Raw genomic sequence first — 62,607 nt, 5'->3', positions numbered from 1 at the left:
GGAGAGTATTCTTGTTCTCTAAAATGATGGACCATCAGAAATTTCACTGTTTGAAATTTTATCAGTAAAAATGAAACCCCCTTCTGTTGCCAGGAGGATCTAAGTCACTTTGAGCAGTGTTCTCGGTTTGCACCTCAGGTTCAGAGCTTCTGATAAGTCATCCTCCTGACAAAATATATAATCACATAGTGATTTGGCCCCAGTATAATCACGTGGGTCCTTAAAAGCAGAGAACCTTCCCTGGCTGCAGTCAGAAAGAAATGTGACCACGGAAGGAGGGTCAGAGACTTTGCTGGTCTTGAAGGCAGGAGAAGGGGCCACAAGTCAGGGAATGTGGGCAGCCTCGAGAAGACAGAAAAGGCAAGGAAACAGATTCTCCTCCAGAACCTCCAGAAAGGAATGCAGGCCTGCTGATAATCTGATTCGAGCTCAGTGGGACTCATGTCAGAGTTCTGACTGTAGAACTGGAAGTTAAATGTGCTACTTTAAGCCACATTGTGGCAACTTGATATGGCAGCACAAAAAAAGAAAAAAAATAACATGAAATCACTCAGAACAGTGGGTAAAGATAGAAATGAACCAAGGGACACACCAAATAATTGAACAGCTAAAAGAGACCAACAGAGGAGAAAGTGATCCAGATGTAAGCTGGCCACTCCCTAAAGTGAAGGCTGAAGGTTGAGCAGTCTTTCAGTTTAAAGTGCCTGTTCTTCCCTTGCTTCAGAGTCCCTGGGGTTCTAGTGTTTGCATTTAACAAGCAGCCTTTTTCACCTGAAACTATCACCTTCTCCCTTCATGTTGAAAGCCTAAGAGTTTGAGAACTTTCGCAATCTTGGTTCACATTATAAACCCATCAAGGTAATGTTCTGGTTCCAGAAGAACAGGTTTTACCACATCATAAACGAGAATGAAATCTAGTTACTTTTATGTGTTAATTCAAGTTCTGTGACATTGGAGGACACCCTAAATGAGGATTGGGATGGCCACCAGACCGGCTAGACTGTGCAGAACTGGTCTTGGTGTTTAAACACCCCTCCCAGAGCACCCCTCCTCAGATGCTTAAGGTCCAGAGCTACAGCTCCTCGCTAAACCACTTTCTCAGCAACCAGTTGGGAAAAGGGCACATTAATTCATCCAGGTGAGGTGACACTATCCTACAGAACATTCTCTTTCTAAAGGACTAAGGGTACACAGGGAAAGAAATGCTGGATTTCCAGGTTTTCAGGCTGAGTGGAAAATGTGAAGGATAGCAGTGTGTTGCTAAATTATAAACCCCCTAGCCTCACTCAGTTTTGACAAGCTGGGCCTAATGCCTCATTCTCATACAGAGGCCTTGGCCTACGACTTTTTTCCGTGCCTGAATGACCTGCCCCATTCATTCTTCAGAACTCAGAACAGCTGTCACTTTCTTGGGGGGGCTGTCCTAGCTTATGTTGGCTCCTTCTGCTGTAGGCCCCCACACTACCTGCACTTCTCCTTTCAGAATGGCCACCATACATGCAATTACTCACTCAGGGTCTTTTACATTCACCATTAGATTAATTCTGCAGAGTAAGGACAAGGTCTGCCTTCTATTGTGCTCACTGTTTTCTCCTCGGTCTCTAGCAGAGAGCAGGTACAAGTGTTTGATGAGGCCTGGTTAACTGAGTGAAGGAGTGGGCCTCATGCTCTTACTCTGGGTCTATAGATTTCTGTGTTAGTGGTTCCTGGAAATGGAAATTAAACATTTGGGCCCCTCAAAGCTAAAGAACACAAACCATTGAGTTCCTAAAACATACCTCACATCTTCTGTTCATCTGTTGTCTTGTCCAAAGCCTGAAGCAGTCAACAGATGCAAGAACAAGTGGGTCCGATTTTCCACAAGAGTAACAAGACAATTCAGTGGGAGAAGAGAATAATCTTTCCAACTAATGGTGGGACAACTGGATATGCACATGCCAAAGAATGATACTGAATCCTTCCTTACACCACACACCAAAATTAACTCAAAATCAATCACAGGCCTAATGTAAGAGCCCAAACTATGGAACTCTTAGAAGAAAATGTAGGCACAAACTTTTGTCACCTTGCGTTGTTCAAAATTTTCTTAGACATGCCACCAAAAGCACAAGTGACTAAACTAGACCTTGTCAAAATTACAAACTTTTGTGCGTCAAAGCACACTATCAAAATACACCCCACAGAATGGAAGAAAATATTTATAAATCATGTCTCTGATAAAAGCTTGTATCCAGAATATCTAAAGTCTCATACAACTCAACAATAAAAAGCCAAAGAACCTAACTGAAAAATGGACAAAGGAGTTTGTCTGTTGAATTGAAGAGGTATTTTTCCAAAGAAGGAATACAAATGACCAGTAAGAACATGAAAGGATGCTCAACATCATTACAGCCATCAGGGAATGTAAATCAAAATCATGATGGGATACTAAGATGGCCATAATCAGAATGACAGCAAGTGTTGGCAAGGACCTGGGGAGACTGGAGCTCTCATATATTGCTCCAGAGAATGTAAAATGGTGCAGCCATTTCAGAAAAGTTTAGCAGTTCCTCCAAAAATTAAACATGGAGTTACCATTGGACCCAGTGATTCCATTCCTTGGTATATACCCAAGAAAAATTAAAATCTAAAAACTCATATGTGAATTTTCATAGCATTATTCACAATAGCCAGAAAGTAGAATCCAAGTCTATCAGTAGATGAATGAGTGAACAAAATGTGGTATGGCCATACAATGAAACATTTAGTTATAAAAAAGAAATGATGTACTGATGTATGGTACAACATGGCTGAACCCTGAAACCCTTATAAGTGAAAGAAACCATTCCCAAGAGGCCACATCTTACGTGATTCCATTTATATGAAATGTCCAGAAAGGCAAATCTAGATTGAGACAAAAGTAGCCTGGTGGCTGCCCATGGGGAGTGACCGCTAGTTGGCTGGGGATTTTTCTTGGGGTGCTGAAGACATTCTGGAATTGACTGTGGTCATGGTTGCACAACCCTATGGACTATACTAAAAACCATTGAACTGTACACTTTAATTAGGGGAAGTGTATGGTACATGAATTATATCTCAATAAAGCTGTTGAAAATTTAAGGCAAAGAAACGCTGTGTTTCTATTTCGCAATGGCACGCATTTGTCAGAAGCCAAGCTCATACTCGCGTTCCCAAGCATAAAGGAAAACGCAGGTTTCTGTCTTCCAGGACACTGCTGCCTGAGCCTATTCATTTTCCTGTGTGCTTGCACAACTGTCGAGGGCTCAGTGCAGGAAATCCACTTCCGGGGAATCAGGGACCTGCAGGCTTCTTGCAATGGAGCACTTCAAGTCTATAGAGCCGTGTGTTTTTCTCCCTTAATAATGAGTGTCCTTGGAGCTTCAAGTGCAGCACGAAAGGATTCTCCTTCCAGCAGTCACTCCGTTGAGAGCCTATGTCACCCAGTGGGTACAATACTTTGGAAAGGCCAGCATGCCGGGATGACCGAGCCCTAAATGTGAGATGCTGGACTATGGGGCTCCAGATTTGTTTTCTCCCTTTCTTTCTCCCCTTTGGTCCAGGATCTTCAGCTCTAGCACAAAGGTCTGAGTGCCCCGTGGCCCCCTAATAAGTGTGCTGGATGGGAAGAGAGAAAAGAACATCCTAGAGTTTGGATTCCATCCCTAGTTCTGGGGCTCACACAGAGTGTCCACCCTCTCCTGAGCTACCGTACTTCCCTTTCATGCCCAGGGTAGGGCTTGGTTGGGAATCCTGGGAACAATCCCTGCCCCAGGCATGTCAGGGAATAAGCAGACATAAATTAGTCTGGGTGGCAAAGGATTCAAGAGGAAAAGCTCTGACTGTCCTCAGGTGAAAATGGCTCATCTAGAGGGGAATTCAGAGTAGGGACCAAAAGAAAAACCAACAACCGGATTAGCAAAAGAAGCAAAACTTCCATTTTATTTTAGAAGTCCTTGAGATATAAAAGACGGGAATTGCAAAGTCAAAGGCTAACACTAACCAGGGACCCGAGGGTCAGAGGACTCTAGGGGTAAAAGGAGATGGCAAGGTACAGGACTTAGGATTTTTCCAGCTTTAGAAAATCAGAAAGCCCAGGTCATGGCCAGAACATCCCAGTACTGGTTACAGATTCTTTACAAAGGTGTTTACCTGTGGGAAAGAGAAAAACCAAAAGTTAAATTTCACATTTTCAGCAGACTCTACATTAGTCCACCCACACTGGTACGAGGTGTTGTAAATTAGGAAAAATTGGAAAGGGGAGGAAATGGAACTTGCACAGGGTCATGTAGTGGAAGTGGCTGAGCTGGAAAGAGAATCCAGAAATTGCATTTCCCCAGTCCAAAAATACGTTTGAGGAGGAAGTTAGGGAGCAAGTCTATTATTTAACAATTATTAGCCCCAAATGCTTTAGAGAATAGGGACTGTATTTGTAACTTGTACAAGGCCTTGTAGGCTTTAGAGTGTGAAATGCAATTTGAAGCACAAGGCCCATTACACTGAAGTATGAAGCGAAGATTAAAGTGCAATAAAGGAAAATCACTAGAAGCAGGAGTTAAGGTCCTCCTCCACCTTTTTCATGAGTTCCTCTTGTTTGGTTACTTCTTCAGAAAAATCTTCATTGACATCCAACACCAGCACTGGAATGTTCAGCAGAGCCTCAAAGTGGAGCCTGTAAGAAGCATGAACAGAAAAAAGAAAGCTGGGGCGCCTGGGTGGCTCAGTGGGTTAAAGCCTCTGCCTTCGGCTCAGGTCATGGTCTCAGGGTCCTGGGATTGAGCCCCGTATTGGGCTTTCTGCTCAGCAGGGAGCCTGCTTCCTCTTCTCTCTCCGCCTGCCTCTCTGCCTACTTGTGATCTCTGTCTGTGAAATAAATAAATAAAATCTATAAAAAAAAAAAAAGATAAAACAAAGCTGACCCTTCACATACTCACCATGTCTTAATAATCCACAGAACAGACCTAAAGTCACAAGGCTTCACAATGGAACCGCATGTAAATTACAATTAAAAAAAAAAAGAATTTAATAAAGTTGGCTACAAAGAGGAAGGCTGAAATTTCTCAATTTAGTCTTGAGATGGATACTGAAGGTCAGAGCCCCAAACATTTCAAGTGGACTACATACCAAGCCTGGAGGGAGGAAAGTCCAAAACTAGGACTGTCAGCTTATTAAAATGGAAAATTTCTCTGAAGTTTTTCAGCCCTTAACCCTGTGTCAACTCTATCACCATCATTACAATGTTCAATCTAGGGAAATGTTAAAAAACAAAAAATCTGGAGAAACAGAATCTAATAAAATGCCTCTTAAAATATACAGATTATAGCTAATCCTGAGCTTCTCAGATTTCTAACCACTTGGTCCATCCTGAACCTTCTCAGGGGGCTGCTTGTTGAACTTGTGTTTGAGCACCTGGCTGTAGGAAGGCAGGTGTCTGTGTGGTGCTGTCTTCTCCACTTACTCAGTTGTCTTGTGAACAAGCCAGGCTTCGTGCTGACCATGAAGCTGCTCCAGATACGCCAGCTCAACTCCCTTCTCCTCTTTCCTGGCCCTCTGGTGGAGTCTCTTCAAACAAACCTACAAGACAACCCCCAGGCCATGCTGAGCTCACGCGTTATCGTGGCTGTGAGGATGTGGTCTTCGGGGGTTCTAGGACCCACTCCTGATAACATCCAACCTGGGAATGATAAGCCCCGACCTTGCTTCTACTTTCTTGTTTCCTTATGATCACAGGTTAGTGGCAAACTTCATCCACCCCGGGGAGCTGTAATTACCCTGCTTTTTCCTCCTCCCAAGCCCATCCAGGAAGTCACTAAATCCCCTTTCATCTCTCTCACCTCTGCCTTCGTCAGGTCCTCATCACCTCTCACCTAGACCATGGCAGGAGTCCTCTGGCTCTCTGCTTTCTGGAGGAGGCGAAGTGCATGGGATTAGCACAGGCCTTAAGGTCAAAAAATCCACGATTCACTTCCTGTCTTCACCATGTACGAGTGGTGCAATCTTTATGGGCTTTTCTTTCCTGCCCTCCACTCACCCTGGGGGATGCCGTGAGGACTCATCAAGGTTAAGGTGTGTCAAGATCCTGGCCATTGCTGCTCTCTCCTCCCAGTGAGCTGCCTCCACCTGCCCTTCCATAGTTACACAAGAGAAGGCAGAACCCTCCTTGCTGCAAACACCTCCCAGGCTCCCTACTGCCTAGAGCCATAAAGCCCCAGGTTCAAGGAAGTATGAGGAGCATCACAGTTACAAAATGGTAAGTTATCTGAAAGATGTCTTAACCTGTCACTCACTGACTCTGGAGCAGAAGGCAAACTTTGTATAGGTCAAAGATAAAGAAGTAAAAAAAAAAAAAAAAAAAAAAAAGTGAGGCTTAAGACTAACTCTCCTTCCTTCCTGCTTTCCAGAGTGGGCATCATTCCATTCTGCCTTCAGCTGGCAGAAAAGTCTAAAGCACACTGGCTCAGAGAATGTCATCTTCTCCTTTACCTGTCACACAAAGCCATCCGGGATTCTGGCCACTGCTCTGACCCCTCCACCTTCAACTTCCTTAGTACCTCTCTGGACTAAGCCAGATGGGACCCAAGGGACAGACCAAGCTCTTTCCCACCTTGAGACTTCTGCTCCCAATGTTCATTTTGCTTGATTGCTTCCCTTCCTCTCCCTGCCTGGCAAACATTTCATCATTCAATGTCATCTGTCCTAGGAAGAAGAGCTGGATTGACTCACTGAGCTAGGACCACCCTCATTCGAATGCTTGAAAAACTTCATTCCCAATGTAAACTTCAGCCCCAAATGAAGTGCACGGTATTCCCGAAGATGCAGAGTCCGTGCTGTGCATCCCACCTTTCCTCTAAGGAGACAAAAATCATGTAAACAAATTTCATTTATGAGCTTATGTCCAGCTTCTCAGATTGATTAATGGGGACAGATCTAACAGGTTAATACTTTTAGCACTTATTCCTTTTCACCAGCCTTTCCCCCTAATCAATTATCATCCCCAACTTAGATGAAGTCCTTGTCCTTGGGATTTTATAATTTAGTTAGATAGGGCGCCTGGGTGGGTCAGTGGGTTAAGCCTCCTCTGCCTTCAGCTCCAGTCATGATCTCGGGGTCCTGGGACCGAGCCCCGCATTGGGCTCTCTGCTCAGCACGGAGCCTGCTTCCCCCCTCTCTGCCTACCTCTCTGCCTCCATGTGATCCCTCTCAGTCAAATAAACAAATAAAATCTTAAAAAAAAATTTAGTTAGATAATAAATAAAACAATATGTAAAACAGCGAATCAAGCGCTAAACTGTGAGGTCTGGACCTTCAGGGGAGCAGTGCAGATAAGGAAGGGAGCCACCGGGCTCCAACAGTCAGAAAGGCACTCCCGGAGGGGAGGAGCTCCCCCTTTATCTCTGGTACCGGCTCCCCAGCACCTTAGTGGCACGTCCAGGGCCGCAGGAGACAGAGGGAGGCGTGCACAGGGGCACAGAGGCGAGGGCCACAACCTGTGTTGTTCAGGCCCGAGCGCTAGCCAGGCTGGCAGAGCCCGAGCTCAGGACATACCTGCTGCCTTCATTCGTGGTTTGCTCTGATCCTGACCCCCCAGCTCCATCCACCTTTGTCTCCTGCCTTCATCTTTTCCTTTTCTACTTTCCTTCACCATCAACCTGCTTTTTCTTCCCTCTCTGTCCCCACACCCCACTCTTACGGCTGATGGCTTCAAAACATTTCCCGTTGTTTGCCTCCCTTCCCCACCACACAGCCCTCCAGCCCAACTTCTAGCGGTCCAGCTGTCAAGCCCTGCAACCGACAGTGACTTTCTGTATGCCTGCAGAAACAGTCCACGCGTATATACCTTACCCCAACCTTTTAAAAAAACATAATATTTGTAAAAGGTGTCCCACCATACTCTCTGTGCCAGCTTTTCTTCACCTAACAATGTCTTAGAGACTGTTATGTTAGTATGGTGTTTTCCCATTTTCACAGCTTCGGAGCTTTCCAGCGTAGGGCCAGAGCATAATACAATCAGCCCCTCCGGATGACCACCTGGGCTACGTCCAATGACCCGCTATTACAGACAGTGCTGGTTGGCACAGGAGCCACTTTGCCTGTGTGGGAGCGTATTTACGGAGTAAATTCCAAGGAGCATGATTAATAGGTAAGCTCCTATTTTGAGCATTTGGCATAATGCTTGTTTTACTGGTACAGCTACAACAAATTCTTTTTTACCAAGTCCTGTGCAAGTAGTGCTCTGGTCCTGTGTCTGCTATCGGTCGTCATGGGGAGGGTACACCTGAACATGACTAAGAAAGGCAGTGGGCTATGAACGGCAAGGGGGGGGCCCCTCCTGCTGACCTGCCCCCTTCACCAACCACCCAGGAGAAAGGACTGCGGGGACGGCAACTGTGACTCTGCTGGTGGGTCTCGCCACTGTGTTTCCCAGGCCCAAACCCAGATGCCACTTGGGCCAGACATCCCCACAGGCCATCTCCACGCCGCCAACAGTCCCCAGCAAGGCCCGGCTGGCTGCATTCTCTTCGCGACTCCACAGGGCTGGGTGGGGACACTGAGGCCAACATCTCTCTTTTGACTGATTTTTTTTATGTTGGTCTGCTTGCCTTTTAGAGCTTAGGGAAGAGCAGGTAGAAAAGAGCAAAATGCCCTCTCACAAGCTCTAAACTCAGTATTTCCCAGGGCTCTGTACTAGAGTACAGGGCAATTTTCACACAGAGATGTGGTTCACTTCTGTTCTGCTCTTCCCTTGGATACCGTCACCTCTGAATCTCACAGAAGGGGTCGGGTTGGCTCTGGGGAAGCATTCCTGGGTCTTGGCTCTACAACCATTGGAAGAGCATCAAAATCCCCATCCAGTCAAAGCTTTTTTGCTTTTTCTACCTTTAAGCTGCAAAAACCCCTCAAACCCCCTTAGTCTCCCCCAGCTAAAAGACCTCGGTTAGTCTCTGCGTGAAGATGTATCAGTCACACCCTCATCATCACTGTCCCCTTCTCAGAGTCATTCCAAGTGCACAAAGAAGTAAGGAAGACTTTCTTGCTGGCCTTCTCCTCTCCCACTCCTGCAAGTCCACGTGTTGGGCTCCCCACTATCTTTTGACCCTGCTCAGTCTGCTCTCTGGCCTGCTCCGTCTACAAGGCTCAGTCTTGTCTCTAGAAAGCATAGCCTCTGGTCAGAAGGAGCTTTCCTCCTGAGATTATGCTGTACACCTGACCTGACATGTGACCACCCATTACATATGTCTCAAAAGCTGAGATCAACACACCTCTCGAAAAATACCTCCAGCCTTGATTCAGAATCCCACTCCAGAAGAACCCTTAGAGACCACTAGTCTGAGCCACTAAATCTGACAGACAAGGACACTTCCAGGCAAAAGGTTTCTAGGGGCTGTCCATGGTCACTGCCAGTCAGAGACTTTGGTGCTCCTCCTGCAACATCACCCTATAGTGTATAAGGCTGGCTCCAGGGTCCAAGTCAGAGAAGTCAGAGAACGTAACTTCTGCAGTCCATCTTGACTTACCAGCGGCACCCTCAAGGTTCAAAAGGCAGCTACAAATTAGGCTAATATCAGGCAACCATCAAGACCATTAGACTCCAAGGACCCAGCTGGAGGAAAGGGAAAGCCAAGACAGTTGGCTACAGGTGACCTGGCCAGAGGAGCCAATGTGCAAACCCTGGCCAGGAAAGACAATGCCCGATGTTCTCTACGTTGTTGTTACATCGAGAGGGCCCCTTTCTGTCAGTCATCTGCTTTAGCCCTCTGCTGCAGAAAGCCTGTGGGAAATAGGGTGCTCGATGCCAGAACAGGAGGGTGTGACCCACACTGCTCTCCATGCTCCACATAATATCTGCTCCAATTTCTCCAACCAGAAAATCGGGTGTTGGAGAGCATCATCTCTTAGGTTTCCTACAGCACTGAGGATTAAGGCTTGACATTCCACATTACCTGGGGAGTAGCCTGGAGGTAGATGAAGCCATGTAATCTGAGCTGGCTGGCAAACTCCTGCAGGAGAAAAGAATGCCAATCTTGATAGATATGCCATTCGATGTCACTGAGGGAACCATTTTCAAAAAGATTCTTCGCAAAGATATACCTGGTTGGAAATACAGGTGGGATCAGGGGAGGCGATCAGAACGGGAAAGGGAATGAAAGGTAAAAGGGAGAGAAGCAGAAAAATCAATAACCAACTTGTTTCATGACTGTGCAAGCCATTTAAACTTTCTGGCTCATCAATCTTTAAGAAATCTGAATTTTTAGGGGCGCCTGGGTGGCTCAGTGGGTTAAGCCGCTGCCTTGGGCTCAGGTCATGATCTCAGGGTCCTGGGATCGAGTCCCGCATCGGGCTTTCTGCTCAGTGGGGAGCCTGCTTCCTCCTCTCTCTCTCTGCCTGCCTCTCTCTGCCTACTTGTGATCTCTCTCTGCCAAATAAATAAATAAAATCTTAAAAAAAAAAAAAAAGAAATCTGAATTTTTAGCCTGTATCTCCTTCCTTGTTCAGCAGTAAGATGGGAAATAGCCATGTCGACTTTAGAAGCCCAAACCATAGCTCTCCAACTGGATTAATCCACTGGAGGAAGAGGAGCAGTGGAAAAGACGACCAGTGGTTGCCAGCGATTCTCCCTGCTGGAGGCCACGCGGGACATACAGCTACGGTGCACACAAACTCACACTTTTGCAGCCAGCCCCCAAACCAACAAAGCCTCTAGGGCTTATGAGGCCTTCTGAGCCTCCAGGCAGCTGAGCCATCCTCTTGTGTGGATAATAAGTGGAGAAGGAAATGTAGAGAGGTGGTGTCCCCTACAGAGCTGGGGACGCATTTCTTCTTCACAGCAGTGTTTCCCAGAAAGCAGACCCTCCCCAAAGCACACAGGAGCCCTGACTTGCTTCCTCTGCTACTGAGCTTCTAGTCCAGGTACAAGAAAGCTAGATCTAAAAATCAAACGAGCTTGCCCCTTGCTTACTTCCACAACTAAAGGAGCATCTGGTAAATAGGAAATCAGAGCTAACAAGAAACCACTGCTTCAGAAGGGTCAACTCTGCTTTCAAACCTCAGGCATCTTGATACAAAACACAATTTATACCCTAAACAATGAACACTAGTTTCTAAGGCAACGCTTAGCAACTGGCCACTTCTGGGAAAATGAAATTCAGAATCCTTGTATACGAATGGTCCAGGAAAGTATACACCACAAGGCTGCAAGTGTTGCGAGGAAGAGAATGGGCAAGTAGCGTCGCGGTCCCGAGTGTGAGCCTGGCCCCCAAATTCACAAACTGGGTTGCTGTGGGCAAGTCCTCAAACTCCCTCAGCCCATTTCTTCCTCTGTGCAAAGAGATGATGGGAGAACCGGACTCACAGCACTGTGGTGATGACTGCAGGGAGCACTCAAGAGGTGCCTGCAGGAGTGACTAGGCGCAGAGGAGTCGAACATCTTTGCTATTATACCTACTTCTTTGCTGGGCTGTGAAGAAATTAACCTAGGGGCTCCCTAAGTCAACTTTCTCAGTCTGGGATGGTTTAGCTATAGCCTAGCTGAAGGCAACAAAGAATGATGACATCTGTAACTCAACTTCTGAAAAATAGTTTCAGCTTCTTCACAGGCAACTTAGAAGTTAAAATCCCACAAAGAGCAATGATGTATCTGTTAAGAAGCCCTTTAAGAGGGGCCCTCCTCTTTCTTGGGGATGAGCACCTCTCTTTCTCCACAGCTAGTGGTGACCAGTGGAGGGGGGGAAGACCTCTGGGGTGTACAGGACCAGGGAAGGGAACCACTGCAGTCTGCGGGCAGGTGCCGCACAGAAGGAGCATCAGAACCCAAGCAGCAGGGTCCCCGTTCTAAAACCACACACTATTGTTTAACTCCAAGAGAAAAGATTTAGATTTCTTCTTCCTAGCCATCCACTCTCCTGAACAACTTGTGTTCCTCCTTTGGGACACACATCACACACGTGAGCATGTATGCTGTCTCAGAGTCCCCATTACACTAAGGTAGCCCTAAAGGCAGGGACTGGGTCTGCCTTGCTCACTGCTGCAGCCCCAGGGTCTAGCCCAGTGCCTGAACATATGGGGATTTAGTAAGTCTGTGCCGAGCAAAGGAAAGAATGAATGAATTTTTTAAAGAAGGCAAAAGGTCTAAATTACTATCACAATTAGAATATATAATGGATTGTCCTTTCTATCTCAAAAATGCCCCCTCTGAAGAAAATATTCAGAATGTGCAGGTGCCTATAGCAAAAATCAATTCCCATCTCTTCCTTTACAAGAAAACGTTAAGATCTTGTAACTTCTCAACGAAGTATTTCTTTTTCTGAGGGGTCTTTCACATGCCTACTTCACTAAATGGCTAAATCAAAAAACCCATGGTGAATTGTTTCCAGGTAACCAGGACGGTTATATGTAATTCATCTTCCTAGTCTAAGAGGCATGGCCTGGGAAACAGGAGAGAAAAACATGCAGTAGTGTACCCAACAACTGTAAAAGAACCTACATCTATAGCTCAACTACTTACAATTCACATATTTAGCTTTTATAAAGAGTAAACTCTCGGGGCACCTCCTGGGTGGCTCAGTGGGTTAAAGCCTCTGCCTTCAGCTCAGGTCACGATCCCAGGGTCCTGGGATTGAGCCCCACATCAGGCTCTCTGCTCAACAAGGAGCCTGCTTCCCCTTCTCTCTGCCTGCCTCTCGGCCCACCTGTGATCTCTCTGTCAAATAAATAAAATCTTAAAAAAAAAAAAAAAAAAAGTAAACTCTCTCTTAGGGTAGAGAAGGAATATGTAGCCCACAGGACTTGTTCTATGTATCTTGCTTGGTTTTGAGATAATGTTAGAAAAAATTTATATGACACTTCCAAGTAAGTGTACCCTTTTTTCCCTCTAGGAGGATTTATGGGAACACTAAGAAGTAGAACTAGTTTGTCTAATTTGGAAGTAAATGGGTAACCAACTTAGCAACTTCAGAAGTAAACGGGCAATGAAAAAGTACAATTATCAATAACCACAGGGGAGCAAGAAAGGAAAACATGCAGCGCTGAGCATGGGGCTTATGACCAGTGAAGGGCTCGGAGTCTTACCTGTCACTGTACACAGACCTCTCGAAGATCTGTACTGCCTTCTTGGCCTGTAACAGTTTCTCAGGAAAGGGCTCCAGCTGTACTTTCAGGCGGCTCATAAAAGAAAACGTCTGGAATGTGTAGGACCATCGTGCTGGCTCCTGGTACATCATATCCAGCAAGTTTCCAAGACTCTGGGCAGTGAAGGCCTAGAGGGAAATTAGAAAAGAGGAGAATTTTCTAGAAGGTTTATTTACCTCATGGTGTTTACTCCCCACCGCCATGGTCTAATGATCAGTGAGGGAAGCAATAACAAAAGTTTCCTTCTCCTAAAAAGATAAAATCCTATCCCCCAGTTGAGTCAAAGCTATTTCATCGAGGAAGAGATTTCCTACGCGATAAAACAAGAGTTTGAGAGGAGAGGACATGCCACCTTCAACATACCAGAGAAGAGCAGAGGAAGAACCACCAAACAATCAGCACATTCACTGACTGGTTTGTGGAGTCTGTCTGACCAGGAGCTAACCAATAACCACCTAAGACTACTTGGAATCGAATCTTCCCATTGTAACACTATGTGGCCTGTCTTTTGAACTTCCATCTGTGGCTATTTCTTTACAAAACTTCAACCCAGACAAGAAAGAAATGGATTATTTGAAAACCCAACTAACCAAACAAAACAGAATTTTCTCTCTCACACATAGAAGGGATTAAAACAAACGCAACCTTCCTCCTCCATTCTGGAGACGTTATGAAAAGTATTTGAAGACCCACTTCCTCAGCATATGCAGGCGGGAACATGCGTGAGATACTTGGGAGCCCTGGACTCTGCCACTGACCCAGCACAAAAATGAATTCATTCACCTCCATTAACTGAAGGCCCCTGTGGATGAGGCGCTACACAGGCTCAAGGCTGTAAAGGGTAGAGAAAACAAAACTAAGATTTATTTTCCATGTTCATTGTGCTGTTATGTCATTTAATCTTCAAAACAGCTTCATGAAGAGGGCACTGCTGTCACGCTCATTTTCTTGAGAGGGTCAAATACACTCAGGAAGGTTAAGTAACTTGTCCAAGGTTTCAAGGTGAGTAAGTGCAGAACAGGGACTCAAACCTGGCTTCCTCTAACTTCATTCTAATGCTTCTCCATATAAAGACAAGCTGGGAAGTAATGACACATGAAATTCCCATAGACAGAAACGGGGACTAAGAGCACCTTTGGGGTGGAAAAAAAAGATAGAGGAGGGGAAACAGGTTAGATAACCACAAGTGGTCCAGTTTGCCTAAGTATCAACCACAGATTCCGAAAAAGGATTCCAGCCCTTTGAAAGGCTTCACTGGGAGCAACGCAGGGAGAGCAGAACGGATCACAGCATGTTCTCCCTCCTTCCAATCCTCTAACCCACAAACACAGACCAGCAGTCTCACAAATAACTGGTGGTTAAGAGTTGGAAGTAGAGGCAGGTGGACAAACCTGAATCCATAGGAGTCTCTGATGGCATCACTAGAGATAGCAGAGTGCCCGTGGGGTGCAGCATGGTTAGAGACTGCATGGAAGCCCAGTGAAGAGAGTGAGGGGCTATGTGTACAGATGTACTAGGTTGACTGGGTGGGAGCTATTCCATCAGTGGCCTCTGAGCTACCCAAGGGAGACTGTTCTGGAACAAAAAACTGTACAGGGACTACACAATTTCTGAAAGCACCCATCTCAGCTACAGAACAAATGTATACATCCCTTCAAATACATAAGCAGAGAGAGGGACAATGACTGGATATAGTAATATTCAGCAATTCAAAGGGAGAAAACCAATGCCTCTGCTCAGGACAAGCAGCCCCTTAAGAGACAGAGCTGTTGCCAGAAACAAAAAAAACAAAACAAAACAGAAAAATCTCAATGAGATTCAAGAGACTGCTACATTGATAAGAACAGGCTGTCATAAAAACAGGAATAATATGAAAAAAACATTCTTAGAGGAGAAAAAATGCAATTGCCAAAACAAAACACCCTATGAAGACAGTAACTAGCAGACTGTATACTGCAGTAAACCTAATTAGTCAATGTCATACAGAACATCAGCTCAAGAAATTTTCCTTAAACTAAGAGAGGGGAAACCACCCAGAAAATTATGACACAAATGAAGACATACAGGTTAGAAGGAGGAGATCCAATGTACACTGTAGTATCATGCTATGTAGTATCATTGCATGTAGTACTATCATGCATGTAGTATCATTGCCTTTCTTTTTTTTCCTCTGGAAAGATGTATCAAGATGTAATGTCACTTGTGTTCCACCTCACAGTAATTAACATAATTTTCTATCAAACAACTTTCCAAACAAGAGCTAAAATGACCCACAACTCGACAGTACCCATAGCTCAGACAAAGCTACCTAAGGAAACAATTTTCCTTCTCATGAGATAAGAGTCCAATACAGAGAGGGGAAATACCATCCCCAACAAGAAATGAGCACAGGAAGACCATTACTCATGAGGGGTGTGTCTCCATCTCATCAAATTTCATCATCTCTGAGAATCACTGACAGAACCATGTAGTATCTCTAGGTATTCAAGAAAAAGTTTAAAACTAGAAGTTATACTAAGAAAGAATTGATCTGATAGAAAAGCTAAAACAAAAGAAAAAAATTAAAGAAAATCTCTGAGACACAAGACTTTCCACCAGAAAAATTCAGAGTACCAGAAAAGATTACATATATAGCTTTCATAAACACACACATGGGCACCCAAGAAACGCAAACTGGACGTATCCTGCCAAAATACTGACAATTCATAAAAACAAAACAAAAACCTAATGCTGGGGAAATCACATGAATTATTTATTAAAAAAAAAAAAAAAGATCAGAACTAGATAACACTTCCCTACAACAGAAACTACCTTTTACATTCCAGAGCAAAAGGAAGACTTTTTTAGACAAGCAATCACTGAAATTACACCACCCATATGCCCTTTTTGAAAAAAATCCTCTAAAATATACTTCAACCAACTGAAAAAATTAAGAAATGGGAAGATGTGGTAAGGGGAAAACAGTGGTCAGGGATCAACCAGTAGAACAGAGTTAAGTGTAAGCATGGGTGTAACTGAGAAACCATTACTTATGTGGCTGTGAAACGGAGTGCCACATTTCTATTGTTAAGAGAAAAATTTCACAAAGTAAAAACATTCTGGATCTACAAAATTTCAGATAATTTCAATATACCTGGCAAAGAAGGTAATAAAAAAGTAACAGAATTCTGTTTTGGCTTCTTTTCTCTGTAACAGATACTCCATTAACATTGAAAGATAGGTCTACACATGTGCATTTTTAATTTACATGTCTCCCCTGTTAGGATAAAAACAGTAAGTTTCCCATATGAATAAAGGGGAGAAAAATGAAAGAAAATATTAAATATAGCAAAATGGGGAAAAAAGGAGATGAAAGCACAAAATAAGGTGACAGAAATAAGTTGAGCATAATTATAATAAAAGAGAAAAATTTCCAGGAAAGGCAAACCCTAACATTGGGTAAAAACTAAAAATCCCATGAGAAAAATACCTAAAACAAGATGACATGTATTACTTAAGGATAAAGGGCAGCAAAATCCACCAAACAGATCCAAATAAAAAGAAAGCAGATGTGGCAAAATGCTATTTTGAAAAAGCATTAAATGCTACAAGAGGGTTTTTTTATACTAATAAACCAAAAAAGACTACACAAAGGAGTTGCGAACCTTTTAGCATGCAATAATAAATTTCTGAAATATAGAAATGTAAGGGCAGAGCCAATTAAAAATACAAGGAGAAATGGACAAAATAAAAGCACAAACCTTACCACACTTTTCTCAGAATTTAATATAAAAAGTAGACCCCAAAAATGAGAGCTTATTTTAAATTGTTATTATTAAGTCATTATTATTTTTCACATACCTGAAATTGATGTACATCTTACAATGTTTAAATTAAAAATTTTTAAAAGATTTTATTTATTTGACAGAGAGAAAAACAGCTGGAAAGGGAACACAAGCAGAGGGAATGGGAGAAGGAGAAGCAGGCTTCCCGCCAAGCAGGGAACCCGATGTAGGGCTTGAACCCAGGACCCTGGGATCATGACCTGAGCTGAAGGCAGAGGCCCAACGACTGAGTCACCCAGGCACCCCTTAAGTTAAACTTTAACAGACATTTTAATTATGCCTTAGAAGTATTATTAAATTGATTATGTGTCTTACAATCAGTGGCATCTTAGAATCTATAATATATGTCACATCAAACTCCATACCTTAGAGATAGTACATATTCTTCTCAAAAGTTCATGGCACATTTACCAAAATTGATCATATATAAAATTCAATCATACATAAGCCATGAAGAAGACCTCAGTAAGTTCCCCCAATTAGAAACTGCAAAAGCCATGTTGTCTAACCATAACAAAATAAACTTAAGAGTAAAAAAAACCTATACAAAATCTACCCAGAAAATGTAAAATACTTTAAAAATAATTCATTCTAGGGCAAAGAATAAATTAAAAAACTACAAAACAAATCAAAAACTGCAAGTACAGATTTGGTATTTCTTGTATGTCAAACTGAAATCTTGTATGTCAAACTCTAAAAGACAAGGCCAAAGCTTATTCCATGAAGAAAATTTTCAGCTGCAAATGCTTTTATTATTAACGAAAGAAAAAAAGAAAAGTACACAAACTAATCATTAAAAATACACAGAAGTTCTTAGAAAGAAATGAGTAAATTTAAAGTCCAAAATTAATGAATTAGAATGCAAGTCTCCACAAAATTAATAAAACCCATTAATTGGGTTTTATTAAATTTTTTTTATCAAATCTAGCCCTTCCCAAATATTAACACAAACAAGTAACATGAGACAAAAAACACAGTCATTCTGGATTGAAGCATAAAAAAATATAGGTACTACTTTTATACTATTAAATTTGAAAATCTCAATAGAAGGGAAATTTTCTAAGAAAACAAGGGTTATCAAAATTGATTCAAGAGGATAAAAAACAAAACAAAACAAAACCCACAAACCCTGAATAGCTGAGGAAGAAACAGCTGTCCACTAACTATTCCACCCAAAGAGCAGTGAATCCATACTATTTAAAAAAAAAATTTCTGGGAGGGGCGCCTGGGTGGGCTCAGTGGGTTAATGCCTCTGCCTTCGGCTCAGGTCATGATCCTAGGGTTCTGGGATCAAGCCTCACGTCGGGCTCTCTGCTCCGCAGGGAACCTGCTTTCTCCCCTCTCTCTGCCTACTTGTGATTTCTCTCTGTCAAAAAAAAAAAAAATTTCTGGGATGCCCGGGTGGCTCAGTTGGTTAAGCCACTGCCTTCAGCTCAGGTCACGATCCTGGAGTTCTGGGATCCCACATCAGGCTCCCAGCTCCTTGGGGAGTCTGCTTCTCCCTTCTCATGCTCTCTCTCCCTCTCTCAAATAAATAAATAAAATCTTTAAAAAAAAAATTCTATCCCTCCTTCAAAGAATAAATAATTCCTACACTAAAACAGTATAAAACTTCCCAATTCATTTTATAACCCCAATGGTAAAACCTGTCAAAAAATAGTAATACCAATTAAATATATAAATATACATGCAAAATTTCAATCAATCTATTAGCAAATTAATGGGCTAATGTAATGATTAGAAGGGTTCGTTCATTCTAGCATGTACAGATGGCACCATTATCAAATCTACTAATACTAAGAGATTAAAAAAAGAAAAACCCTGTGGTTATCTTACTAGATACTAAAAAGCTTTTGATGAAAATTCAATATCTGATCCCAAGGAAAAGAGTTCCTGTCCTAATAATTATAAGGGTACTTCCTCCACATGATCTATTGAAACAATTAACAATCACAAAACTTAACATTGATACATTAGAGGTAGTTTCATTAAAGACAGAACAAGTTAAGGCTGACTACCATCAGTGCTATTCAAGTTAGTATTGCTCTGGAATTTCTATCCAATAAAAGAAAACAAGAAAATAGAAGTGAAGTATAGCTATTGGAAAACTCTTACAAATGATAAGTATTTAGGGAAAACTATTATTTTCTGAAACCTTAAGCAAATAAAGCAAAAATAATAATAATAATAATATTACAAGACAAACACAACAATTAACTGCTTTCCTAAACAATTAACTGCTTTCCTTTAAAACAATAATAACCAGTTTGAAAAAGATGATGGGAAAACAGATCCCAGTCACCATAATAAGAATTAAATAACCACTCAGGAATAAAATAAAACAAAACTACTACTACAAAATGAAAATAATGACTTGGGGAAAATCAGCCTCCCATAACTTTTAAAGTCACATAAAGAGCAAAATAAAGCCATAAAAGCATGAGAAAGAAATGCAGGCGCATGTTTTTTATAATTTTGGATTGTGAGTCTTTCTAAGACATCAAAGGCAGTAATTATGAAGGAAAAGACAGATTTGACTACATAAAAACTTAAATGGGGGCGCCTGGGTGGCTCAGTGGGTTAAGCCGCTGCCTTCGGCTCAGGTCATGATCCCAGGGTCCTGGGATCGAGTCCCGCATCGGGCGCTCTGCTGAGCGGAGAGCCTGCTTTCCTCTCTCTCTCTCTCCCTCTCTCTCTCTGCCTGCCTCTCTGCCTATGTGTGATCTTTGTCTGTCAAATAAATAAATAAAACCTTAAAAAAAAAACTTAAATGTATTATACTGCAAAATACAGCATATATAGAGATAAAAGAAAAGTGACAAACTGGGGAAAGGATCAGCAATATGTGACAAAGAGTTAAGATACTTAACATACAATGAGTTTTTATAAAGCCATTAAAAAATTTGAAGATCGTTGGGGGGGGAGCAAGAGGTCTGAATAGGCAATTGACTAAAGAATACTAATAAATGGCTGATAAGTATAAAAAAGGTGTTGAATCCATTGGTAATCAAAGAAATGTAAAACAAAATAACGGCTTTCTTGCCCCTCATGTTAGCACAATGAAAAACAGCAATACCCAGTGTTGCCAAAAGTATGGGGAAAGTGGTACAACTTTTCTGAAGGAAAACTATGTAAACTATAGCAGGTGTCAACAATCAACAAGATGTGTAATTTTTGGACACTAAAATTCCAACCACAGATTTTCTTAAAATATAAAAGGACACAAAATTTAGCTCTTAACAAGAAAAAAGATGTAGCTACAAGGATATTCATCATTGTAACATTGTTTCTAACAGGAAGAAATTGCTACATATAACATATATTAATTAAATTAAATATATCGATTACATTAATTAAAGGATCATATTATGCAATACACTGCAATCATTAAAATTACTATGGATGTTAGATCTTGTATATCAAAGGCCACGCAGGTAACAATTACAATTTTTGCTTAAAAAAAGTAAATGTATATATGTTTCAGACATTCATATAGGTGTAGGTAAATATATATATTTTCTCCTAAGTAGAAAGAAATCTAAAAGAACAAAAACATTAAACTCTTTACCTCTGAATACCGGAACCACGTGAATATTAGGTATCTACTGTTGCATTACAAATTGTACCCAAGTTTGGTGGTTTGGGTTCATTATCTCAGTTTCTATGGGTGAGGAATCGGGACACAGCTTAGCTGGCTGGTTCTGCCTCAGGGTTTTTCACGAAGCTGCAGTCGGGATGTTGGCTGAGGCCAATCATCTGAAGACTTGACTGGGGCCAAAAGATCCACTTCCAAGAAGACTCACTCACACTGCTGTTGGCAGGAGGACTCAATCTCTTGCTTCACGGGCCTCTTCACAGACAAGGATGCTTCATGACATGGCAGCTGGCATCCCCAGAGCCAAAAGTGATCAAGACAGAAAGGGGTAGAAGATACAATGTCTCTTTTGGCCTACCCTAGCAAATCCCACTGTTATTCCTGCTACATTTTCTTCATCAGAAGCAAGGCGCTAAATCCAGCCCACACTCAAGGACACAATTAGGGTCTACCTCTTAAAGGAAAGTTCAAGAAACAATTTGTGGACTTATTTTCAAATCCCCGTAACAGATGACCTGTGGCATCCTTAGAGAAAGATATGTAATTTATTTTTTAAATGGAAAATTAACTTCACAAACACATACATACACACACAGAGACAATTTAAAAAAACATAGGTCCACAACAAGCATGATGTGCCTGCCAAAAGAGGTAACACAATGTTGAGCTGGAATAACAGAAAAATGCCACTGAGAACAAGTTCTATGATATTCTCTACCATTCAGAGCACTACTCTTAGTCTAAGTGCAAAACTAACCAACTGGAGCTTATCACCTAGACAAAGTGACTTCAGAATGAGGACCAGTCTGGGGGGAAATGGTGTTTGGTCTGAAAGAAGACAAGAGGAGAAAGAGCAAACAAATCATGAATTACCTTCAACTCTATGAAGGGTTGTCATGTAGAGAAATTAGAAACTCAGGAAGCAGAACTTGAACCAATGGCTCAGCGTCACAGGGATGCAAAGTGGCTCGTACAAGAACTCTCTTAACAATTAGAGTTTTGTTAAAAACCAGAATGAGCTACTCAGTGAAATGTTCTTGAAGGCTGCGGGAGGAGCGTAGGGAAATAATTCCCGCAGCTACCCCTAAAGTTCACGTCCAGACTGGTCCTTCCCTACTCACGTGGCTATGGCTGGTGTTGAAACCAATGCCATGGCCCCTCCCAAAGCAGCAGGCCCGACACTAGGTCCTGTGCCATGAGGCAGAAGTGAAATGTGCACCTCTTGGCACAGCATGTGGCAAAGTTCATGCTTTGTAAGTGTTAGCTAGTATTTCTGCACTGACTCAGACTGTGACAAGATGGCCCTTCCAATTTCTAACACTTCATAAATAAGTTAAAAAATCACTATAATTAGCTCTTAATCCTGAAGGTCAGCTTCACTAATACATTCAAGGGTAGGAATGACAAAGCCAGGACGGCTGGACATACTTTGGGAAACCACAAAGAACAGAGGCAGTCACTTATGTAGACATGTAAAAACCACAAAAATCAAAACTAAACATATTCAAAACAAGTCATATCCTCTCTGGCACATGTGGTCTGCTTTCTGGAATGAAATGATTTAAAAAAAAGAGACTCAAACTGGGCTGTTTCACCTACTTCGAGCAAATGAGATTATTACAATGAGTTTATTCACCCGTGCCGGCCAACTACCCACCACAACTGAAAACTTACTTTTCGGGTGCCAGCAGCTTGGACACTCTGCCATGTCGCTACAGGCTCTGGAGCTATGTGCCACTCGGGGTAAGCTTTCGTGAGTAACTTCACAAAGGTGGACTTTCCCACGGCTGCAATGCAAACAGCATGTGTCGGGACCCTTGCCACATCAGGGCTGCAGGAGAAGGCTGTGATGAAACTCAGGCACGGTGGCCCAGCTGAAGGCAACAAGTACCAGTTTTCCCAGTTTCAACCCTCAGCTCTGTATCCGTGTCCTACTCAGGATGGGGCAGGTCACGGTGACCGGTCCCATAATGAATACAGGGGGGAAAGGGGAGGAAAAAGACCCTTAAGATCTGACTTGCAGTGGTAATGCCCTAACCTCCCAGAGGCAAGGTATGTAATGACAGTTGGAAATGTAATAGGACTACCCACAGTAGAGGAAATCAGCTACTTAAATTGTAAGGCTTGAATCATATCTATTCTGTGACAGCGTAAAAACTGCAAGTTCTTCAGCAAAGAAAAATTGAGATTAGGACCCTCATTCATTCAACAAACCTAACCAGTATTTCCTGGAGTGCTTACTCCGGGCTCAGGTCTGTCTGGCACTGGGATTACGATGGCAAACAAACACCGGAAGGGTTCTGCCCTCACGGAGCTTGTATAGGAGATATGTTCACGGAGTAACTAATAACAAACATAAGTGACAGGAAAGAAAAACGCAGGACGGCTCTAACACAGCTCAGGAGACTGGAGAAGGTTCCTCTGAAGAAAATGCTGTCTGAGGTAAGATCTGAAAGGTGAGGAGGTAAGCAGGGCAGGTGTGGGGGAAGGGTCGTCTAGGCAGAGGGAACCCCATAAACAAAGGCAGGGGAAAGAGAAAGAACCTGGTGTAGGATGAGACTGAAGAAAAGCCTGGGCCTAGAAGAGGCACAGTCAAATGAGGGAGAAGAGTGGCTCCAGACATGTGTAGGGTACGGAGGAAGGCCACGCCGGATTGGGCACGACCTCACAGCATGGTAAGAAGTTTGAATCTATTCTAAGGGCAATGGGAGGTCAGTGGCAATGGATGTTAAGCAGGGAAATGATAAGATTCCATCTCATTTTTAAAAGATCACTCTGCCATCTGTGTAAGAATAGACTGACACAGAAGTAGGCAAACCAATTAAAAGAGAATAGCAGCCTGAACCAAGGGATTGCAGAGGAGGTGGAAAGTAGTGGTTGCTTTGAGAAATATTTTGGAGATGAAACCAAGCTAGTACAACAAATTATTTCTTCCCGTTCATACCAATGTCTGGCCCATTACCTTCCTGCCTCGAGATCACTATCCATGGGCTCTCCAGACACCTCCGCTTGGATGTCCCACAAACACCTCAGAGTCAATCTGCTCCCTACATGAATGAAGTCATCATTGTCCCCAGCAGAGTGAATGTCCTCCCATACCCAGACCTCAGGGGATGGCAGCAGCATCGCTCCCTGTCAGAACTTCTCCCTCCTCTGCCAAATGTCAAGTAGCCACCAAATTCTTTTGCACCTGCCTTCTAAATTTTCCCCATCTGTCCTTTTCTCTCCATTCCCACCTCCAAGCTCAGGATCGGGCTCTCATCTCTTGCCTGACTCTGGCTTTGCCCTCTTTAATCCGTCATTCATACTGCAGCCACAGTGAACACAAAATAACACTGCTTAAAACCCTCTGACAGTTCCCTATTGCCTTCACAAAAATCCAGTCCTTTAGCATGGTCTGCTAGACACAGCAAGATCTGGCCCCTGCATGTACCTTCCTGGCCTCAGCTTCTTTCAGGCACCCTGAGCTCCTGCTGACCAAACTCTTTGCAACTCCGATCACGCCTTGTTCTTTCTCACAGATGTGATTTTGCCAATGCATTCTCATTTCCTGGAGCACCTCCTCTCCTCACCTGGTCAACTCCTACTCAGTCTCCAAGATTTTGCTCAGATGTGCTTCCTGTATAAAGCTTTTCCAGAACCTGATGCCTCTGAGCTGGATCAGCTAATCATCCTTTATACTTGACCTGGCTTTCTGGGTAACAATTCATCATGCAATTGTAATTCTCTTTCTCCAGGTAGAACAGGGGGCTCCTCTAGAACACACAGGGTGGAATCAGAGCCCAGCACAATGACCTGACTGAAAAAAACACTTAATACACTACTGTTTCAGTTCCCTCTGATACTGATGTTTGTTAAAAATTAAAAAAAATGACAAGAGTATGTTTGGAGTTCAATCCCTTCTATGAGAGATGATCTTCTCAAGGCAAGTTTTACCCTGAGGAGGAACCCAAATGGAACCAAAAGGAGGAAGGAAGGCACCCTTCAAGTCAATTCTATCAGCCACTCATGGCTACTGATTAGGAATGAAGGGATGTCTCAGAAGAGCCCACACATCCATAAGGGGCCATTGATTACACAGCACTCCAGCTCCTGTCTGAACAACACAGGGTAAGAACAAACAACACGAATCTCTGTGTTCTGTACAGTCATGCTCATCTCTCAGTTCCACCTCCACCCGGCCCATGTGTGCCTCTGCACATCCGCCCGTCTCTGCTCTTCCCACACTTCAGTGCATAAATGCCTTCCCCTGCTCTTCCTGGCCTGTGTCTAAATCCCTTCCCCCCTACCAAGCCTAAGGCTCCACCTCTTCCATTAAGTTTAGAAGGTCTCTAGCACACATGGAATTCCCACCACACTGGGCAATTGAATCAAACAGTATCTATTAACTGCTTATGACATGTTTATAGCCTTTAAGTGTTTTGATTGCTTCTTGGGTCTTAATTTTGGTTTCTTAACAGGATCTGTCTGACTCTCTGGCGTTGGGACCTAGGAATCTACATTTATAAGTATGCCTCAAGAACACATACTTCTGTTTGAGGCTGCTATCCAGAGCAATCTGATCAAAATCAACAGAGGTGGTTTTTTAAAAAAATATATGGGTTCTAAAACCACATACCAGATTACTGACTAAAAGCCTACAGGCTTGTCATGAAGAACCTAACAGATTGACAGGAATTACAAATTGGTTCAGTTTATATATTATCAGATGCCTGCCTGCTCTGAGTAGCCCCTACTTTAAAATATTTGGCACAGATAGGCAAAATTTAGATTGTAGGTTGCCGATTAAAACTAAAACATGGTCCCTGCCTACCAGCCAAAAAGTTGGGGTTTTTTAAAGATTTTATTTATTTGACACAGAGAAAGAGACAGTGAGAGAGGGAACAAGCAGGGGGAGCGGGAGAGGGAGAAGCAGGCTTCCCGCCGAGCAGGAAGCCCGACGTGGGGCTTGACCCCAGGACCCTGGGATCATGACCCAAGCCAAAGGCAGACGCTTAAAGACTGAGTCACCCAGGCGCCCCTAAAATGTTATTTTAATTAATAGGGAAAGATTAAGGCAATCGATATTGCTGAGATTGAATGACTGTTAGAATTACATTTTTTAAAAGTTAAAAACAATCTAAGAAACTACTGCAGATCAAAAAAGAAGGGCCCTGAGGGTTAGGGAGTGCCAGCTTCACCTCTGAGATCAGACACTATTTAGTTCATCTAAGGGCAGTCAGGACTCTGAGAAACCGACTCACGCCTTTTAAACACACAAAACCCGGAATGCCAACAAATTTGATGTAATGGGAAATACACGGTTCCAATTACTGGAACAATTACACCAGGGCAATATTCCTCCCCTGCACCCCATTGCCCATTCAAAAGCTTCTGGAAAACCAGTTTAGTAATCAGAAGCCAGTTTCAGCAAAGAATGACAGTAAATGATGGTGGCAGGTCCTAAGAGCTCAGAGAGCCTGGGTCATTTGCCATAGGGCAGTTATTTCTTAAGCTGTTCCAAAGGAACTCAGCTGTGCCAGGCACCAGCCACAAATATGGAATAATTTTAAAAGATAATTCAAAGTTATATATTCATATTAAAATCACACACGGCGTAATGGTTTTTAGTGCTATAATACCTAAGCATAAGTTTTTTCTTCCTGCTTGAATTTTGACTGTTGTGTTTTTTAAAAGATTTATTTATCTATTTATTTGAAGGGGGGAGGAACAGAGGGAGAGGGAGAGACAGAATCTCAAGCTGACTCCCCACTGAATGTGAAGCCCAATACAGGGCTCAGTCTAACAACCCTGAAATCATGACCTGAGCCAAAATCAAGAGTCACACACTTAACTATCTGAGCCATTCAGGTGCCCATTTTTTTGTTTTGCTTTTGATGATTTTATTTATTTATTTGACAGAGAGAGAGCACAAGCAGGGGGGAGTGGCAAAAGGGAGAGGGAGAAGCAGACTCCCCACCGAGCAGGGAGTCTGATGTGAGGCTCCATCCCAGGACCCTGGTTTCATGACCCAAGCTGAAGGCAGATGCTTAACTGACTGGGCCACTCAGGCATGTCCCTGTTCTGTTTTTTAAGACATACGTTTTAGAGTGTTCCCAGGGGCTTCCCAAGAGTGATGTCTGCTTCTTTCCTGCTATACTGGCTTCCTCCTAGGGAACAGAACACTCATGTCCACTGGACTTGATGGGACTTTGGTGGACTCATGTCCACCAAAAGCCACTCCTCTTTATACAACACTGGGCAAACAAGACAAAGCCCTTCCTTTGTCTGGTTTCTCTGCAAAACACCAGCCTCTTATGATATCATTATCACCATTTAGTTAGATCCCAGATTCACTGTTATCTCTGAATATACTTTTTAATATCATGAGATCTGGGAGGTATCAGATCTTAGAATCAAACCTTCCTTTCAGACCTTAGCTATTACTGAACTTTATTATGTGTGCCACACCTTGGAAAAGGGTAGGAAGTACTTTCCTAGGGTATATTAGTTCAACATACTGATTTTTATTAGTACCAGGACTGTCATTCCACAACCTGCATCAAAGAATTCTGTTGCTAATATCCATCCTTTCCTAAGTCATGATCTGTTTTCCCTTCACAAATTCTTCTACAAACAATGATACCTGCAATTGCTATATTCTGCTAAAATCTAGCAATTAGATAGTATTTGATGGAACACCCCGAAGAATGTATTACTTTCAATGTAATACAGTTGTATTTTGAGGGAGCCTCTCAAACATACCCCTAGGCATGTTCCTCTCCTGAACAAAATTTATAATACGGGCAAAAATCCAATTCTGAAACCTTGTACCAAAAAGCAAACTAAGGCAGTAAATATACAACTATCTTAAACAAAAAAAGTCTTCCAAAGAACATTTAAAACCTGTATTTCAGGCACTACGTCTGATGCTGTATCCATCCACTCACTCACTCACTCACCGACTAGGTACTGTAACTACAGTGATGAACTAGGCGGAGACCCTACCTTCAAAGAGCTTATACTCCACCTGCGAAACAAAGTACCCAGGATCAGAAAGGCTGTGAGCCCAAAAGCATTCTGGGCAAACTTAACAAAAATCACTCTACAGACTTAAAAAGAAACTTAATACTCCTTTTGCTCTGATTCCTCTTATTGTCTTTCCCATGGGAACTATGCTTAACAACAGCATATAGTCCAAACCCCTCTTGTCCAGCATGAGACCCCCACTGACCTGGAACCCCTGCCCACCCCCACCTTGCCCACTGCGTGATTCATCCTTTCACTGTCCCCTTCTCAGGGAAGCCTCCCGGAACTCTCTCCAGCTCCACTTCACCCGGGAGGTAGAGCGAACCACTGCCTGCTCTGACTTTAGCAAGGTATTACTTCATAATTACTTGTGACCTGTCACTCTCTCCACTTGCCTTCTGAAGACACACACTGACTTGTTCCCTTTGCATCCTGCGTATCTAACCAGATAGCAGGAATGGAGATGGGTGGAATGAGGTGAAATCACGGAAACAATATAGACTCCAAACAAGACTCCAATATACAACATTTAGAATCGGCCTTTTTCCCCCTTGAATTCTTTGCCCAATTGTTTATACGCAATAAAAGCAACAGAGGCACATTAGTGACATTAGAACATACGGAACATGCTATTAGAAAAGCTCTTTCCTCTGCTTTATGTACCAGTCTCTAGACTGTAACAGTGAGAAAGTTCTTCTTTTTCGGTTGGGTCTTTGAAAATCCAAGTGAGAATGGTCTGAGATGAGTCACGGCCAGTATCTCATACAGCAATCCTTTCTTCGCCTGAGGTCTATAATTATAAAGTAACTGGTCTGGGAAGGCAATAATACTCACTGTAGCCATGAATACACTTAGAAGATGGACTAAGTGTTTTAGTTCTTAGATCTTCAGGGATTCTGGGCACCAAACTTTTGATTTTCAATCACACTTGGCATACGGTTTCCTAACACATACTGGGCACCACTGGGTGCTACTTCACTGACCCATTTTACTTCCGTGTTGTGGTCTCAGAGGATCAGATCAACAGGACTCGGGGCAGCACGAGAACAAGAAAAGCCCCTCTAGACATATCTAACTTCAGTCAGGACAGGGGTTTACCTTCCCGTGTTCAGGTGTCCTGGAGGGGTACTGATTTGTTTGGGGACACCACCTGTGATTAGAGAACATGATCACTCCTGACTTGATTGTAAAGCAATTTAAAATATTTGCTCCGTGGGCACCAGTGACTAACTTCCACATGGTATCAGCACAGGAGCCAGGCATCTGGCAAACACTGAAAGAATACAATGGGTCAGGCAGGGGCTTAGGTGCTGGTGATGCAAAGATGAGCAAGACCCAAGTGGCCAACCCGGGGAAGGTGTTGAGTGTGCAAATAATCCCCACAGAACTCAAGCGCTGCAGCTGCTGTGGGTACAAAATGTTATGAGAGCACACAGAGGAGGCAGTGACTAATTCTGCCTGAGGACAGTCATCACGGTGTGTGGGGTGATGGACAGCAGTAGGAGGTAAAATGAGACACAGCCAGCTTAGGGGCCCCCAGTCCACTTGCCATTAGTCACACTTCCCTTGGGCAAGTGCACACACTTCCAAGGCTCCAACAACCACCCCCACAATCCACAACTTCCATTATCTGAAATCTTGGCCCCATCTCTCGATCTCAGGCACATGTCCTAATCTACCTCTGAACATCTATCTCTAAGTCTTACCTCCCCAGACCACTTCCTTTATTTCTATCCTCAGTTTTCCATGTCCAAACTACAATCTCACTGTCATCCTCCATGCCTCTATCCCTCACCTCCAAGTGGCCACCTAGTTCTGTCAATCCCACTTCCAAAATCCCTCTCAAATCGCCATTCCTCTCTGTCCTTCCATTCCCCCTGTCCAGGCCTGCATCTTCCCACACTCTCAAAAACTACGACGACAGCCACGAAACTAGTCTGTCTACTCCAAATTTTATTCCTGCTCATTCACGCCACATGATGGATGCACAGCACTATGGGTACTGTAGCAAACAAGATGTACAAAGAAAGTGCATGCTTTCTGTTCATCCCCTCTGGCCAATTTCTTTTGTAAAATGAATTTGACCTAGGCACACGCCAGCCTCAAGTCTTCAGTAGCCTCTCACAACCTACACAACAAACTCATGGCACAGCCTGCTGCAGAGGCTGTTCAGCATCTGGCAAGTCTACCCTTCCGGCCGCTCGTCCTGCCCTCCAGGCACACTCCTATTCTTAAAACTGCATGTCTCTTCAGGCTTTGCCTTGGCAAATGTGACTTCCGGTACCTGGAGCATTCCTGCCTCATCTCCCCCTTGGGAATTCCTACCCCAGGGATTCTGAGTTCCCATGCCTAAACAATCATGGCACTCATCACATGGTACAGGAATTATGTTGAGAAGTCCTCCAGCTGGCTGTGAGCTCCTTAAAGGACAGGAACTGTACCACATGGGAGTCGACCTTCATAGCAGGTACTCAGTAAGTCCTGATCCGAGTGAAAGCAAGGAAGAAGTAGACCCATCTAGAAAGGTTAAGAGCAAAGGTCAGGAAAATTGGGATAGGGAGCTCAAACTTTGCCTGATGGTCTGTCCAAGTACTTATTGTGTGAAGTACTTTGGTACTTCTCTGTTCTCTGAGAACAGAGCTTCCTTTAGAGGCATGTTTCCTAACGGACATCTTTAACACCATGAGGCAGGGAGCAGGACCCTCCCTTCTCAGTCTTTTTGGGGTTTCTGATTTGGCTGGAGAAACACAAAAAACAGATGTGGTGATTATTCTCACTTTAAATTCAGGACTACTAAGTCCAAGTGGGTCCTTAATGCTAACTGGCAGCTCTACATTTCTCTTGCTCACTCACTAGACTAATTCATGTCTTTTCTCTCTCTTCACACTCATGTTGCTTAGTTGAGCCTTCATCCTATTTCGCTGAGAAAACAGCCAAAAGACCTTCCCCAAGTTCCCACCACGCCTACCCAAGTCATACTCATTTCTGTTGCCATTCACAGTTACTAGGGAGAGAGAGCGCTCCTAACTTAAGCTAACCTCTCTCCGCTTCAGCAATAGATTCCACTCCTTCCTGCTTACTAAAATCACTCCAGTAATTATATCCTATCTCCTGCTTCACCAATCCCCCACCCCCGCAACTAGACCATTTCCACCAGCTTACAAACATGACCTAATTCCTTTTACAGAAAGAGAAATCTGAAACCCCCACAAACCCTCCCCATTTCAGCTACCACTCCATACCTCCCCTTTCTAGGAAAACTTCCAGTTGTCTTAATCCACTATCTCCAGTTCCTCACCTCCCATTTTCCCTGACCCTATGCTGATCAGACCTTCATCCTTACTGGCCCTAAAAACTGTTCTTCTCAAGTTCACCAAAAAGCTCTGTTACTTAAACAGCATTACACAGTTGAACATTCCCACCCCCTGAACACCTTCTTCATTTGGCTTCCAAGATACCATTCTCTTTTGGTTTTGCTCTGACCTCAGTAGTCATTCCTTCTCAGTCTCTTTTGCCTGGTTCCTTCCCCAACTTCTTGAACATTTGGGTGCCCCATAGCTTAGTCCTTTCCATCAACACACAAGGTCTCCTGGCTTCAAATACGATCTAGATTTATACCTACAATGCAGGGAGACTCTGAACTCCAGACTTAAACATCCAACTGTCTCTTCAACATGTCCACTTAGATATCTAATAAGCACATAAAAACCTAATATGCCTAAAGATAGACCCCTGCAACCATTGCCCGACCCAGTCTGTTCTTCCCATGTTTCTCCATTTAAGAAAATTTGGAACTCCCATTCTTTGAGTTGTTCAGGACAAAACGATGTCTTTATCTCATATTCCACACATCTGACATCAAATCCAGTCTGCCCTGCCTTAAAATGTAACTGGAATCCAATTTGCCTCTTTGCAGTACTGTTACCACCCTCCTCCAATTCATGGCAACTCATCATTGCAGTAACCTCCCGACACCTTCGACTTTCAACATATCAGCCACAGTCACCTTTTCATAATTTAAATCCACCATGGACTAAAGGCCTAGACAATTAAGCTATTCCCTACCTTCTCACCTCACGTCCTTCCATTCTCCCCCTTGCTCACTCTGCTCCAACCACAATAGCTTTCCTCCAGTTCCCTGAATACACTGTCCGCCTTATGGCCTTTTGCACTCGGTCTTTCCTCTGCCTCGGAGATGATTCTTCTGGTTACCTACATGGTTTCATTCCCTCATTTTCTTCTGGTTTTTGTTCCAATGTCACCCTCTCAGTAAGGCCTGTCATGACTACCGTATTTAAAACTGCCATCTCCCTCAATCGCTCATCCTTGAGTTTTCTCCATCACATTCATTACTACCTAATTCACTGTTTACTTAATTTATATTGTTTATTATTTATCGCTACTAGAGTCCCGTGAGAGCAGAGATTTTTTTTATTTGTTCCGTTTGGTGCTGTATCCTCAGGGCCAAGAACAGTGCCGGCATACAGAAGTTGCTCAAACGGTTATTTTTTGAATGAGTAAAATGAGAAATTCTCAATTTGCTGCTAGAATGTCTTCAATACTCAATACCTGCTAATCTTCTTAGGGCTCAGCACCTTAGCTAGTAGAAGCATCAAGTCAGAATTTAGTAACAGTGAACTTAAGTGTTTGGCTTTCATCTCATTGTATGATTATTTTTTATTTAAGATACTGGGTCTCTACGTGTTTTAAGTTTAAAAAGTGACTTTCTTCCAAGAAAAACGTTAAGAAATTATATGGGACTAGAAAAGAGACAAGGTAAAATTAGTGCAAGTGGTACTGGACGAATTTTAGGAACTCTTAGGGTAGGTCTGCCAGAGAAAATGCAGCACACCAGTTCAATTTTAACTGTAGATAAGTAGTAATTTTTTTTTCTAGTGTATGTCCCCAGTACTGCGTAGGGCACACACCAAAACAGTATTCGTTATCTGAAATCCTATTTTAAATGAGCACACCCCCACCCCCACTAAATCTGGTAACCCTATCTTAGGCGAACAAAGAAATTACATCCTGCTCCTTGTCGCATCCATTTCGATCAGAATAAGCTGGTAGAATTCTTGTCCTATCTACAAACTTCGTGGCTGTGGAAGAGTACTGAGGCCTGACATCCTAAAAATCAAAGAAGCAAAGGCCTCTCTGGGAGGAGAAAGGCCCCGTGGCATCAGACTGCGGGTAAGGGGGGTCTGGGCCCAGCTCCCTTGCTCAGCTTCTCAGGCTAGCAGCCAATTTCCGGCCCTTACCAATATTTCCTTCGATGGAGAGCCTTCGAGGCCCGCATTCCGTGTGCAAGCCCCTGGAGGGGCACACGCCACGGACTGCGCTCCGAAGCATGGAGCTGGAAGGTGCTCGCAACAGCCTTCGAAAGAGCCGGCCCGCAGTCATTCCACCCACAACTTGCGCAGCTACCACTTCCGCCGCGAGCATTTCCGCCCTCGGTACAGCCGTTCCAGCGCTCGGGCGCGCCTATGACGTCAGGAGATCGCCGGGCAAGAAGTGGTCGAGCAGGCTGGGGGTGGGGCCAAAGGGGCGGCTCTGTTCTCGCGAAGTTTGTGCGGGAGCGAAGCTAGATGGCAAGACCTCCCGTGCCGGGTGGGGTGCGGGAGAATTAGTAATTGCATCTGTCGCGGCGGCTTAGCCTCTCGGTGTTTGCCGAACAAGTAACATGGTAAAAGAGACCTAAACTCACCAATCTCATCACCTTTGTATTTTTGTGTAACTTTACGATAAGTCATAGCTAAAGACAAATCAAAGTAACTGTAATTGCAAACGAGGCTTTTCCAGGTGTCTGTTGTCTGCCTTTTATTCGAATATGGGTAGCAACTGGACTATTTCGAGTAGGAAAATGACACAATCTGTTGATGTACACAAATTAACTTTTCCCCACTCACTGTGACGCGCAATACAATGTTGTCACATTATCGAATTTATCAAATTAGTTCGGTACATTCCACCTCCCAGTTTGTCTTTTTGAATGAATAAATAAGCGTTCGCCCGGTCGATTTGCATAGTAGCCAAAAATCCCATTAGGCTGAAGTGGGTGGAGGCTCAGGGTCTGAGTGGAACTCGTTTAAAAACGGATAGATTAGGTTCTGTGGGCGTGAACAACGGCGGGGGTGAGGAGCCGGGCTGCCTTGGGGCGGTGGGGATTCCGAATGGGATTGGTCTCGGAGGCTGAGCAGAACCCGGGTAGAGACTCGCGGCTGTTTAAAACTGGAGTCCAGCTGTGGGTGGAGAGCTGTGCTCTGAGGAGAGGCAGGGACGGTTCTGAACTGTTGCCCCCAGGTGAGGCTCTGACTGGCTTTGTCCTGCCACACCCCATTGTCATAAAGACCTCAGAACCAACGCTTGATGAAATGTCAGAGGGAATTTCCACAGCCCACCGCTGAAACCAGAAGAGTCAAAGCAAGAGTCCAACAGTAAACCGGCCTTCAGGCAGCACTCTTAGAGGTGGGAGGTTTTAGGAAATGGGGACGTAATTGCAAGGGGTTGGGGAGGGGTCCGTGGCTGGGACACCAGTCTTGCATAAAAAGCACAAGACTTTCTTCTTATACTGTTGTTTATATGGGATGGTTGAAATGATGTTCATATATTAAACACATTTAAAAAATATATGTTATATGTTATAAATTTATTTAGGATAACCTGGATGGAGCACCAATAGATAGTGGAACAGTTAAAATCTGTCCCATCCTCTGCTCCCACTCTCACAGCCACCTCCGTGTCAAAACACTGCCTACATTTCTTATTATGTAAACTCAGACTTGGAAAATATTCATCCAAAAAAGTTTGAGAAAGGCTCTTGGCACTGGGAAAGCCTCTCTGCCTTTTCTGCCATCAGGGACATTTAAGGAGTAGTTAGGGTGTGGTCTCCTGAGAGCTGGCAGTGAGGGTTCAGAAATACAACCCACAAGCAGCACCAACCTCCTGTCACACAGCTACCATTCAATGCGCTTTCCATAATCAGTAATGGCTGTCTTCAGCTTGACGCTAGGTTCCCGGGACATTACTGCTGTTTATCTTAAATTGACTCTCTGGTGTACTTCCTCTCTCCTCAAACCACTGTAATGCACCCATGTCCTCCTCACTATCAGCATATGACCTGACTTCCAATGATGACTTCAAGGACAGCATTTCTTTCTTTCTTTCTTTCTCTCTCTTTTTTTTTTTTTTGAAGATTTTATTTATTTACTTAGAGAGAGAGAGAGAATGAGACGGGGAGAAGCAGACTCCCAGTGGAGCTGGGAGCCCAATGTGGGACTCGATCCCGGGACTCCAAGATCATGACCTGAGCCAAAGGCAGTCGCTTAACAAACTGAGCCACCCAGGTGTACTTCTTGAAGTGGGGCAAGACTGGGTGGGGGCAGGGTGAGGAACAACAGGTCAGCCTCCTCACCTTCCCCCACATGGAGACTCTGATGCATCCCTCTACAGTAGGGATATGTCAGTGCTCCACATTTCCTCCCATCCTGTGTGCGTGTGTGTGTGTGTGTGTGTGTGTGTCTGCCCTCTGGCCTCCCCCCCATGCTTTCTCTCCCAATAGCCAGTGCCGGCAGCTCTTCTTTGCAAGACTGCCTTTGGCCTCCTGGAGACTTTTCTCAGTCTCTGTGGAAAGCCTGGGACTTTACCTTCCCTCAGAGTGCGCCTTCCCCAATTACTGATAGGCCAGGGCAAAAGCCCAGTGGCATCCAGTCAAGCTTTTACACCAGAGCTGCCTGGGGATCAAGGTAAGCCATCCTCTGTGGAACTCTCTCTGAGAGGTTCCCTGCTGGGCTTCCTCTCCATTCTTGTCCTGCGTCTCCTACTCTGCTCACTGGTTTCCCCAGCAAGCACTTTGTTAAATCACTTGCCTGCGTATCCTCACTTCAGGGTCTGCTTTTGGGAAAACTGTCTTAGACCTAAGTCCACTAGGGAGTTTTGTAAAACATGCTTCTCCACACCTCCTCGGAGGGCAAGTGCAGGGATGGCAGAGGAAGCTTGTCTTGATGTTGAGGTCTGTGTACTTCCACTGTTTCCAAATAGATGTGTCTGGGAAGGCTCACAGCCAAGTGGGATCTGCTCAAAGAGCATCAAGGATGGGACGTGAGTAGGTAGAGATAGTGAAGGGTACACCAGGCAAAAGTGGGAATCTAGTTCTGCTATTAACTAGCTGGGTTGAACAAATTAACTCATAAACTAGCTATAAAATGGGAATGGTCCTAGTACCTGCTAATAGGGTTATGGTGAGGAAGTCCATGGAAAGCTCTTAACCTAGGGCCTTGCATAGTTAAGCACTCAACCAATGCTATTATTATTACCCTTGTTCTTTTTTAAAGATTTATTTATTTGACAGAGAGAGAGAGAGAGATCACAAGTAGGCAGAGAGGCATGGAAAAGAGAGAGGGGGAAGCAGGTTCCCCACTGAGCAGAGAACCCGATGTGGGGCTCGATCCCAGGATCCTGAGATCATGACCTGAGCCAAAGGCAGAGGCTTTAACCCACTGAGCCACCCAGGCGCCCCTACCCTGTTTTCTTGTCCTACTTTATGGGTGCTTCTATTTCACCTCAAATCATTGTCGTGTATGTGCCCCCCCTTTATGCAATGATACTTTGATGGGCAGGAATCATCTTTGCTGGATACATAAGTCCCATGTGGCCTTACCCATAACAGATGCCCAAAATTCAGTAAATACTTGTGACATTTTAACAGAATTGACTAAGGACAGGGAGTGGGGAACAAATAACAAGAGAGAAAGATAGTGAGAGAGAGAAGGAGGAGAAGGACAAGGAGGAGGAGGAGAAGAGGAAGAAGGGGAAAAGGAGAACAAGAACAAGATGGGGAGGGGGAGAAGAAAAAGAAGAGGAAGGAGGAGGAGAAGAGGAGGTCAAGAAAAAAATTCTTCCTAAGGCTGCTTCTCCTTTCTTGGTTAGTTTTGAGGCAAAATACAGCCTAATCCTCAATAACAAAGGGCCTCATAGAGATCTTAAGCCCATTAGGACCTTCTACCACCCAAATTCAAACATTGTGCTTGAATCACTCTTATGTCACAGCCTATAAACCTTGTGTTTCCCCTTCCGGTAGTGTTCTGTGTGTTGCCCTTGAGTACAAGGACTTCCACCGCTGAAAGTTCTTGTTTCTTTACCTGCCACCAAGAGTCATCTAGCCTCATTCTTACTCATGTTCAAGGAAAGGGAAACAAGGTTAATACAGTTAAGAGTATTAGCTTTAGAGTCAGACACACTTGGATTTTAATCTTGGTTCTCTGGTCTTTAGCAAGTTCTTAAGTTCTCTGAGCCTCAGTTTCCTCATCTGTAACATGGGAATACATGCATCTCACAGGATCACTGTGTGGATGAGTAATAAGTTGTGAAAAGCGCTCAGCACTGTGTGAAAGTCCAGAGTGGGGGAAAACAAAAGCCCCACGCGAGAAGTAAGGCTTTGCAGGTTTTAATGTTTCATGACGGGTAACAGAGCAGTCTCCAGGGGAACCCCAGAGAGTCTGTTCTGACTTTAGAAGCACTTCCTGTGGACAATGGAGGGCCCTGCCTCGTCATACTCGGGCTTGCTGATCCACATCTGCTGAAAGGTGGAGAGAGAAGCCAGGATGGAGCCTCCAATCCAGACCGAATACTTCCGCTCTGGGGGAGCGATAATCTGCAAAGAATAAATGTGGTGAATGACGATTAGTGCCCAAGGGAATAGGGAACTCGTCCAGGAGATCCTCTCATCACAGTGCTGGGCTGCCCCAGATAAGGACCGCCTCCACCTTCAGAAACAAACAGGGTAAAACTTTGGGGTAGATTAGATTGTTGTTCAAATCTTTATTCCAGCCCTCAGTCCTCCCCCCCCATGGGAAGGGCACACTGTTTTGCCTTGTGACTTTGGGGTTGGGCTTGTATTTGCTTTGAGGGATGGGATGTTGGCCGATAGGACACAAACAGGAACTTGAAATGTGCCGCAGGCAGGAAGCTGTGCATCTGCCTTGATGAGAAGGGCTTCCCTTAAGAGGCTGCTGACCCTTCAGCCTGGGTCCAGGCAGGAGAGCTCTGGACCTGACCCGAGCTGGCCAGCCCGGCAGAGTTGCCAAACCAGGCCTGACTTAGACCGCTCACTCCCAGCTGATCTGCAGTTGCACACGTGATAAACTTGATAAACGTGATAAAGGTTATGTCCCTGAGATTTCACAGTTCCTTGCTCTTCGGCAATAGATGACCAAGACAAACATGGACAGGGACAGCACCTCTCTGTTCTCGCCTGGAGTTCGGCTGTGTGAACAGCTGAGGCAGAGCTTCTGCCAATCCTGTCAGCCAGAGCACTCAGACCCTGTCTTGAACCTCATCTGTTGATAGCCACCGGTAGCTAACAAGTTCTCAAGTTCAGAGACACATGGTGCATCCCTGCCACTGGGAGTCCCGAGCTTAGCTTCTAGAAATTGGTTGCCAGTTAGACAACTTTGAACACCACCTACATGTGGATCCAGAGGGACAGCCACTAAAGGGTCAAAGAATCCAGGGCAAGAAGAAAACAGGACACGGAACTGATTGTTTTTGTCTTCTTAGACCCTCTCTACATCTTTCCTAAGTTGCAGAGATCATGGATTTGCCGAAGAAGAGCTGTGAGAAGTTATCTTATTATTCAACCAGACAAAGACACTCGGTCGCTCTTTGGACTGATATCTCAAGGACCAGTACAGTCACATTATTGCTGTGTGGCTCAGGCTGTGAGAAGAGTCCTGGGCTGGGGTCCTCCGTCTCAGTGCCAACTCACCTCACCTCTCTTCTTCCATATCCTCGACATCTGTCTCATCTCCCCAGTTCCTCTACACAAATCTGGCTGTCCCATTTGGCTGGGCTGTTCGTACCTGCACGCACACACACCCTGGGGCACCTTTGCTCGGTCTAATTTCCCCTTCCTTGAGTGCCCTTTCCTCTCCTCCTGTCTTTTTTTTTTTTTTTAAAGTTCTGATTTTTTAAAAAAGATTTTATTTATTTGACAGTGATCACAAGTAGGCAGAGAGACAGGCAGAGAGAGAGGAGGAAGCAGTCTCCCTGCTAAGCTGAGAGCCTGATGCAGGGCTCGATCCCAGGACCCTAGGATGACGCCCTGAGCCGAAGGCAGGGGCTTTAACCCACTGAGCCACCCAGGTGCCCCACCCCTGCCATGTCTTATTTACATTGCCCTCTCAGCAATCATGTCTCCTGATTAGATTCTAAACCTTGAAGTTTGAAGGCTCAAGGCTTGAAGGCTGGCACATGCTGTTAAACTCAGGGCAGTGGGTCACAAATTGGGATATGCATGGAAATGCCTCTGTGTGTTATCGGTGTAGGCGATGGGGGCGCCCTGGATCTGGTGAGCCACAATCTGGGGGTGAGGTGGGATGTAATTAATGGTCCTGGTAAAAAGCCCCTGCCTTGGGCCTGGCGCCATGTCCCCAGTGTGGCAAGCTTCAGGAAGCGTGGCTGCCCCAGTGGCTCCCCGTGAGAAGGGCCCACAGGCTCCCACCCATTTTCTGGTAACCCGCTCTGCTCGCCTTTGCTGAGCACCATCCTCTAGGCAGGGGAAGCCCTGGGGCAGCCTTCCTTTGTGAAAAAGTTTCTTAGAATACACTCAGATGTAGCGAACTCCCAGAGACCAACTTTACTGTGAGACTTTGTAACTCTCAACCTATTTGTTATCTCTATTCAATTCCCAACTCCTTTTCTAAACCTGCTAGCTGCAAAGTTCCTAGAAGCCCTAAAAAGCTCTGTATGGCGCCTGGGTGGCTTGGTTGGGCTTCTGCCTTCAGCTCGGGTCATGATCTCAGGGTCCTGGGATCTAGCCCCACACTGGGCTCCCTGCTCAGTGGGGAGCCTGCTTCTCCCTCTGTCTCTGCCAGCTGTTCCACCTGCTTGTGTGCTCTCTCTCTCTCTCTGTCAAATGAATGAATAAGATCTTAAAAAAAAAAAAAAAAAAAAAAGCTCTGTATGGTTACTTGGGGACCAGAGGCTGGAGAGAAGCTGAAGACAAGAGGGCCCCTATTCTCACGTTCTGATGAGGCCCATTCTGCGCAGTGAGCCGCCTTGCTGAGTAGCGGCATGGGGAGGACGGGAGCCAAGAGGACACAACAGATCACAGGTTGCCCAGGAATCAAGTGATGTCACTGTGAGTCTGAACCAGAAGCCTGCCCCACGCCAAACTTTATCTCTGGAACTTTCACCCTCCTCTGGGGGAACACGCACATCCCTTTTAAAGTCTAAAGACAATGTAGCGTTGCTTCCTTCTTTTCTTCCCTCCCTTTCCCTCCTCTTGATTGCATCATCAGCCCCTCAATATTCTCTTCCTCCCAAATTCTCTCACCCCTTGTCATAGGACATCATAGGGTTACATTTGAGATCCCATGCTCTACATGTCCCCATTTCATCAGTGCCTGAGGAACATAATCCCTTGAGATGGAATCTGTCCCAGACCAGGAGAATGCTGAGCCCAGGAGGCCACCGATCTATGGGCCAGGCAGACTGACTTGGAACATCTCCCAGGCAGGCAAGTCTTTATCCCAAGGACTGAGTGGAGGGATCTGGGGGGCAGGACCCACCTTGATCTTCATGGTGCTGGGGGCCAGGGCTGTGATCTCCTTCTGCATCCTGTCAGCAATGCCAGGGTACATGGTAGTACCCCCCGAGAGGACATTGTTGGCATATAAGTCCTTGCGGATGTCAATGTCACACTTCATGATGGAATTATAGGTGGTTTCATGAATCCCGGCGGACTCCATGCCTACACAGGTCATAGTAAGAGTCAGCACCTGTCAACTCATAAATACCCACACCTCCAGCTCCTCAAGGGATCCTTCTGTTGTTGCAACTACCTTAGCTCAGACCCTTAATCACCTCCCAGACAGTTTACAGAATCAGATCTCCAGCTGGCCTTTGGTTTCTCCTATTCCGATTGATCATTCACATTGATCAGCTGAGGCATATTTCTAAGGGAACACTTTCACTGAGTCATCTTTTTTCAAGTTTTATTGAGTTATAATTCACATATCATAATATTCACCCTTCCAAAGTCCAGTAGTTTTTAGTTGATTCATGGACTGTGCAACCATTGCCAAAAATCTAATTTTAGAACATCTTTAACACCCCAAAGAGAAACTTCATACCCTTTGGTAGACACTGTGATCTTCCTCTTCACCCCTCCCCCAGTCCTAGGGGACTACTAATTTATTTTCTCTCTCTATAGACTAGTCTGTTATGGACATTTCATATAAATGGAATCCTACGATATGTAGCCTTTTGCATCTGGTGCCTATCACTTAACGGCGTGTTCATGTTCACACTGCAACCCATGTTTTCAAGGTGCATCTATGTTAGAGTGTGTGTTGGTGCTTTAATCTCTTTTATTGTAAAAAAAATGTTCCATTGCATGGGTATACCTATCATGTCATCTTTGACAGCCCCCCCCCTTATCTACAGGTTACATCTAGCTACCTTAGCTTGCTGCTGGGGCCTTCCACAGTGGAAGGCCTGTAGGCCAAACTAGTTCATGCCCACCTCTGGCCTCCCCACCTCTAGTCTTTCCTCCATGTAACAGTTTCACACTGAGGTTAGAGGAATCTCCCTAAAATACATACCTAACCTGGCTACAGGGCTGCTTCACAGCTTTCAGGGATCTCATTGCTGATATGATTAGCCACTACACTCTTGGTGTGGTCCAGCAACTCTCTACACACACACACACACACACACACACACACACTTCTCTCATCATGTCCCAAGTAGAATATGACCTTGCACACCTCCATGTCTTCACATGAACCCTTCTATCTGCCTTGAATGCCATTTGCCACCCTGCACTCCTTCTGCCCCCAGATACCATCGAATGATACTCATTCTTCAAGATTCTGCTCAAATGTTCGCCTTCCCTAAGAAGACTTTACTGATCTCTTAGGCTTATATCATTTTGTTCAGCTGCTATGTGCTACTGCTGTCTGTTAACATTTGTTTACAGGCACAACTCTTCCCACACAGTCCTCAAGAGAGTAGTTGTCCTTGTACTAAATAGTCTTGTACTTAGTCCTTGTTGCGGCCCCATCCAGTTGGCACTAAACATTATTTCCACTTTATAGATGAGAAAACTGAGGTTTGAAGAAAGTAACACGTCCAAGGTAACAGACTTTAAAGGGGCAGGATCAGGACCCAAGACCAGGTCTGACCCCCAAACCCATCCTGCTTACCGCTATGGGTTTTGGCCCCGGTGACTTCAATCCAAGAAGTGTTTTGTGTATTAGCCTTATTCTTAGTTTTATGTTATATTCCCTATTCTGCTTTTCTTTTATTTTGATTTCTCTATCCTTTTATTTAAAATTAGATTTTATCGGGGCACCAGCCTGGCTCAGTCAGTACAGCATATGACATTTGATCTTGGGGTTGTGAGTTCAAGCCCCATATTGGGTGTGGAGCTTACTTAAAAAAAAATAAAATCTTAAAAATAAATAAATAAAAGTTAGATTTTATCTGGTTATATTGTGGATGTGTTTTGGCCCTTTCTGGAAAAATATGGGCTATGTATGAACTATAAACAAAGTGTGCGTGACTCCTGGTGTTTTTCCCACTCCTCCACCTCACCCCCTCCACTCCCAGTTAGCAGGGACAGAGGGCAGCACCTCACCAATGAAAGAAGGCTGGAAGAGGGTCTCGGGGCAGCGGAAGCGCTCGTTGCCAATGGTGATGACCTGCCCATCTGGCAGCTCATAGCTTTTCTCCAGGGAGGAAGAGGAGGCTGCCGTAGCCATCTCGTTCTCGAAGTCCAGGGCCACATAGCACAGCTTCTCCTTGATGTCTCGCACAATTTCTCGCTCGGCTAGAAAGAGAAGAAATGACAGAAAGTAGATCCTCTGTTCTGTTAGTTTGTCCTACTTTGATCTCCATGAAAAACTCTTCTTCTACTTTGGACTTATTTTTAGGACAAATGTTAATTTTTCATTGCTCTTCCTAAAGTGCAAGTCCAAAATCTTAATTCCTAGGCAAAACTTCGCATGGGCTTTTCTCCTTGCTGTCTCTACTCTGCCCTGACAAAGCTACGGGCCTTCCTGAGGGCGTTACAGGACACAGTACTGGTACAGACGTAGGAGGATTTGTTGTGATCTTACAGAATCTAGGAAAGCTCCTGCCTAAAGTCTCCTCTTGCCTGGGCTGGGCACTGAGCCATGACAACTTCTTAGAAATTCAGACCTTATTTATTCCATGTGTCCTCAGAGAAACCATAAGTTCCCTTCAGTAACAAAATGCATCCTCAGATTTTTACTATCATTCAACCCCGTAAAAACCAGAGATAGCAGGTCCCTGGGGAAGGAAGGAATGCTGTGAAAGGGCACAGAAGGAGGCCTTGTCCCCATCCCGAAACCATCTCAGTTGGGAATCTTCTGCCATAAATAAGGCCGCCTTGACTATCTGTCTTGTCCAGAGGCCCAGTTCCAGCCTAGAATCCTCCCCATCTATCTTTAGAGAATTTGAGGATGGGGGCCACAGACTTTTCATCAGAGAACGTTTGGTCCCAGATCAGATTTGGTTTGAGCTCAAGTCAAAATCAGGAAACGGGCTGGATACCTGTGGTCACAAAGGAATAGCCTCTCTCTGTGAGGATCTTCATGAGGTAGTCAGTGAGGTCACGGCCAGCCAGGTCAAGGCGCATGATGGCATGGGGCAGTGCGTAGCCCTCATAGATGGGGACATTGTGGGTGACACCGTCCCCGGAATCCAGCACGATGCCTATGGAGAGAGGGGATAGGACCTATGAAAACTTCTTGCCTTTTGTCTTTCTGGGACCAGTCACCAAATGGTCTTCAACTACCATATTTTTCTCCAGCAGCTGAGAAAATTCACCCACCATAAGGATCATCAGTAATATTTTTTGTGTACTTCATTTATTCTCCCAAATGAGACTGTAGCCTTTTGGAAGGCAAGTAAAATATCTTCCCTTCTTGTATTCCTTAAAACACTTTCACAGTACTGGGGCACCTGGGTGGCTCAAGTGGTTAAGCAACTGCCTTCAGCTCAGGTCATGATCCTGGAGTCCTGGGATCGAGTCCCGCATCAGGCTCTCCGCTGACCCTTCCCTTCTCAAGCTCTCTCTCTCTCTCTCTCTCATTCTCTCTCTAAAATAAACAAAATCTTTTTTTTTTTTAAAGATTTTATTTATTTATTTGAGAGAGAGAGAGACAGTGAGAGAGAGCACGAGCGAGGAGAAGGTCAGAGAGCGAAGCAGACTCCCCATGGAGATGGGAGCCTGATGCGGGACTCGATCCCGGGACTCCAGGATCACGCCCTGAGCCGAAGGCAGTCGTCCAACCAACTGCGCCACCCAGGCGTCCCATAAAATAAACAAAATCTTAAAAAAAAAAAACCACTTTCACTGTACTGCATATCTGTCAATGTGCATCTTAGTTGCCGACTCTTTAAGGGAGACTGGATAATTTGCATATCCTTCTGGCATTAAACTAACCCATATGCACATGCATGGAGAATGTTAGATCTGGAAGGGACTATAAAAACCAGCTGATGTGAAAAAAAATTAACATTCCCTACTGATGAAACTCAATAAACCATGGAGGGAAAGGAGCTTTTCAATATGATAATAAATCTCTCTCAGTCCAAAAGCCATATTGTAACTGATGGAAAAACAGTATAATATTATTATTGCTTTATTATTTAATATTGTCCTAGATGTTCTAGCCAAAGCAATATGACAGAAAATAGAAAAAGAGATATTATCAAAAGGAAACAGAATTGTCATTGTTTGCAGATGATGAGGCTGTATACCTGGAAGACCCAAGAGAACCAAGTGAGACATGATTAGCACAATAAGATGGTTCAGTAAGGGCCAGAAGCAAAATAAATACCCAGGGATCAGGAGCTTAGACGTGTACAAGGGCGTTGATCAGAGCATATTTTGCAATAAAAAATAAAAACCGGAGATGACCATAAAGCCCGGCAGTAGAGAAATGGTAAAACAATCGAGTAAGTTATAGAACCATCACACATTCCCCATCACTGTCCTTGTCATCAGCAGTGAAATTATCTTTTGTGTTTGCCCTGCTCCCCCTACTAGACCGTTGGCTCTGTGACGGCAGGGCTGTCTTCCTTGTTGGTGTGCAGCCATGGGCTGGTGTAGTCTTTGCCCCATGGTAGGGAATAATGGACAAATACCTGATGAATGAATGAATGGACAAACCAATAATGAATACTTGAATGAATGAATGTTGAGCTATGTTCATGGAAGTTGTCAAATCCCCATTAGAAATTGCTTTTTTTTAATTTTTTTTAAATTTTTTTTTTAAGATTTTTATTTATTTATTTGATAGACAGAGAGAGATCACAAGTAGGCAGAGAGGCAGGCAGAGAGAGATGGGGAAGCAGGCTCCCTGCTAAGCAGAGAGCCCGATGTGGGGCTCGATCCCAGGACCCTGAGATCATGACCTGAGCTGAAGGCAGAGGCTTAAACCACTGAGTTTTTTTTAAAGATTTTATTTATTTATTTGACAGACAGATCACAAGTAGGCAGAGAGGCAGACAGAGAGAAAGAAGGAGAGAAGCAGGCTCCCCGCTGAGCAGAGAACCCGATGCAGGGCTCAATCCCAAGACCCTGAGATCATGACCTGAGCCAAAGGCAGAGGCTCAACCCACTGAGCCACCCAGGCACCCCCCTGCCAATTAGAAATTGCTTTATCTTGAAGTTCCCTCTGTTTCCCTGAGCACCTTTCCATACAAAGGGCACACAGATAGCCACATCACAAGTTCACGAGCAGGAATATTCCAGTATTCTTGGAATAAGCTCAGGGACTGACTGCTGTGAGGAAAACGGCCCCTGCTGTATATACTGGTTATGCTTGGTTCATATAAATCCTTGCCAGCTCCACCGGGTAGACCTGAATGCATTCCTTTCTGTTACCCCTATGCAGGGTTTTCCCTGGACTTTGGCTGTCCCTTTGATTCTCCTGAGCAGGAAGCTCTGCGGGAGCCCAGCTTTCTCTTCTGCCCCCGCCCAGAGTCAGGAAGGGATGGGATTACAGGCTGCTCACCTGTTGTACGGCCAGAGGCATAGAGAGAGAGCACAGCTTGGATGGCGACGTACATGGCAGGAACATTGAAGGTCTCAAACATGATCTGAAAGAACAATGCAGATATAGGGTGATCTGGCAGAAATCACAGTGCCTCTTGGCCCACAGGATGGTTTTAACCTTATTAAAGGCAAGAGGGCTGTGTCTATTTACCCCACTCCCGCCTCCCACAGGGCCTGGTATAGACCACGTATACAGCATGTCCTCAGAACTTGTTGTCGTCCTGATGCATGGAAGGGAGAAGGGATCCATGCTACATTCTTGTGTTCATGTTTAAGACTCTCTGGCCTCTTACCTGGGTCATCTTCTCCCTGTTGGCTTTGGGATTTAGGGGGGCCTCTGTCAGCAGGGTGGGGTGTTCCTCGGGTGCTACCCGCAGCTCATTGTAGAAGGAGTGGTGCCAGATCTGGTTGAGACAAAAGTCAAATGAGCCAAGGAGATTCCTAGAAAACTCTAACTGGCATGCTCATGGTGGGGGAGATGACACCTTGTTCATAGCACGGGCTGGGTTCTAGAGAGGAGACCTCCTCACCTCTGGAGTGGAATCCTGGCAATTTCTGCTTGACCTTTAGAGATTATGTTCCTTTCCAACAGGGGCCCAGACAGGACTCAGGCCTGGGGCCCAATATACTTAGCATACGGATTATTTCTATTTGAACTTCCCCCTCTTCTGTCTCTTCCCACCTTCTGCCCCTGGGGGTGGGGGCCAGGCCAATCGCATCTCTCAGTATTCCTTGTATCCTGGCTTCTGGCTATGTCTGGCTGATGCAAGACACCAGCAAGAGGATGGGAAGAGGGAGAGATGTCCGGATGTTTCTCCAACCAACGGTGTGGTCCTCCACGAGCCCCACCCCTATGGGACAGCCCCTGTCCCAACTCCAGTGACACTGCCCCACTCCCATCCTTCAGGCTTACAGGTGTAAGAGTGTTCCTCTGTTCTAACTATATGGGTGCCTCAACTCCCCCTTTCTGGTTCCATAACTCTGCTCACACCTCTCTAAGTAGTCCTTTCTTAATTCAGGACAGCTGCTGAGTGTGTGCTCTTCTGCTGGGAACCTGACAGCTATGCTTGAACCGTCCCCTGTGTGACTGGCCAGGCTGGGGCTTTAGGGCAGCATTTCCCAACCGCAGCACTTTGACATTTTCAGTTGGGTAATTCAGCGATGTGGGGGGCTGACCTGTGCATTCCAGGAAGTTTGGCATATTCCTGGCCTCCACCCACGAGATGCCGGCAGCACCTCTCTAGCGATGATAAGCAATAATGTCTCCAGACATTGCCAGATGCCCCCCAGGAGGCAAAATTGCTCCTGTTGAGAATCACTGCTTTAGGGGAAGTAATTTCTTCCCCACTGCGTCCAGTGATCCAAGACGACCCAACAGGAGTCTGTATTTCAGAAGGGTTCAGCCAAGTAGCAGGGACCTAGGGCTCTGATTTCCTCTGAGGCGGGGCTCAGGGCCATCTACTTCCATTGTACTCATATAATTGTGGGCTCCTGGCTTTGGGCTAGGACGTTGCTAACTGTGGGGAGAGCAGGTAGGAATCAGATATGGCCCCTTGATCCTGGTTTCAAAGTCTGGAGGGGAGAAAGACACCCAAGATGATCACAAACACAGCTTTCATCTATTGTGTTTTTCTTTCAAGCACATAGTATAATTAATACATATATATGTATATTTTTAGAGTATACAAAATATATGTGTGTGTATTTAAATATTTATAATATTATATATGAAATATATAAATATATTAATCTACTTATTATATAAATATAAATATATTATCTATAGATATATATTTATAATATATATTTCACACACACACACACATATATATATATATATATATATATATATATATATTTTAGAGAGAGAGAGTGCACACACATATGAGCACTTGAGGTGGGGTAAGGGGCACATGGAGGGAAAGAATCTTAAGCAGGCTCCACACCCAGCATGGAGCCCCAGGCAGAGCTCGATCTCATGACCCTGAGATCTTGACCTGAGATTCTGACCTGATTGGAGATCGAGAATCAGATGCTTAACCACCTGAGCCACCCAGGTGCACCAGGCACATGATATATTTTCAGGAATTTCTTTAAAGGGTTCACACATGGGGCGCATGGGTGGTTCAGTCCATCAGGCTCTAGTCATGACCCCAGAGTCCTGGAATTGAGCCCCACATCCAGCTCCCAGCTCTGCTGGGGGAGGGGTGTCTACTTCTCCCTCTGCCCCTCCCCCAGCTCATGTTTTCTCACTCTCTCTCTCTTTCTCTCAAATAAGTAAATAAAATCTTTAAAATAAATAAAACATATTTTAAAAAATAAAGAGTTCACACATTGTTACTACTATGCTAAAACATATACTAAAGTATTTTGTCTATTATATTTTTTAATTAGACACTGTTAGGTCCATACAATAACTATACTCTATTTATTGAGCATGAAGTATGTTGCATGCCCTGGGATTATACTGAGTACCTAATTCAATTTCCAAAGTAATCTAATGAAAAAAGTTTTTCTTTTCTCTGTACAAATGAGGAAACTGAGGGTCGGAAGGAAGAACTCACTGCCAGGTCTCCCTGCCACGGACTCTGGGGTCTTTGTTCTTAGCCATGCCATGGTGCAAAACGAAAGCTACGGTGTCGTTTCTATTTATCTCACACCCAGAGTGCCTAGGTCTGGGATTTAGAGAATGGCAGGGTGCATTACAGATTTCACGGCAACATTCTTTACTTCTGGTCACAGTCTGTTCGATGAGCACTCTAGTACGCTTCAAAAGGCACTCCTTGCCAAAATAGGGATTCTCAGACAAATGTCAGCAGAATTTAGGAAAAGAATATTAGAAGGACTCTATTCACATTCCACACATGTGTTTTTGTGGATCACAAACTGCCATTTAAAAATTGCCCCCCACTTCTGTGTTTTCTTGCACACACACACACACACACTACACACACACACACACACACACACACACACACACATGCTTCCAGAAAACCCTAGAGAGTCCTACTTAGAATTTTCATTAGAGAATCAGCATAACAACCCAGCATGGATGCACCTACCTGAGGTCACCACCGGGAAAATGAAAGGGAGAGAAGCCGTTTGTGCCTGTAAGAGGCAGCCAAGGCATCAGGGCCTCCTCTGGGGGGAGCTGCTTGAGAGGCTGAAGCTGGACACTGGGTGGGACAGGCCCTCAGATGCCAGACAGGGGGTTAGGGATCTATTGTCCTTAATGAGGAGCTACTGAAGATTCCCAAGGAGGCGAGTGACACAATCTGTGTTTAGAAAGACAAGCTTTGCGGCAGCATAAAGAAATCACCGGTCCGTAAGGCGGGAGACAAATCAGGACACCACTGCAACCGCCCAGTGAGATCGGGTGGCAGCCCCAAGACAGTGGCCATGAGGATGGACAGGAGGGAAAGAAGGACACGAGAAACATTTTAAAGGCAGCTGACAGGGCAGAGACCGGTAGGAGATGAGGGTCATGATGATGCATTATTACACTAAAAGGGGGGCCGCCAATACCTTCTCCATGTCGTCCCAGTTGGTGATGATGCCGTGCTCAATGGGGTACTTGAGCGTTAGGATCCCTCGCTTGCTCTGAGCCTCATCCCCGACGTAGCTGTCTTTCTGGCCCATTCCCACCATGACACCCTGCAGTGCAAGAGACGGGGGAGAAGGGAGTTAGCTGAGAGCTCTACTTCAGGGGCCCCAGGAGGGGTCTCTGAAGAAGGACACGCATAGGACAGATATCTGACTTCCCTGGAGACAGGACAGAAAGAGACATCCACGACCGTGGAGGCAGTGAGGAGAGAAGGTGAAGGCTTTCCTGAGGGCTCGGCTCTCTTCTCCCTCCTAAGATGACCTCATTTTCTGAGAGAGTAAGGCCTTCCACACACATCTTCCTCTACTTCCACACAAAGGACTTGTCCTTGTCCTCCTCTAATACTTGCATTTTTAAGTCTCCAAATCTTGGCTCCTGCACCGCCCCCTCCCGTATGTGGAGATCCTCATGCTCACTTATCCCCCCCTTTTTTTTTTTAAAGATTTTATTTATTTGAGAGAGAGACAGTGAGAGAGAGCATGAGCAAGGAGAAGGTCAGAGAGCGAAGCAGACTCCCCATGGAGCTGGGAGCCTGATGTGGGACTCGATCCCGGGACTCCGGGATCATGACCTGAGCCGAAGGCAGTCGTCCAACCAACTGAGCCACCCAGGCGTCCCTCACTTATCCCTTTTCTACCAAGTCCGTCCTTCCTCGGTCCCTCCACTCAGATTTAATCTCTCCCTCCTTTGCGCTCCCCCGGTGAAGTCTTTTGACTCTATGCTAGCCTGTGATCTCAAGTTAGCTCACAGAGTATACATTTCTTAAAGGCAAGGGTCTTGTTTACTTGCATGTATTTTTAAAATTTTTCTTCCAAACCTACGAATCCTGCAGACCTGAGGCAGACAGAACACCATCTCTGCATCCCTGGAATGTTTTGCACTTGGTCCTGGGTATTGCTATTTGAAAAGCCTTGTTCTGTTAATCAGAAGAGGGTCTCCCAACCCCAACACACACACTCATACAACACACACACATACACACACCCAGAGAGCTCAGTTCAGTGTCCACTCTGCGGCACTTTCTCCTAGTGGCTCAGTGCCTGGGCTCCCGATGAACACATACCTGGTGGCGAGGACGCCCCACAATAGAGGGGAAGACAGCCCGGGGGGCATCGTCTCCTGCGAAGCCAGCCTTGCACAAGCCAGAGCCATTGTCACACACGAGCGCAGTGGTCTCCTCTTCACACATGGTGAGTGTGGCCAAGTGAACCAGGGGCTGGAGCACCTTAGGAGCAGGAGGGGAAGAGAAGTAGTCAGCCACTTGTCAAAAATCATGTTGGAGACAGGATTCTTGGTTTTGGAGCTTTAGTCCACCTCCAGCCAGGGCCCAGTTCCACGACGGACAGTTGGACTTCTTCCCTCAACCCTGTTGATCTGGGCTGCATTTTGTCCCTCACCCCCCAACTCCCCAAATTCATACGTTAACATCTTAACCCCCAGTATGTCAGAGTGTGACTGTATTTGGCGGTAGGGTCTTTAGAGAGGTAATTAAGGTAAAATGAACTCATTAATCTAACATGACTGGTGTTCAATATGACTAATTTAGTAAGATGGATAGCTTTATTGGATGAGGAAATTAGGACACAGACACGCACCAGAGGGAGACCATGTGAAGACACAGCAAGAGGGCCGCCATCTTCAGGCCAGGGAGAGAGGCCTCAGAGGAAACCAACCCTGCCAATGCCTTGAACTCAGACTTTCTAATTCCCAGAACTGTGAAAAAAATAAATGTGTCTGTGTAAAGATGCTCGGCCTCACTAGTGCTCAGGGAAGCACAAGTGAGATAAGACCATTTCATCCATCGTACGGTTAAGATTCAATAGGTGTTGGCAAAGGTGGGGGAAACTGGAACTCTGACTCGAGAAACACATAACCTTATACTTTGGAACTATTCAAAGGTCCAAATTATGGGATTCTACACTGAAGTCAAGAGAAGAGCCAGGCCGATCTATAGGGATTAAAGTGGATAGTTTTCTAAACCATTCTACTCAGTGAGCAAGTCGCAGAGTATAATGTTTTATGTTATAAAACAATCTAGTGAGTTCTTTTTAATTTTTTTAAAGATCGCTTTTATTTATTTGACAGAGAAAGAGAGAGAGAGTCCACAAAAAAAGGGTGGGGATGGGAGAAGCAGGCCCTCTGCTGGACAAGGAGCCTGATGTGGAACTCGATCCCACCACCCTAGGATCGTGACCTGAGCCCAAGGCACACGGGTAACTGACTGAGCCATCCAGACCGCTCTACATTGAATTCCTTTCAAAGAACGAAACAATGTTGTTTTTTTCATCATTTTCTTTTTGTGGATATGAACTCATAGCAAAAAACGAAGTCTCTGACAGAGCACCCTGATTACCTCTGGAGGAGGCAGGGACCCAGGAGAGGAGGTGCTGGCTTATAGCTGTGATGTTTTCATTTTTTCCCAAGGATACTCTATTCGCATATCTTTTATAATAAAAATCAACAATATAACATGCCATTAAGGGACAAACGATGCAGTGGTTCTAGTGAAATTCTCAGTCCTAAGGGCTGAAGTGCCTCAGGGAGGAAGCCCCTCAGAGGAGAGAGGGTTCCGGCCAGGAAGCACCGCCCCTGCCTCTCCCCCTGGAGAAAACGGAAGCTTCCCAGCCTGGGGAGTCCCTAGCAGAGGGGTGGGGGTAGGGGGGGTGGAAGTGGGAAAGGCACCAGCCTAGGGCTCAGGGAGGCCAATTTTCAGCAGTCCAGAGGAGGGGGAAGGTGACCCCTGAGGAGGAGGGCCCGTGGGAGCTTCATTCAGAATATTTGACCACAGGTGGGAAGGAGATAAGTGCTACAGAGACCTGTGACCCTGGCCCCTCCATGGCCTCAGATGAAGGTGGACAAAGTGAAGAGGAGCCAGAGCCACAGACCTGTGAATATGAGGTCAGAAAGGCTAAGTCGAGGCTGAGCGGAAGCTTCATAACACAACTTTAAAGCTGAAAGGGAGCTCTCCCTGGTATGCTCCCCAGTGATTCCTCAGTGAGCCCGACACCATGTCTGGCACAGACTGGGCTCTTAAATCTTTGTCATCAAAATAAATGAGTGAAATAATCAGTGGATGTACAGGAGAAGGACATGCAGAAGAAAAGACAGAAGGGGAAATCAAGGTCTGCAACGAGGTGGAGACTAAAGGAAAGCACCCTTACCTCGCTGCTTCAAACAGTATCATTTCTGGTCTGAGCAGTTTCTGGATGGCAGAGATTATCCGTAACTTCCCACCATGTTAGAGAAGTGGAAGATGAAGAACCATCAGAAGACGAAAGATGGGCAAAGTTTGTTCCAATGTTCAAAACGGGAAAGAAAGCGGATTTCTAAAACCTCAGATACTCTTGAATGCAAGGTAGGCAGGTTTCCAGAAGGCACTGCTAGAGAACGTGTTATTAAAGAAGCAGTGATTTCTCGGGGCGCCTGGGTGGCTCAGTGGGTTAAAGCCTCTGCCTTTGGCTCAGGTCATGATCTCAGGGTCCTGGGATGGAGCCCCGCATTGGGTTCCCTACTCGGCAGGGAGCCTGCTTCCTCCTCTGTCTCTCTCTCTCTCTCTGCCTGCTCGTGATCTCTCTCTGTCAAATAAATAAATTAAAAATCTTATATATAAAAAAAAGCAGTGATTTCTTATAATCAGTAAGGGTTTACCAATAACAAATGTTGGCAGACTAACAGCCTTCCCTTTTCTTCCCAGGACCACTGTGGGCTGGAAATGCAGAAGGTGGGAGACATTGAGCTTAACCTGATCTTGGCATCAGACAAGGTCTCCTGTGATATCTGTATTGACAAAGCCACGTGGTCTGAACAATCAATCAGTTAGGCATATTTACAGCTGCCTGAGTTACTGTCACTGAAAGGTGTTAATTTAACGGACCATCATCAACCTGGAGGCCACAATATCCCTCAGGGCTCCGCTCTTGGTCCTTTGTCACACATTTTTATAAAGGCATTGCATGAGAATACGGAGCACAGGCCCATCAAGTTTCCAGAGCTGGAAGAGAGTGTAATATTAAATATGCCACATGGTAGAATCAAAACCCAAGAAGATCTCAAGAAACAGAGACATGAACCGAATCAAATAATATGAAATTCAATATTTCACTGAGTAAATATGAGTTTCCGCATGTGAGTCTAAATGAGCAAACTGTGATCGCTCTTGCTCAGCCTCCTGTGGATGGTAAGCAGTACTTTAGTTGACCAGCACCTCTGGCTGGAATACTATAACCGGTTCTTGGGGCCACCCTTGCTGGCAAAGGTGTGGGAGGTGTGTTTGCCTTCATGAGTGTCAAACTGTACTGCTTTTCAGAAGGGGAACTCAAGAAAACTTATCCAAAGTCTTAAAAATGTACATATCTCTTGACTCCACAAAGGCACTTTCAGGAATTCATCCTTGGGGACCAATCAGGGGTGGGTGCAGAGATTTGGCTAAGAGCTGATTTATCACAGCTTAAAAAAACCAAAATCAGAAGCATAATAGATTGGTTTGTAAACTAACTGCCAGAAACCCTCATGCAATGGAGAGAGCAGAATATTTAATGGAACAGAAAAGGTGCAAGGTGCATTGCTAGGGGAAACATAGCAGAATATTCCATGGTTCCATTTTTGGTAAAAATGATTTTTAATTTTGAAAAATGTGGAGCTCTTCATATAGATTATCTATTTAATCTTCACAAAAACCCCAAGGGAAGATATTTTTATTTCTATTTTGCAGATTTGGAAACCAAGTCTCAGAGAAGTGGAAGAACTTGGCCCAAGGTCTCTTCGCCAGGAAGAGGCAGGGCTGGCATCAACCAGGACGGGTTCCAAAGCCTGAAGCTTGCACCTTCCTCACCACCTTAGGCTGTCCTAACTTCTCCATGTTTGGTGCTTTTGCTTCTGCCTCTCTGTCTCTCTAGAGCTGTTGGCAGCAAAAGCCCTAAACAAAAGGGTCTGTGTTCATTTCTCTCTCTGAGCCTCTGCACCCCTCCTATGCCAGGACTAAGTCTGTGTTTTATGTGGATAGTCTGTGATTTATGTTTATTATAGCCCCTGAACCTAGCTCAGTGTTAGCACCGAGTAGGTGCTCCGTAAAGGCTGGGTGACAGTCCCACCACTTGAACAGCCCCTCCCAGACGTCTGCCCCTGGGATCCCTGTGCCCCCACAGTCCAGTCTCATGACAGCTCGCGATATGGACCTGATGTAGAATCACCTGGAGGTGGTTTTCTTTCTCTTCACAAGCTGCTCAGCAAACAGCTGTACTTCCCTGCTCTAGCAGGTGGTCCACCGTGAGAAGAAAACAACCCCAAAATCTAGACGGTGGCCAAGATGCAAGGCTGCACCTCCATGACGGTCTCTCTCGAGGGTCCCCTCAGCATCTCTCTTTCTGGTGTGGTTTATAATTCAAGCCTGCCTGGCTTTTCAATGAACCTTTTGTCTTTCCCTGAGCTCCCCTCACACAGAGAGTGTTGGACTTTCCCAAGCAGAGCAGCGGCTAAGAGAAGACACAAAGCAACTTAAAGCTGTCAAGTCAACAATGTGGTTCTGAAGCACTTTAGGTGGATTTAAATTTGCCTTTTTGAAGTCAGAATCAAATGAGAAGTGAGAAAGGTGAAGGCAGGGTCCGGCTGCTGGCCCAGAGTGGGGCCTCCATGGGGCCCCAGGCTGCCCAGGAAAAAGGCTTTTACTGTGGAACCAAGCTCTCCTGGAATGTCCCTGCCAGGAGAAATTCTAGACCTTCCTCAGCTGCTTGCTGGTAATCTGGCTGGGCTCGAGCATGTCAGCTGAACCAGGGCCAAAGTCACTGTGGTTTCCTGGGGTCACAACCACTTTCTGCTCTGAGAAAGTCAATCACATTGTTCTGGCTCTTTCAACACGTACTACATCTGGTCTTCACTGAGGACTTCACAAAGTTACAAACATGGCCCCACCCCTGCCCCTCAAGGTGGCCAAAACCCAAAGACATAATAGGTGCAAAGAATTTGTTCACTCACTCATCTCCCTGGCCACCCTCAGGCAAGTATGAGGGCAGAGATGTTAGCCCCCCAATCTGTCACTCTGAAGGAGATAAGATCTGACTTCAGAGTTCCCTCCAATTCCCCTTTCCTTGCCCTTCTCCTCTCTCAAGACACCTCCTTCCCATGGCCCTGTCCCTGGTCTTCCGCTCTGGACTTCAGTTTCCTCAGCTGTAAAATGGAAAGGATAACCTCTGTCTCCTGGGATGATGGAGCAAATGGAGTAATGGAAGTAAAATGGAAATTCTCTATAAATTGTAAATCAGGGCCGGCAAACTCACACTGATTTTTGTGTGTCCCGCCAGCTAATAATGATTTTGACATTTTTTCTTTTTTCTTACATTTTTGTTATTTTTTAAAGTAACCTCCATCCCCAATATTGGGGTTGAACTCGTGACCCCAAGATCAAGAGTCATGTGTTCCACTGACTCAGCCAGCCAGGTCCCCCTTCACATTTTCCAAAGGTTGCAAAAAAAGCCAAAGGATAATATTTTAGGACCCAAGAAAACTACATGAAATTCAAATTTCAATGCCTATAAATAAAGTTTTATTGGAACACAGCCACACCTGTTCAGGTACATACTGACTGCGGCTGCTCTGCCTATGAAGACAGCTCTGAGCAGTTGCCACAGAAACCTTTAGACCTGCAAAGCCTAAACTTTCTATCTGGCCCTCCTCAGAAGAAGTATGCCAACCCCTGCTGTAAAGGACTGGAAAAAAAAAAAAAAAAAAGGTTCCTATGATCTCTCTCTTACCCCTCTCCATCAGAACTTGCTCCCAGAATGAAGTCTGTCATATTGGAAGGAGCTGAACCACCCACTTCACAAATCAATGATTATTGAAGGGATGATAATTTATGCTGGCTTCCAAAGACATTTTCACTTCAGTGCAAAGTTTAAGCCCTAAGAGGAAGGCCTCTCAGATGGTGAGACTTCAAACAATAGTTGGAGAAATATTTTGCAGTGAGGGCTTTGAATGACATTAAGCAGCTGCCTATAACAATCCGCATACACACAGATATCCACACAATTAGAGAGCTTGGCACAGAGAAATAATTTAACAAAAAACACTCCTGTGGCAGAAAATTGTAGCAGCATCTCTAATCAACTTTATGCTATCTTGACCTGGTTGATAGGCAATTAATTAAATGAAAAATGACTTCTGTTTTGTAATGTTTCTGATCATCAGGAATCTGGGCATGTTCTTTTACTTGGGCCTCTCACTCGCTCTCCCGGCTCCGCTCCAGTCCAGACCCCTCCTCTTGAGCTCCAGACCCTCGGGACCAACTGCCTGCGGGGTACCTGTACCGCAGACCCCGTGGCACCTTCACTTCACTCCACCTACGGATACTTCGACTACTTCGTCCCTCAGCCCCAGCCTCGCCCTGCAATCCCGCCTCAGAGAATCGCACCGCCCCCCTGGAGGCCACGCCCAACACCCCATTCCTCCCACCTTCCCCCCACCTCCCTCCCAACCAATCCTCAGGTTCTTATTTCTACCTGGGCACCACCGCAGGCCGGGCGCTCTGGACCCTCAGTGCGCTGCGGTAGGGCTCTAGCCCCGTTCCAGTCCGGACTCTTCACAAATGCCAGAGCAGACCCTTCGAAGGGCAGGTCTCTCGCGGTCACCCTTCTGTGGTTCCCCATTGTTTAATCCCTTAGTGTATGAAGGCCTCATAATGCGGCCCTGCCTGCCCCTCTGACCTTAGTTCTCCATGCTTCCTGCCATGACATCTAAATTCGGTGGAACTGAGACACTTAAACAGTCCAAAGACTATGCTTCCCTGACACGGAGACTAGTCCTACTTCAGGACCCAGCTCAGGTACCCCTTCCTCCAGGAAGCCTTCCCTGATAACTCCTGGGCTAGGCGAGGGCTCCTCTTGGACTGTCTTTATGTTTGTTTGTTCATCTTTCCCAGTGATGGCAGAAGCCCCTCCATTGTCCCTAAGGAATAGGAACAGTGCCTGGCACATAGTAAGTACTCAATAATGTTGCTGGAATGAGCAAAGGGAAGGAGGAAAGAACTCTAGCCTCACGTCATGATGTCATATTGCCCATTTGCTGTCCCAGACCTGTCCACTGCTCATTGCAATTTCTCCAGTGCCCATCCTTCTCCACCAGAGGAAGTTCCATCTCTTTTTGACTCTAAGGGCTAACCTCAAAGTCTAAACTTGTTCAGATAGTAAAAGCAAGTGCTTACAGCCTCCCTGTATGTATAAAGTGTGGTCCCAGACCCGCAGCCTCAGCATCACCTGGGAACTTACTAGGAATGGAGATTATCCAGCCCCACTCCAGCCTACTGAAATCAGAATCTGGGCTGGAGGGTAGGACGGTCCATGTTTTAACAAGCCTTCCAGGTGCTTAAAGTTTGAGCACTCAGGGCCAGGCCCTGAGGGTACTGAGCTGAGCACCCTGTAAACGTATTATCTTATTTAATCCCCACAACAGTGCTGCTGAGTAGATGTTATTACTAGTACTCCCATTGTACAAGAGAGAAAACTGAGGTCACTCAGTAACTCGGGCAGCTGGGCAGTCTGACTCCAAGGCCTCCACCACTGCACCAAGGTGCTTCAACCCTAAACAGATGTTAGCAGACTCTGGTCACCAGAGTGGAAATAGCCCCTGGTCTCATTTCCCTCTTAATTATATTTGTGTGTGTTTGTGGGGCACAGGAGCAGTGGATGATGGCTTTGGCGGGTGAGACTTTTGGGCAACACTCAACTTCTCTAGGCTTCATTGCCTTCAGAATGAATTAGATGGCTCTCAGATTTGTTCATTTGTTCCTGCCAGAGCTAACAGAGCTTGATGCCACAGGACACTTGCCCCTGCCCCAGCCCTGACTTCCAACATCCCCCAGTGACCCTGGAGCCTTCAGGGTTGGGAAAATTCTCCATTCATCTCAGCCAATCATGGAGCAGAGGACAGTGAGAGCCACAGGGGACTGAAGAAAATACACACCTATTCCCAACACAGACATCTCACAGACACTGGGACCATTGTCGGCTTTGATTTAAAAACACCATGAAGAAGCTGTTTCCCCACCACCACCACCAAAGCCTCTGCTCCCCTAAAACAGCCTCTCAGATATTCAGAGTCATGACAAAGGACACGAGCGTATAGCTCTGCACTGGCCCAGGCGAGCAGGGTCAGTAGAGACCACTGGTGTTATATCCTGTCCGCCACCTGATCAAAGGGCTGTCCAGGAAGCCCTGTGGCCAGAAATGTCTTTTCCTGGAAGGCAGCAGCGTGCCCACAGAGTGCCTTCACGTGTGATCTGGGCCCGCGTCACGGAAGCTAGGCCAATCTGGAGGCGCCTCCCGCACCCAGGGGGCCAGGCGACCTTGGAAAGGAAGGGCTGGCCCGAGGCTGTGCAGTACTCACCGAGTGGACGAGAGGTCCTTCTCCCAGTGTCTGAGGGCTGCTGTGTCTTTGGCATAAATACCAGAGCAATATAAAACCCCAGAGGCGGATCTTCTTTAAACAGAGTCCCTAAAAAGGCCAGCTGACGGTGTGTTAACAATATTACCATATAAGGTGGTTTTTTCAATAAATCGGCCTTGGGGGGTGGGGAAGGGGGGCTGGGTAGAGTGAATTATCATTTGAAAAATGTATGCAAAAGGACTCCAGTGGCAACAGCTCTGGTGCTGGCGGATTTGTTCCTTTTTTGCTGCACTTGCATCAACAAAACTCACACCAGGCCTTATAAGCTGCCCAGAGTGAGGCCAGATGCAGCTCTGCTCCTGGAGAGAAGAACCATACCAAGAATGGCAGTGGGCCTCCTCCCTCCACACCTCCCTCCTCAGGCCCTGCCGCCTGCAGCCCCCCTACCCTGGGGTCGGCCTGGGACAGCCACGCTGTGCCCCCAAGTGGGTGTAATTGTGCCTTGTCTGGTACCAGCCCAGGACAGTGAAAAGCTGAAGTGAACTTGCCATCCATAGCTGGGAAAGAAATCCCATGGGCCCTACTCACCCGCTGCCCCTCACACAAGCTTCTAAAGGCTGGGCTGAGTCAACCTGGACACCTTAAGCCACCTCTGGATCTTCACTGTCCCATATTGTTTTCCTTACCTTACCAGATTCCCTCTGCCAGTTCCCAAGTTTTGGGAATTACAGACCAAGGGAACTGCCTTAACACACCTAACAAGACTCACAAGCTTGTTCCGCGGTGGTTCTTGCTCTTCGTTTCACAGTTCATGTACTCTTTTGGGGCAGCGGTCTCATTTCCCACACTGTCAGCCACCAGCTCTGTGGCATGTTGTCTCAGCTCCACATTCCCACAGTCCTTACACCTGATGCCTAATCCAGACTGAAATTACCGAGTGCCTCTTGGACATCCCCACCCAGATGACCCTCCTAACCTGAACCCTTGTCCCCTCCCCTCAACACTAGTGTGCCTCCTGGCTTCCTTACCTCAGAGTCTTTCCCTTTGGTCCTTCAGGCTAGCAACCCCAAGTCAGTCTAGACGCCTCCCCCTCCCTCATGCTCCACAACCAGCTGGGCTCCCTTCTTGGTGTCCTCCCCTCCGGGATGCCCCTCAGCTCTGCCTCCCTTCCGCCCCTTTAGCCCCACTCTGCTTCAGGCTCTGGTCCTGACACAGCTTCCTGACTGGCCTTCCAGACTCTACCCCATCTTCAAACCCAGCAATTCCCACGTGGGGTCCCCAGCCTGCCTGGAAGGCAGCGTGACCATGGCCTGATAACCTGTTAGAAATGCACATTCTCATGCTGCACCCAGATGGAGGGAATGAGCAACTCCGGGGGTCCTCAGGATACCTACCCTTCACCAGAAGAAGGATGCATCGAATACCTGCTTAAGGTGTCCTGGGAAGCCCCCACCATGACCCGTGACTCAGTCCAAGTTTAAGGAGCTTGTGTGGGGGTAGCACGTGAGCAGGACGCATGGGATTTCTTTTCCAGGTACGAATGGCATTTCCCTTCAGGTTTGAGCTGTCCAGACAGGCACAACTGGACCCACTCTGGGGACACTGCGTAGGAGTTCTCCATGGTTTTGGTGTCCTGGCACAATGGCCTGGGGCAGGTCTGTGTTCCTCATGAACTGAGGATTAACAGGAGGGTGAATAAGGAGTGAGAGAGATTAGAGGGTAGGTTAGGGAAGGCTTTACATGAGGACCTGTGATTGTCCCCGTGGGGAAGGGACACTGTAGCCATCATGAGGTATATTTACCTTTTGGTGATTGACCTGAGTGCTTAGTGTGAAGCCTAAACTCCAGGCCCAATAGGAATCCTCCCTGAATGTTTTAGGTCCCTGCAAAAGCCCTCACTAGCTGAGGGGGCATGCAAGGCAGCAGACAAGGTGGGAGCTGTCCAGCAGGAACTCAGTGCTGTCAGTCCTCACTGGTGGAGGCGGCAAAGAGCTAGTGCCCAGGTCACGAGCTCCTCCCCTGAGTCTCCCTCCATGGGTGGGGACAGGAATCCAGTCTCTTCTCACCCAGATCGGGAATCTAAATGGGGGCACCATGGGACACCTGGGTCGCTCAGTTGGATAAGGATCTGACTTCGGCTCAAGTCATGATCCCAGGGTCCTGGGCTGGAGTCCCACATCGGGTCCCCTGCTCAGTGGGGAATTGCTTCTCCCTCTGCCAGCTGCTCCCCTGCTTGTGCTCTCTCTCTCTCCCTGAAAAATAAATAAATAAAATCCTTTAAAAAAGAATAAAATAAAATAAAGGGGGCATCGTTTCCCTTCACAGTGTCAGGGTTGGCTCTTTTTCCTTCTAAACATTCAGCACTGAGGCCAGGGCGGTCACACCTTGTTGGCACAGTTAACTGATAAACAATAAAGAGTCTGTGATCAAAGGGGTTTGGTCATGATTCAGGGTCCAAGGAGACCAGAGATCAGAAAGGAAAGCTATCTGAATAAACTGAAACTCTTAGGAAATTCTTAAGGAAGTGCAGCCTGACTTGACTTTGACGGAGAGAAGGGATGGAGGGGACAGAGGCTAAACCAGGAACCAGAGGTACTCAATTTTTTACGAGGAAACCCACCTTTAAGATGTGTACTCCCCCACCCCGGTTCCAAAAATCAGTGCAAAAAATAACTCAAGAATACAAAAATGTGTATTTTATTTTTTTTAAGATTTTTATTTATTTATTTATTTATTCGTCAGAGAGAGAGAGAGAGAACACAAGCAGGCAGAGTGGCAGGCAGAGGCAAAGAGAGTAGCAGGCTCCCCACTGAGCAAGGAGCCCGATGTGGGACTCGATCCCAGGACCCTGGGATCATGACCTGAGCTGAAGGCAGCGCGGCTTAACGAACTGAGCTACCCACGTGTCCCAAAAATGTGTATTTTAGAAAGCAAACATCTCCTGCAATTTCGCAGACCTGAATCAGAGATGGCCACTGTTAACAGTATGATGCATATTCTTTCCCGTTTTTTCCAGATATTCTACCATTTTTACATTACTTATAAAAAATGGAATCATAACATATGTTTTTACAACTGTTCTGAAACTTGCCATTTACTCTTAATAATACTCTTGGATATCTTTTCAAATCATATAACTCATATACCTTTTTAAACCTTAGCACAGTTTTCCAAAGTTGAGATATATTATAAATTATTTAAACTATATCCTATTGATGGACACTTGGATCATTACCAATTTTTTACTTAAGTAAACATTGGTGCAATTAATAAAACTTTATGTATGTGCTTTTGTGTGCATGTGTGTGTCTATATGATAATTTTCTTAAAGCAGAATTGTTTGATCAAGCAAGAACATTTGAAACATTGGTAGAAACTGCCAGACTGTCTTCTGAAAAGGTTGTACAAGTTCACACTCCTGCTAATAGTGTATGAGACCACCTCCTTCATCACACACTTCAGACACTGAGGAGCAATGATTTTTTTTTTCAATGATTTTTTTTTTTTGTCCATTACATTTGTTTATTACATTTGGAAACATGCTAATTTTCATGTGATTTTTTTCTCTGATTATAAAAGTGATACACACAATGGTTAAAAAAAAGAAAAATTAGAAATAGGTGCTTGCATCTTGAGTTGTTTGCTTCTGTGGGCAGCTGTCCAACTAAACCTCTCTGGCTCTCCCTGTGCCCAAAAGAACCACGTGGCAATTAGCCATCTTTTAATTTTTTCCTAATTCAAAAGGAGAAACTTAGCACCTTCTTGTTTTATTTTTTATTTTTTCTAAGGAGTCTCCATGTCCAATGTGGGTCTAGAACTCATGACCCTGAGGTCAAGAGTCATATGCTCTACTGACTGAGCCAGCCACATACACAGTATCTTCTTGTTTTAAAATTAAATTTCAGGGGCACCTGTGGGGCTCAGTCAGTTAAGCATCTGCCTCTTGATCCCAGCTCAGGTCTTTTTCTCAAGGTCATGAGGTCAAGCCCTGTGC

At 45.3% G+C, this 62,607-nt stretch overlaps 2 protein-coding genes across 4 annotated transcripts; both read right to left on the bottom strand.

The window, feature by feature from the left end:
• Positions 1-3,912: 3,912 nt before the first annotated feature.
• Positions 3,913-32,991, bottom strand: DGUOK (deoxyguanosine kinase). Of its 3 annotated transcripts, XM_044261409.1 has the most exons (8): positions 32,808-32,991; positions 22,216-22,328; positions 13,063-13,250; positions 9,939-10,086; positions 6,602-6,688; positions 5,456-5,571; positions 4,570-4,669; positions 3,913-4,149 (listed from the first exon to the last, which is right to left on the bottom strand). In XM_044261409.1, the coding sequence occupies exons 1-8, from the start codon at positions 32,989-32,991 to the stop codon at positions 4,123-4,125; spliced, it is 963 nt and encodes a 320-aa protein (XP_044117344.1). In that variant the 3' UTR covers positions 3,913-4,122. The 3 variants fall into 3 exon arrangements, with proteins under 3 accessions (XP_044117344.1, XP_044117342.1, XP_044117343.1); XM_044261407.1 differs by lacking the exon at positions 6,602-6,688; XM_044261408.1 differs by lacking the exons at positions 6,602-6,688; positions 22,216-22,328 and having other exon boundaries at positions 32,808-32,863.
• Positions 32,992-36,975: 3,984 nt separating this feature from the next.
• ACTG2 (actin gamma 2, smooth muscle) lies at positions 36,976-58,691 on the bottom strand. Its single transcript, XM_044261406.1, has 9 exons — positions 58,614-58,691; positions 50,305-50,466; positions 49,163-49,291; positions 45,931-46,041; positions 45,597-45,681; positions 43,126-43,287; positions 42,188-42,379; positions 40,116-40,297; positions 36,976-37,198 (listed from the first exon to the last, which is right to left on the bottom strand). The coding sequence occupies exons 2-9, from the start codon at positions 50,428-50,430 to the stop codon at positions 37,055-37,057; spliced, it is 1,131 nt and encodes a 376-aa protein (XP_044117341.1). The 5' UTR covers positions 50,431-50,466; positions 58,614-58,691; the 3' UTR covers positions 36,976-37,054.
• Between the last annotated feature and the right edge of the window lie 3,916 nt (positions 58,692-62,607).

This window comes from Neovison vison, chromosome 8 (genome assembly GCF_020171115.1).
Source record: "Neovison vison isolate M4711 chromosome 8, ASM_NN_V1, whole genome shotgun sequence".
NCBI lineage: Eukaryota > Metazoa > Chordata > Mammalia > Carnivora > Mustelidae > Neogale > Neogale vison.
This window is presented reverse-complemented; position numbering and strand designations above follow the sequence as displayed.

What these genes read in the sequence shown, in the direction of transcription:
- DGUOK (XM_044261409.1), bottom strand. Translation starts at nt 32,991, where the DNA reads ATGCTCGCGGCGGAAGTGGTAGCTGCGCAAGTTGTGGGTGGAATGACT. An exon ending in AGGTCTGTGTACAGTGACAG is followed by an intron (nt 10,087 to 13,062) that starts GTAAGACTCCGA and finishes ATTTCCAACCAG; the next exon opens with GTATATCTTTGCGAAGAATC. An exon ending in ACCTCCAGGCTACTCCCCAG is followed by an intron (nt 6,689 to 9,938) that starts GTAATGTGGAAT and finishes TTCCTAGGACAG; the next exon opens with ATGACATTGAATGATGAAAT.
- ACTG2 (XM_044261406.1), bottom strand. Translation starts at nt 50,430, where the DNA reads ATGTGTGAAGAGGAGACCACTGCGCTCGTGTGTGACAATGGCTCTGGC. An exon ending in TGGGGCGTCCTCGCCACCAG is followed by an intron (nt 49,292 to 50,304) that starts GTATGTGTTCAT and finishes CTTGCACTGCAG; the next exon opens with GGTGTCATGGTGGGAATGGG. An exon ending in CCAGCACCATGAAGATCAAG is followed by an intron (nt 37,199 to 40,115) that starts GTGGGTCCTGCC and finishes TATTCTTTGCAG; the next exon opens with ATTATCGCTCCCCCAGAGCG.